Raw genomic sequence first — 72,089 nt, 5'->3', positions numbered from 1 at the left:
TCAATTTTTTAAAAGATTTTATTTATTTATTTGAGAGAGACAGAGAGAGCATGGGGGTGGGGTGCAGAGGGAGAGGGAGAAGCAGACTCCTTCAGGGCTCGATTCCAGGACCTTGAGATCATGACCTGAGCCGAAGACAGATGCTTAGCCACCTGAGCCACCCAGGTGTCCCTCAGTTTTGCAGGTTTTTTTTTTTTTTTGTAATGTTGTATATGAGAGTACAAGTAGTACCATTTCCTAGTGCAAATCTGCAGTGGGCACGCTTTTAAGGATTTATACGCTTTACCAGTGCATCTTTTCTATGAGTTTCTCAGAGGATAATACATTTGTTCTTCAAGGAGTTCTGACTTTCCTGGTCTTTTGTCTGATGGTAGAGAACAGAAATCCCCCACATGTCCAGAAACATTCGACAAATGTCACTTTTCACCCCTTCCACTGAAACCCTCGGTGAAGCTCCCTTCAAGGCCTGGTCTCTTTCAGGAGCCACCACTCTAGGTAGCAAAATTAGGCATCTGTCACAGCCACTTCCCCGTGCTCCCCACTCTTCTACCAAATGAGCAACTCACCTTTGTTTTTTTTTTTTTTTTTTAAATTGGAAAATACATATGTGTATTTGTTGTGTTCTCCAATTGTGTTCTCCAGCTCCCTAGCCAGCAAACCCAAGCCCCAGATGTGAAGAGCTGTGTTGGGGGAGGTGCAACGCTTCATTTGGCATTCCAGGCCCAGATAAGAGAGAATGGCTTCTGAAACACCTGTGAAAATCCAGGGTGCGGTGGAGGGGGATGGAATTGGTCCCAGAGCTGTTTGTGATCTTGTTAGCTGTCTTGTTAAAGAACCTTTGTTTGGCGACTGTGGCCATTGCTGCTATAAATATTGGGGTACAGATGGCCCTTCTTTTCACTACATCTGTATCTTGGGGGTAAGAACCAAGATGCCCTTTAACGGACGAATGGATAAGGAAGATGTGGTCCATATACACTATGGAGTATTTTGCCTCCATCAGAAAGGATGAATACCCAACTTTTGTATCAACATGGGTGGGACTGGAAGAGATTATGCTGAGTGAAGTAAGTCAAGCAGACAGAGTCAATTATCATATGGTTTCACTTATTTGTGGAGCATAACAAATAGCATGGAGGACAAGGGGAGATGGAGAGGGGAAGGGAGTTGAGGGAAATTGGAAGGGGAGGTGAACCATGAGAGTCTATGGACCCTGAAAAACAACCTGAGGGTTTTGAAGGGGTGGGGGGGGTGGGAGGTTGGGGAGCCAGGTGGTGGGTATGAAGGAGGGCACGTATTGCATGAAGCACTGGGTGTGGTGCAAAAACAATGAATACTGTTGCGCTGAAAAGAAATTAAAAAAAAAATCATATTAGAAAAAAATAAAAAATAAAGAACCTTTGTTCCTGTGTATGTGCATGCACACGTGTGTGTTTAGTGCTACTCAACTCAAACACGTTCCCAATCATAAAAGGGGGGTTTTGTTGGAAAAAATGGGTCATGGCTCATAGCATAAATTCATGCTCAGAAACAGCTGGTAAGCAAATGGACAGACTACTCATATCTGTTTCGGCTGACCGTATGCTTAAAATGTCTGCTTAGTTGTTTAGTTAAGACGGTTCAGTCATTTGAGGGTTTGACTCTTGATTTCAGCTCAGGTCTTGATTTCAGGGTCCTGGGTTCAAGCCCCGTGTTGGGCTTCACCCTAGGCGTGGAGCTGACTTAAAAAAAAATCAATAAAAATTGACATGTCACATGTCAGCCTGTTACCAAGGTCCACATTCTGAGACATGTCTGTGTTATTTTTGAAGTAGAGTTAGAGGCCCTGAGAGGGCACACTGCACCTCACATGGTCTGAGGGGCATCGACATTGACAACTGCAAGGTCTCCACAGCCCACTTGCTTGGTCTCAGGCAAATGCCCTCTCTAGCCCCGTAAGTGGGGTGCAGAGCTTGTTGTCAGTCTCTACACTGCATTTCAGGGGGATTCTTGAGAGCTGGTTCTCAGACTTCACTGAGGGCTGTAATCTCCTGGGACATTTTAAGAAACAATGGAGCCTGCCTCCATCCTCCAAATAATCTGATTAAACTGGTCTGGGTACAGTCTGAGCACCTGCATTTTTAAAAACTTCCCAGGTGACTATGATGGGCAGCCATATCTGAGAGCCACTGTCTCAGAGGGCACCTTGTGGGGCCAGACTGTATGGGGGGGTCACACTGGCTTCTCAGAGGTACTTCTCATCCAGTCTAATGATGATCTCTTATTCAGAGAGGCTACAGAAATCATGAAAGCAGCAGCTTCTCATAACCATGCTGTTTACACACAGAGGCAGAGACAGCACAGTGCAAGTCATGCACGGAGCTGAATGGCAGCAGCTAAACCTCTCCTCACCTTCTCATCAGGTAACCCAAGGATGCACCTGACAAGGAATAATACGACGTTATGCCATATTCTAAACAACTGAAGCAAAAATGCTTTAGGGTGCCATCAAGCTCATCCCATGACTTGTCAAAAATAGCAGTTGGCTCCAATTGTGGCGCAAAATAATCAGAAGGAATGCCTTCCAAGATATGTTCTCTATGCTTCATGCATTGTTACAAATGCAATCTTTTATTCTCAAAAATGACGCCTCTTAATATAGAGGAGATGCATTGAGCACCGAGACGTAGGGCAGAATGCAAGACGAGAGGCATTCCTAATATGGAAAACACCTTGCTTTCAACACATCATCTCCCATTACCTCTTTAATTTGGCCTTCCAAGCAACTAAAGGATCCTCAAGACAGAAGCTATATGCTTAATTAAGAGATACCACCTTGTATCTGAAGTTGTGCCTGCCACAATGCCAAAGACTCATCTACAGATTTCCAAGTGTAGTCACCAGTCTAAGGCAGGGAGCCATTGTGTTTATTGTTCAAAAGCAGTACCCCAAGGGTGTGGAAAGCAGGACTTTTACTCTCTTCCCCCACCTCAGGTTGGCCCATCTCTCACGGATTGAAGCTGAAGGAACAATTGGCTCAGCTACGGTTTAATCTCATTTCAAACACTCCACCCAATACGTCATTAATCCTCAGTGTTGCCTAAATCAGCAATAAGGTACAAAGGTTTCCTCAAACTGGCAGTTTTAGACCGGATACCATCATAAACCCAGAGGCTTAAATATAGTTCAAGGGTTATGAAGGAGAGAAAAACAAATCTCAAATGGACCTCCTTCAAACTCAAGGGTTACAGTGAAACAAAAGGTGATTTTAATGGCGTTTTGACTCCAGGAAGAAATCCTTGAACATAACCCTCTTGTTCTGGTTCCTGATCCTTTGTCTCCTTTACCTTTTCCTCCCACGTTGTCCTTGACAAGGGAACAGTACTTGAAGTTCTTGAACTGGACTCCTAGAATATCCTCTTAGGTGTGGTTCATTTTGTCTGTCTCTTTGGAGATCACTGATTGTCATTAGAACTTTTCCTCAGAATTGACGGAGGGGCTCCATTTGATCCTGCAAAGTCATGAAGGACTCAGTTTAGAAGAACAATAGTGTTCACCGTTCAAGCAAAAGGTCCTCGAGCCTCATACCCCCCTTACATGTTTAAAACTGCTCTTGCTGCTTCCTGTCGAGCAGCTTCAGAGCTTGAGGCCATTGGCCTTACAGCTGTCATCATTTGGTCAAGCAATGAGAAGGTATGTTTCCGGCCCACTTCCCCATTCCCTTGCCTTCCAGCTCTAAAGAATTAAAAAATCTGACCCACAAAGTTCAGGAGCTATTTCAAGAATATGAGGCAAGAGGCAGAGTAGGGAGTGAGGGATACACGATGTTACAGGCCCCTTGTGGTGCTCAGTTAAGGAAACACTGGCTGCTGGCACTAGGAGCAGATGAGAACCAATCTGGCCCGACCACCCTTGCTATCCGGCTCCCTCCTTCAGCCCCAGAATTTATTTTTCCCCTCACAGCAGCCAGATAAATGCCGTATCATATCTAAATGAGTCGGAAGAAACTAGATTCTGAGCTTTTCAAAAGCCACATTCAAGGTTAACATCTTAATCCTCCAAAAGCTGAATGTGTGTTGGAGATTTCCCAAACATCATAATATTGAGGGCTTGGGGAGCCTGGGTGGCTCAGTTGGTTAAGCATCCAACTCTTGATTTTAGATGAGGTCTTGATCTCAGGGTCATGAGTTCAAGTCCCAGGATGGGTTCCATGTTGGGCGTGGAGCCTACAAGGAAAGGAAGGAAGGAAGGAAGGAAGGAAGGAAGGAAGGAAGGAAGGAATACTAGGAGCCTGACAGGGGTGGGGCTAGCTTTCCCACTTTTTCTGTAAAATGACTCCAAGGCACAAGTCCAAAATTCTCTGCCCCATCACTCAGCACCTTACTGCCTGGCCAACGAGTCACATATCAGGCTTCCCTGGTTTTAAATGATTATCACTATTTCCAACCTCCCAAAGGAGGTGAAATGCCAAGGACCGGTGTTTCTCAGAACATTGTTTGGGCAGCTGCTGTGTGTGGACCTGAGCTAGACAGAGTCAGTGCATCTCCCCTATGTTCAAGAGGCTTGGCTGATGACCTTTGGGTTGCCAGCCAAGGTACAACACATCACTGGATGCCTTAAGTCCTCACTTGGCTTCTTAGGGTTAACCCCAAGTGCAGAATTGCACAGGATGTTAGGCCTGGGGCCATCTTTGAGCATAACCAGCCTGCCTTCACGGGGATCATTGAATAAACAAGCCCAGAGTGATCAAGTGACTGGATGGACCAGTTAGTTTCACAAAGCTATTCACAGTGTCTGGCCACAACTCCAGATTTTCTGACCTGTGGACCAGACAGATGTATTACCCTTGGCTTTCTTCACGAGACACTCAGGTTGGCACTAATGAACAGTATGCCTCTGGGTGACACTCTCCTTGCTCCCCGGATGCCCCCTTCCTCTTTTTCATCTTACTATTTCCTACTCTTCTTTCAGAATTCAGCTCCTCAAGGCTTCTCTGGCCCCAGGTATGAGACTGGGGATCCTCTATGTGGCCCGCTGTGTTCCCTGCCCACACAACACCCACAACATGGCACTGGAACCCTCCACTAGCCTGTAAATTCCTCGAGGGTGAAGATTATGACTGCTTTGATTTATGCAAAAACAATGCCCAACGCAATATCTGACGCAGGTCGGTGGCTCATTCATGTCTGGTGAGGGACAATATGAGCTACATTATCATCAGTGCATGACACAGCCCCAGGTATGTGGTGATAAGCTTTACTTTATGGGCTCTCTAGAATTCAATAGTCCACACTGATGGCAATGACAATGTGTTTGAAATGAGATTAAACTGTAGCTGAGCCAATTGTTCCTTCAGCTTCAATCCGTGAGAGATGGGCCAACCTGAGGTGGGGGAAGAGAGTAAAAGTTCTGCTTTCCACACCCTTGGGGTACTGCTTTTGAACAACTGGTTATTTAAAACATAAATAAAAACTCACGAGTGTGTTAAGCAAGGTCCTGGAGTGGTAAAAGCCCCTTTTCCAGATGAGGACTAGGAAGGGGAAGTCCACAGAGGAGCTGAGGTCGTTTAACACCTTAGTAGCCAGACTTGAACTTCAAGCGCCCGTTAGGGAACCCATGCTCTTGTCACTAAATTTGCTGCTTTCAGTATCACTTAGAGAAGAAGCTTTTCTCTGTAGGGTCTTCCATCCTCTGCCCTGTAGGAAGAGAGAAGAGTGTGGGTTTCCCCAGTCCTGTACCCACTGTCTTCTATTATCTTGTCTGACCAAGGTTAAAGTGTAACCAAACCGCTAAGACTTCTTAGGTTCTTATCACTAGAAACATCAGCTTTGGAGGCCAAAATGGGCCCAAAGACTTCTTAGATGTGAGATCTGTGAGTCAGGGTGTACCTATTATAACTATGTCAGGGGACGGATGGAAAGGAAGAGGGGCTTCCCTTCCTGGTTTGGATCAGAGGAAACTGTTGGCTTCTTGCAGCCCTCCCCCACTTCCTCCAATGAGGTTAACTCAATCAGCCACCTGGAAAAGAAATGCTGTCTAGATTAGGACGGAAGTGTCATAAGGTAATTATTGTGAATAATAAGCATTCTTCACAATCTGTCAATTATATAGCAGTTAACACTAATAGTCGCCCTTACTGTTTATTACTAGTATTTATTTCTATGTCAGACTTAAGGTGGAGATGGAGAATGAGGCTTGGAAAGAATAGCTAGTGAGAGGCTCTGAGGTTGGACGGAAAACCTCAACTGCTTGACGGAAAACCTCAGCTGCTTCTCCTCAATTCTGCAGCCTGGAGGCCTAAGGCCTGGGAAGCCACTAAGTGCCACAGCCCCCTGCTGGCCACAAGCTAAAGTGACTTTGCTGAACTTCCCTTGAAGACCCACTCCAGAGGAGCACTAGCGGTGGTGGAATGGAGAAGAGACCTCACTTACAAAGCTCACCCGACTTATTACAGCCAGAGACAGCCAGAGACTGAAATGGACACAGCCAGGTGCTCCTAGAGCCCCCCAAATTGCAAATGTTGATGGAAAGTATGTCCCTTCCTGTACACTGTTGAGTGCTTCCTTGGAGAATCAGGATGGCTGTAAGTAGCAGCTTAAAGGCTTAGAATTTGTCCTTAACATTTATGAAGTCCTAACACACTACTTCCTCTTTATTTCACTTTTTTAAAAAAATAAAATGTCTTGTTTTATTAACAAGCAAAATATAAAAATCTAGCTCCTGTGGTAATAACCTTGTATAGGAACATCAGCCATCTGAAGGATATGTGGGTGCTGGGGAGTGAGTAGAAAAAATTCTAGGCATTGTGGTCAAACACAAGAAACTTCGTGAATCTCTTCCCTAGAGTTAAGTCATTCTAAGAAAACTTCATTCCATGGTTTTCTAGCCCCAGCTAGAAAGGAGAAGGGAATTAACAAAGGAAATGTGAGCACTATTGGAGGTAAGTAAACTGCCACAGGAAAAAAATGGAGCAATGACAAAAACCTCTAGGAACCCAGCCCCACAATGAGGCGAGCGCTGAGTTGGGTTATCAAATGCCCAATATACCTCCATAACCCTTGAGTGGGAATGGACCTAGATATGGTAGGATCTGAAGCTTATACAATTTAAAGGACTTTTTTTTTTAAGATTTATTTATTTATTTCAGGGGGTGGGGAAGAGAGAGACAGCAAGGAGGAGGGGCAAAAAGAGAGGGAGAGAGAGTTCCAAGCAGACTCTGAGCTAAGCACAGAGCCAGACATGGGGCTCGATCTCATGACCCCAAGATCATGACCGAGCTGAAACCAAGAGGCTATGACTTAACCGACTGAGCCACCCAGGCACCCCCAAGGGACTTTCCTTAGGAAAAATAATAGAAGGGGCACCTGAGTGGCTCAGGAGGTGAAGCATCTACCTTTGGCTCAGGTCATGATCTCAGGGTTCTGGGATAGAGCCCCACGTTGCGCTCCTTGCTTAGCAGGGAGCCAGCTTCTCCCTCTGCCTGCCACTCCCCCGTTCTCTCAAATAAATAAATAAATAAGATCTTTAAAAAAAGAATAGAAATATGAAATGCACAATTAAATATAAAAGTGAATATTTACTTCCAATGGCAAAAACACACACATACCAAATTACTAGAGTTCTGAAGAGTTACGTCTCCTTTTACTGAGATTTCTCAGCAACTTACTGGAAATGTTTACATGCAAATAATTCCTTTGCAACCTTGTTTTTTAAGGGCATCCCCCCCACCATGCCATCCTTTCCATCTATCTGCAGGAGGTAGGTTTCTCTCTGTTTTAATAATAATGTAATAATAAAACAAATGTACCATCCAAACTAGGTTTATAGAGCTATACAAAGAGGATTTTTCTCCCATAGATCTCTATGTCTTTTGTCCTTTGTTTTTTTATGATTTTATTTATTTACTTGACAGAGAGAGTGCACAAGCAGGGGGAGTGGCAGGCAGAACAGGCAGAGGGAGAAGCAGGATCCCTCTGGGCAAGGAGCTGGATGTGGTGTACATCCCAGGACCCTGGGATGATGACTTGAGCTGAAGGCAGAACTTAACCAACTAAGCCACCTAGGTGTTCGCCTTTTGTCCTTTTTTGGTAGGGATTTACCCAACTGATAGGGATTTAATCCCCTACATGAAAACAGGTTCCGGGGCACCTGGGTGGCTCATTGGGTTAAAGCCTCTGCCTTCAGCTCGGGTCAGATCCCAGGGTCCTGGGATCGAGCCCCACATCAGGCTCACTGCCCAGCGGGGAGCCTGCTTTCTCCTCTCTCTCCCTGCCTACCTCTCTGACTAGTTGCAATCTCTGTCTATCAAATAAATAAATAAAATCTTTAAAAAAAAAAAAAAAAGAAAACAGGTTCCTCTTGAGCTTCCCTATATAGTCCATGTTTCCTAACTCAGGGACTGAAAAGAACATGGAAATTTTCTCTGGTCAGTGGTGGATAGCCAGAGATATCTAGCAACCATATAGCTGAGAACTGAGAATTAGGAAGTGAGCCCCCAAATATCTCTGGAGCTCACCCTTAGCCCGACTCTGCCTAGAGTCCAAGATTGTGGAGAGGTAGGAGACTGAGTTTTGTCTGGTCCCAGGAATTCAGCAAAAGAGCTATCAGATCATTCTGAACGCCTGTGAACTCTACTGGAGATCAAAGAAAAGAACAGCTGCAACTCTACAAATAGAAAACAACTACTTCTGCAAGGTAGGCAGTGCAGAGAAGTGAATCCGAGGCAATACATGGGAAGAGAAACCGTGGAGGGGGAGGAAGCCTCTGTTAGCCGGCTCAGGGCAAGTGGCAGAGCAGCGGAGCACAAAATTGGAACTTTTAGAAGTCTGCTCCACTGAGGGAGGGTGCTCCAGAAGCTAATCAGGGAGTGGAGCCCTTGCGGAAACAGTGTGATCTCAGGGCCCTCAGGGTCATAGAAAGACAGGGGTGGGGGGTGGGGTGTCTGAGTGTGGCAGAGCTCCCAGGTATCAGAGCGGGGAAGCCGGCTACAGAGACGGCGCCGAGGAGTTGGTTCTCAGCTCGGGGTTACCTCAAACCGTGATCTAAGGCAGAGTCGGGCTAAGGGTCTTCAAGAAGCGACCCCACAAGTGGCAGATCTGGGGAGACTCCCCTTCCTCCTCTGGGAGGAGCTGCGTGGGAACACACTGCAGGAATTGGCTGGGTTTGGTGACTCCAAATGGGGCCATTCACCAGAGATAGAAATGCTCTGTCACAGGCTGGTGAGCTTGGAGTGCGGCTGGAGGCGAGGAAGACAGGAGGGATTAACTGCTTTTCTCTGAGGACTCACTGAGGAGTGGGGTCCCAAGCTCTTGCGTCCTCCCGGCTGGAGACTGGGAGGCCACCATTTTTCATTCCCATCCTCCAGAGCTCTACAGAAAGGAAAGCGTTCAGGGAACAAAAGCTCCCAAGAGCAAACCAGCACAGATTGCTTAGCCCTGCCCCTGGCAAGGGCAGTGCAATTCTTCCTTGGGCAGAGACACTTGAGAATCACTACAACAGGCCCCTCCCCCAGAAGGTCAGCAAGAACATCCAGCCAAGACCAAGCTCACCGATGATTTCTTAAGAAATTAAAAATAGAGCTACCCTATGACCCTGCAATTACACTACTGGGTATTTTCCCCAAAGATACAGATGTAGTGAAAAGAAGGGCCATCTGTACCCTGATGTTCATAAAAGGAATGTCTATAGTCACCAAACTGTGGAAAGAACCAAGATGCCCTTCAACAGACAAATGGATAAAGAAGATATGGTCCATATAGACCATGGAGTATTATGCCTTCATCAGAAAGGATGAATACCCAACTTTTGTGTCAACATTGACGGGACTGGAGGGATTATGCTTACTGAAATAAGTCAAGCAGAGAAAGTCAATTATCATATGGTTTCACTTACTTGTGGAGCATAAGGAATAACACGGAGGACAATGGGAAATGGAGAGGAGAAGGGAGTTGGGGAAATTGGAGGGGGAGACAAACCATGAGAGACTGTGGACTCTGAGAAACAACCTGAGGGTTTTGGACGGGAGAGGGGTGGGGGGTTGGGTGAGCCTGGTGATGGGTATTAAGGAGGGCATGTATTGCATGGAGCACTGGGTGTGGCGCATAAACAATGAATTTTAAAACACACATATACAAATATTAAATTAAAAAAAAAAAGAACTGCAGAACTCCAGCACTAAGGGAATACAGAATATTGAATTCATGGCTTTTCCCCCATGATTCTTTAGTTCTTCAATTTTAATTCTTTAAAAGTTTTTTTTCTTTCCTTTTTCAACCAATTTCTTATCAAGTTTTTAAAAAACTTTTTAAATTTTCACTTTTATAGTTACATTCTCTCCCGTCATTGTATTTAATTTTATTTTTGTATATATGTAAGTTTTTCTTTTTTTTTTTTTTACAATTTTGGGGTGCAGTTTCTTCTAATAGACGAAATACACCCAAAATCTAGTGTAAGGCTCAGTTCTATTCACCTGTCTGATCATATTTTCTCTCTTTTTTCTTCTTCCTTTTCTTTTGTTTTGTTAAAGTCTTTAAATTTTCATTTTTACAGGTACATTCTATCCTTTCAATGTATTTAATTTTATTTTTGTATATATGTAAGTTTTTCTTTCTTTACAATTTTGGAATCTAGTTTTCTAACAAACAGACCAAAACACACACAGGATCCAGTATATTGCACTATTCTATTCACCTGTTTGAATATATTCTCTTTTTTAAAGTTAAAAAAAAAATTTACTCTTTTTTTTTTCAGTTTTGGATTTCTTCTGATTTGTTTAGTGTATGTTTCTCTGGGATCATTGTCATTTTAGTATTTTGTTCTCTTGTTCATCTACTCTTCTTTGGACAGAATGACAAGACAGAAAAACTCACCTCAAAGAGAATAAGAAGCAGTACTTACTGCCAGGGACCTAGTTAGTATAGACAGAATTAATACCTTTTAATACTTATTCTTCTGAAGCAGTTTCAAAGAATAAAAAGGGAAGAAAAACTTCCAAACTCACTTTATCAGGCAAGCATTACTTTGATCCCCAAATCAAGACCCCACCAAAGAGAATTACAGACCAATATCCATGAGGCTAGAATTACCTTGATCCCAAAACCAAAGACCCCACCAAAAAGGAGAATTAAAGACCAATTTGCACAGATGCAAAAATTCTCACCAAAATACTAGTCAATAATAGGATCCAACCATACCTTAAAAGGGTTATTGACCATGACCAAGTGAGATTTATTCCTGGGCCGCAAGGATGGTTCGACATCTGCAAATCAATCATTGTGATACACTGCATTAATAAAAGAAGGTCAAAGGCACCTGGGTGGCTCAGTGGGTTAAAGCCTCGGTCTTTGGCTCAGGTCATGATCCCAGGGTGTTGGGATCAAGCCCCACATCGGGGTCTCTGCTTGGTGGGGAGTCTGCTTCCCGCCCCCTCTGACTGCTTCTGCCTACTTGTAATCTCTGTCAAATAAATAAATAAAGTATTTTAAAAAAATAAAAGAAAGTCAAGAACCATATGATCCTCTCAATTGATGCAGAAAAAGCATTTGACAAAGTACAGCATCCTTTCTTGATTAAAACTCTTCATAGGGTAGGGATAGAGGGAATATACCTGAATATCACAAAAACCATCTGTGAAAGGCCCGCAGCAAGTATCATTATTAATGAGAAAAAATTGAGAGCTTTTCCTCCAAAGTCAGAAACATGCTGGGTATGTTCACTATCACCACTGCTGTTCAGTATAGTTGTAGAAGTCCTAGCCTCAGGAATCAGACAACAAAAAGAAAGAAAATGCATCCGAATTGGCAAAGAAGTCAAACTCTCACTCTTCATAGATGACATGATACTCTATGTGGAAAATGCAGAAGACTCGACCCCAAAATTGCTAGAACTCATACAGGAATTCAGCAAAGTGGCATAAAATCAATGCACAGAAATCATTTGCTTTTCCAAACACTAACAATGAGACAGAAGAAAGAGAAATTAGAGTCAATGCCTTAGAATTGCCCCCCAAACCATGAGATAACTTAGGAATAAACCTAACCAAAGAGGCAAAGGATCTGTACTCAGAAAACTACAGAATACTCATGAAAGAAATTGAAGAAGACACAAATAAATGGAAAAACATTTCATGCTCATAGATTGGAAGAACAAATATTGTTAAAATGTCTATGCTACCTAGACACTGCATATCTATGCAATCTACACATTAAAGCGATCCCTGTCAAAATACCATCAACTTTTTTTCACAGAGTTGGAATAATCCTAAAATACACGTATGGAACCAGAAAAGACTGTGAATAGCCAAATGAATGTTGAAAAAAACCCCAAAACTGGTGGCATCACAATTCCAGACTTCAAGCTCTATTACAAAGCTGTGATCATCGACACAGTATGGTACTGGCACAAAAACAGTCACATAGGGACGCCTGGGTGGCTCAGTTGGTTAAGCGGCTGCCTTCGGCTCAGGTCATGATCCCAGCGTCCTGGGATCGAGTCCCACATTGGGCTCCTTGCTCCGCAGGGAGCCTGCTTCTCCCTCTGACTCTGCCTTCCACTCTGTCTGCCTATGCTCGCTCTTGCTCACTCTCTCTCTGATAAATAAATAAATAAAATCTTTAAAAAAAAAAAAAACAGTCACATAGATCAATGGAACAGAACAGAGAACCCAGAAATGGCCCTCAACTCTATGGTCAACTAATATTCATCAAAGCAGTAAAGAATGTCCAATGGAAAAAAGACAGTCTCTTCAACAAATGGTGTTGGGAAAATTGGACCGCCACATGCAGAAGAATGAAACTGGACCATTTCCTTACACCACACACAAAAATAGACTTAAAATGAATGAAAGACCTAAATGTGAGACAGGAATCCATCAAAATCCTAGAGAAAAACACAGGCAGCAACCTCTTCAGCCTCAGCTGCAGCAACCTCTTGCTAGACACGTCTCCAAAGACAAGGGAAACAAAGGCAAAAATGAAGAGAATTGAGAATTCATCAAGATAAAAATGAAGAGAATTGAGAATTTATCAAGATAAAAGGCTTTCACACAGCAAATGAAACAGTCAACAAAACCAAAAGACAACCGACAGAATAGGAAAAGATATTTGCAAATGACATACCAGATAAAGGGCTAGTATCAAATATTTAAAAGAACTCGTCAAACTCAACACTCAGAGAATAAATTATTCAGACAAGAAATGGACAAAAGACATGAACAGACATTTCTCCAAAGAAGACTTAAAAATGGTCAATAGACACATAAAAGACTGCTCAACATCACTGGGCATCATGGAAATACAAATCAAAACCATGAGATACCATCTCACACCAGTCAGAATGGCTAAATTAACAAGTCAGGAAATAACAGGTGTTGGCAAGGATGCCAACACAAAGAAAGGGGAGCCCTCCTACACTCTTGGTGGGAATGCAAGCTGGTGCAGCCACTCTGGAAAACAGTATGGAGATTCCTCAAAAAGTTGAAATAGACCTACCTATTACTCAGCAACTGCACTACTGGGTATTTACCCCAAAGATACAAATGTTGTGACCTGAAGGTATCTGTACCCCAATGTTTACAGCAGCAATGTCTGTAATAGCCAAACTGTGGAAAGAGCCCAGATATCCATCAACAGGTGAATGGATAAAAAAGATGTGGTGTATATGTGATGTATATGTGATGTATTCCATATACAATGGAATACTACTCAGCCATTAAGAGGAAACGAAATTTTGCCATTTACAGTGATGTGGATGGAACTAAAATGTATTATGCTAAATGAAATAAATCAATTGGAGAAAGACAATTATCATATGATCTCACTGATACGTGAAATTTAAGAAACAAAACAGGATCATAAGAGAAGAGAAGAAAAAATAAAACAAGATGAAACCAGAAAGGAAGACAAACCATAAGAGACTCTTAATCATGGAAAACAAACTGAGAGTTACTGGAGGGGCAGGGGATGGGGTAACTGGGTGGTGGGCATTAAAGAGGGTACAAGATATAATGAGCTCTGGATATTATATAAGACTGAAGAATCACTGACCTCTACCTCTGAAACCAATAATATATTATATGCTAATTAATTAAATTAAAATTAAAAAAAGAATCCCATGCTCTAGGTGAACTCACCGTACCCTATAGACAAAGAGAAGACTGGAAAGGACAAGGCTGTTATTAGTCCTTTCCCTAGAATAAAAAAATCTGACATCCATAAAGGAGAGGACTATCGGGAAACAAAACAAAATAAAATAAGGGACACCTGGCTGGCTCAGTCAGTAGAACATGCAACTCTCGATGTCACGGTTGGGAGTTAGGAAGGGAGGGAGGGAGGAAGGAAGAGAGAAAGAAAGAGAGGAGAAGAGAAAGAGAGGAAAGGAAGGAAGGAAGGAAGAAAAAAAGAAAGGAAGAAAAGTTGCATCTGTGCTTTTTCTTCTGGTGCTGTAAAACCTTCATGTACTCAGGAAACAATTCTTGACAATTTACTTATGTCACAGGATGGGATTGTGGGTCATGTATGATGTTTCTCCCAATTTTCCTAGACTTGTGAATAAGGGTCATCACTGAAAACAAAAGTCACCAGGGAGTACAGAGTCTCACGTCAGAGAACCCACAGAAGCTGAGGCCAACTGCCTCCTTCCAAGACTTTACGAGAAGGGGCCATCTTAGCAGAACCATCTCCTTCTTTCAGTGCGCCCAAATCCACACAAGAGGGACCTGAGGAAAGAAGGGGGGGGGTCACCTTTTGGGGTGGACAGGTGGGAAGCATTAGCAAAATGAAGCTATTTTGCCTTTCTTCCTCCTGCTTCCACACCCCCAAACCAAGTGCAGGGGAACTTAAGAGAATTAATTGCCTGGGATGGTTGAGGCTGGCTGGCAACCATTTTATTTTTTGTGTTGCCACCACACTTGCCAGCCTGCCTGTGTGCCACCAGGACTGGGGAAATAACGTGGAGAGAGGCAGTGGGGTGGGGGGTGCTGTCAGCCATGCACACTTGCCGTCCTGCACCACACTCCACTTTCCCTGCCCCAGGAGGTAAGAAAGAGACACACGCATGCCCAAATGCCCAAGGGATGGAAGGTGAGCTCTATTGCTTCAGCTTTGCCTAAGACTATCACAGGATGCACAAGGGGTGCCCCCAAGACTGACCAAGACCGCCATGAGCTAGGGGTCTGCCAGATAAAGTGGCTGGATTTCCAGAGGGACTGCTCACGCCTTGAAGAGCTACTTAGAGGCACCCCCTGTCAGCAGGAACCACTGGAGCTCACAGAGAAGAGTGAGGGCAAAGGCTTCCAACTCCCACCACCCTTACTTCACCCCTAACTGGTAGACCCTCAGGTCTAGTCTATGCGGAATGGTTGAGAAGGAGGAGAAATCACGTGAATCAGAATTTTCAGACCAAAATGAGTTGTTTTACAAATGAAAAGTAAAAGGTCATCGTGTTAGGTGGGGGATTTAAGTCAGCACAGTCCATTGAAATGATGGGGAAAACATGTCATGATTTGGATTCTTCAATATACTGAGTATTCATACCATTCTTGCGCCATCCCCAGTCACTGACAAGATAGAACATAATTTCTAATAAAATTACAGCTTCAAAAATAGGCCAAAAAAAAGGAATATATAAAATATATATAAAAGGATGTTGTTAACAAGGCGTGCTGGCTGAGGAGAATCGCACCGGGAACATCAGTGTAGCTCGGAGCTTCCAGCAGCCATGTGACATGCACTGTCCATCAGTAGGAAAAAGAAAATAAGCCACGGTTCACGAAGAGAAAGAAATAAACATTTCCTTGGCCCCGAGTTCTCAGAATTTGTCATCAGACTCCTACTTATTAGGAAGTTTCCCTACAGCCGTGTTTACAGGAAAGGCAAGACATTTCCCATGTGACTTTGGTGCAAAGCCCAGTAAACAGCAGTCCTGAGAACAATGCTGGAGGAACAGTCCTCCCCGGCAGCCTCCAATCCTCAACTGAATACAACACACTTGTGGCTTGTTTCTGGCTCAACAGGAATGATTCTTCCCTCACACAAAGGAGCTCATAAGACCAAGTTCCTCTTGCTAACCCCCGAAACATTTCTGTGGCAAGAGAACAAGAGACCAAGGGTAGGCTCCTGCTATTTTAAGAACCATTTAACAAGGTGACTTGGGTTCACAGGGCCCAGGCCTCCCCCCTTCCACCATCATGAATCTTAGGGACACAAAATCCCTACAGAAAAGCAAGCTCTATAAACTCAATGACAGCAGCATGAAATGAAGAGGCAAGGGGCACAGCACAAAATTAAGGTGGAAATGTTCTGGAGTATTCCCTCTGCCGCTTCCCATCAGCCATGGCCACGAACAGGGTGGAGGCCTCAAGGGAGAAACAGATCTGCCTCCACCCACCTAGAAACCTATCATAAATTGAAAATATCCTAAGTCAAAATGCATTTAGTATCCCTAACCTATCAAACATCACAGCCTAGCCCCGCTGGTCTTCAGTGTGCCCACGACACTTCCGTTAGCTCACGGTTGGGCAAAATCACCTCACACAAAGCCTACTTGGTAATGAAGTGTTGGCTCTCTCGTGTAATTGGGTGAATATTCAGCTGAAAGTGACAAACAGAATGGCTCTATGGGTAGACATTGTCAGTGTCCCTACGGGTTGTTTGTGCTGGGGAGCCTGTGGCCGACTGGGAGCAGGGGCTGCCACTTCTCAGCGTCACTGCAGAGGATCTTACCGCATAGCCCAGGAGAAGATCCAAGTTCAAAACTCAAAGTTTCGACTGAAGGCCGATCACTTTCGCAACATCATGAAATAGAAAACTTGTAAGTTGTGAGTCAGGGACCCTCTGTAGTAGCACATGCTGGGATTGTTTTTGTGGATGGTTACCATGGAAACCTGCCTCTCTGCTCAAAAGCCGAGAGCCTTTCAGTATCACATCCTTATGTTCTATGCGCCGAGAGGAAAAGTACTAGAAAGGAGCTATAGTGAGGGGGAGCGGTGAGGACTGGTGAAGGATGTGAAGCAAATAGACAGATTTGCCTGCCCTAATGGAGGTCTCAAGAGAGAGGCAGAAGATGGGCTTTTGGTGTGGGTCCTAAGCTATATCCTGGAACAAATTCATTCATTCGTTGATGTATGCACTTTCTCCTTCTTACATTAAATTTTATGGAGCACCAACCATACTCCAGATACTATACTGGACATTAGAAATATATAGACAAATAATATACAGTCCCCACACTGAGGGACCTCATTGTCCACATGGGGGATACACACACACACACACACACACACACACACACACACATGCACTCAATTAGCCATAATACAATTAGTGCAAAAATACATGTAAAATAAATGCCATGGAATTGAAAAACTGAAAGCAATGATTTCTTAGGGTTGGTGTGAGGGCTGGTAAGGGAAAGCTGTATTGAGAGGTTAATACTTGAGTGGGGTTTTGAGTGAGACATTTGTTAAATGCTCTGAGAAAGGAGAATATTGTCCAGGCAGGGCACAACACAAGCATGCGCCAGGTGTTCCACATGTGATGAACTCCAAAACGAGCAATAATGGCCACACTTTCAACACGCCCAGCTTCTGTTCGATGTGCTTTAGGGGCATTCTCTTGTTTGCTCCTCACAGTGACTCCAGAGATGAAGTCACGCTATACCATTTTACAGGTAAAGTAAGTGAAGCACAGAGAGGTCAAATCATTTGCCAAAGATCACAGTGGTATTAGCATTGGGTGGCAGAGCCATGCCTCTCGTTCCAAAGCCCGTGCTCCCAACCTTGGTGTTATTATGCTCATCCCACTGCTCTGGAAAGGCCAGATCACAGGACACATGGGGAGGGGGAGAAATAAGACGAGACTGCTGAGCAGCAAAGCTCAGGCCTCAGTCATGATATCCTCAAGTACTGTTTTAAAAAGCTGGAAGTTGGGGGTTCGGGATGATGATAAGTCATCATGGGTTTTTAAGCTGGAAAGGTTTATAACGAGAATGATAGTATGGCAATGATTTGGGAACCCATGTGTAGAATAGAATGGAGAGGAAACAGACTGAAGATTTCAACGGCGAGGAGGAAGAAAGAGGGAGAGAGCATGTGTCATTCCAAACAGGCAAGACCCGTGTCATTTGGTTCATTGCAGTGCCACATTCAATAAATCACATCCAATAAATGTTGGTTACATGAATGTTTCAAAGTTGTCTTAGTTGGCTTCCCCTGGAAGCAGACCTTGAAATATGGGTACCGGGGCAAGAAGTTATTTAGGAGGTGCAGGAAACACCAGTAGGAAGTGGGGATTGAGGCAGGGAAGGAAGACAGTCAATCAGTAGTACGTTTACTGAGGCAGCTACGTACTGAGGAACGTAACCCTGTGGGGCAACTTTGGAAGTCAGTACAACACAGAGACTTCAGTCATCCTATGAGAAGAGTGAGGGTGTTGGGGTATTTACACAACATCGGTTTGTAGCTGAGGGTTGCTTTTGGGGAATGTTAATTTCCTGATACCAGAACAGAGATGTGTGTGGTTGGGGAAAGGGAGGCAGGCACAGAGGTGTACCTGGAAATCACTGGGGTCATGCTGACCTTGTCAGGTGCATGCATGCGAATGGGGAGGGTAGGTTCTGCTATAAAATCAATCTTGCATCAGCACATTTAAAGAGAGTAGAAGCTGAATTGTGAGATATCGTTTCTCCTCAGAGACCTTTCCCCTTGAGTTTCTTTTGGTTTACCCTCACCAGAACAGAGACATGTTTTCCTTTTTCCAAAAAGAACTGTGTTCTCAGTTGTGGGAGTTTTAGACCCTTGAACTTTATTACTTGGGTAAACACCAGAAAACTTCACTACACAGTATGGGTAGCTTCTGTAGAAGATTATGTTATTCAAAACTGAAAACTGGAAACTCCAGGAAGCAGTATTTACATCAGAGCTTGGGTAAGTAGGAGAGAAGGAAGAGGAAGAAGGGGAGGAGGCAGAGAGGAGAGGGAAGAAAAAAGACTTTTGCTAAAATAAGCAAGCCCCGAACCCAACTCTGGTATCTGTTTGCACAAAATGTAGAATAGCACATAAAGTTTCTAAACCAAGGGAACCAGAAATTAACATGAAGTTTTTGTTCCCCCAGCTAAGCTTGAGGCTTTTATCTGAGAAGCCACACTCCTCCCCATTCCCAGCCTTCCCCCTCACCTTGATAGCCTCCTCACCTTCCCACCCACCAAGATCTGGTCTACATAAGTTCTTGTTCTCCATCACAACGCATCCTCTGAAGGTAGGTGTCTATCGATTCTTCAGATTGAAGAGATAAAAACCAATAATCCCCAAACTTGTAACACCACTGTGTGCGCTCCAGCAGTTGATCAAAGAACACAGACCCATGTGCATGGTTGTGCAAAAACCATGTTTGTTTCAAAGCATGCTCCTAGGGCTATGTCAGAGATCAATGTCATGGCTATGGGGCTAGATTGTTAAATTAAGATGGTGTATTGAGTACCTCAAATAAATCATCCTGTCAATGCACTTTTCAAACTTGAAGACAATTTTGCAAGTAGGACTCTTGTATCCAACTTATCAATGGCAGAAAACAAGTGACCAGCCTGCAGAGTAGAGACAGGAAGGCAGTTCAGAGACATATAGCAGGAGAACTATGTTCTCAGTACTGCTCTGCTAGTCAGCACTCACTTCTTTTGGCAAATGAAAATTGCCTCAAATAGTCTCATAAGAAAAAAACTTATAGCAAATATCAAAACAAACAAATGGGTTTATTTCATAAGTCAGTATCAAAGTCAAACCCATCAAAACAAAGACAATTTATTTTTTTAAAATATTTTATTCATTTATTTGACAGAAAGGGATCACAAGCAGGCAGAGAGGCTGGCAGAGAGAGAGAGATGGGGAAGCAGGCTCCCTGCTGCTCAGAGAGCCCCACCTGGGGCTCGATCCCAGGACCCTGAGATCATGACCTGAGCCAAAGGCAGAGGCTTAACCCACTGAGCCACCTAGGTTCCCCAAAACAGAGACAATTTAAAATCATGTGTAGACCACAGTGCAAGTGTACCCTTGCCCACCTTTGACATGCGTTCCAATCACTTTCCAGACATTGCCTCATTTACTCTCCAGTCCTCAGGAGAGAAGACAGTTCTGGCAAGTTATAAGTATTTCCTGTCCTGGGGTGGCATGAGATGGGAAAGTATGGCTGGTGTTGGAAATTTTGAAAAGCACAGCAGAAAACACCAAGAATCACTCCCACTAAGGTAAAAGCAAGAACAAAGACACGGGTGTCATTTGAGGACAGTCGGTGAGAGACAGCATTTTACAGAGCAGAGTATCAAACAGAGCTCATTAGGCCTGGCAAGACTCATTAAAGAGAGCTTTTGACAGGGCACTGACTCACGGGAGGCAGCTCAAGTGTGGTCCGGGGTGGCAGGTCCTCCCTGAGGCTGCAACCGACGACAAGACGGTGATGGAAGGTGGGGGAGCTATCTGTCAGTGTCTTCAGGTGCCTCCGTCTGGGGCGAAGCCATGGTGTTCTGGCAGGTGATCACAGAGAGTGTGGTTCTGCCCCACAGCCCGGCACATTGACTGCTCAAGACAACCTGTATAAACAGGCAGGTGATGACCATCATCTCCCAGATGAGTAAGGGCTCTACCACTCACATTTATTTATAGTTTGGTTCTACCAATTAGCAAATAATAAATGAAAAAGAGGTGATGATATAAGACAAATATATAAAAAACAGACCACCTGGGTGTAATTCCAGGCTCTGTTCTATGACCACTATCATCTTGGGCAAGTAACCACTCTGGGCCTCAGTTTCCTTATCTGTGCCATCAGATTTTATAAGAATCTTGTGACAATTAAATAAGATGGCAGATGCAAAGAATTTAGTATAATACCTCTCAGTAAATGGGAACTATTATCATGGGAACTATATCATGGGAACCATTATCATGACTATAAGTCATACCTAGGTCAGAGCAAAACTGATGTGGAAAATTATAGTCTAGATACAAATGCAAATACAAATACAGTTTAAAGGATGTGGAGGGGAGAGGGTAGTGGTGGTAAGTGATGGTTAATATATCAGCCCAAAGTAGGCCAATACAGTTACTTAGGACATGATATTAAGCTCTGAGCTTCCTAGACTCTAAGGGAAAAAAAGAGAATCATTAAGGCCAAGTTATTCTTATTGTTATTAAATACATAATTAATACATTATTCATTCTCAATAAATTTGTGTGGAATGCAGGAGTTACACTAGCCCTTCTCTCTCCCCAGCCTGCTTCTCTCTCCCTTCCCTTCTCCTGAGAGAACTACCTGAATTTACCTTTCAGGAGCATTGCCACTTTAAGCCCTGCTTCTAGGGGACCTGACCTAAGGTACCTCTGTGACAGGGAACCCAGATTTCCTCTACAGCCATCTCATCAGCGCTGGTCAGGCCATGATCATTTTTAGCCACAATTTCTTTGTGATCCCTCCAGAACAGATATTAGGTGAGTATGTGTAGGAATGCCTAGCATCATTATTTATTTCTGATTGCGCAGGTCCAGAGGAGAGATCTGAATTTTAAAATTTTATTTTCTTGGGAATAAATTGTACTTGCCTTATGTGTGTCTTCAGGAAACTCCACGAAGGTGGGAAGACTCTTATCTTCTTTCCCACATGTTATTGTGAATGTTCACACAAAGAAGAATTTGGCTATCTGAGTGTTGAGAGATTAAATTGAGAGTCACTTTCAGAAGAAGATGATTAGGTAACAACACCAGAGATACTGTCATTACACTAAGAACCAAGGATGTTATGGGGCTCTTTAAGGAGATTGATCTTTTAGCATTTGAGAATTAATTACACGTTGGAGGGATTTTGCTCACTAAATGGTATCTATGCATCCTGAAAGGAAAATTTCATGGTCCCCAAATGAGTATGTGACTTCCTATTTGTCTCTTCTTTATTTTTACATCTTTATTGAAGGTTCTTATACTTCGTCAGCAGGAGTAAAAACTAGTGGGATCTTTTGGAAAATTCTACCAAAATTACACAATTTGATATACATATTGATCCCAGAAATTTTGGTTCTAAAAATGTATCCTGCGGGTGACTTAACATATGCACGTAGATATTCTACGCAAGATTGATTATAATAGAAAAAGACAGGAAATGACCCAAATGCTTGATGGTGACAAACTAGTTAAATGTATCTACATAAAGAAATGGAGCTTAAAAAAAAAAAAAAAGGATGAAAAGACCTTAATGAATTCATACAGAGAGTACAGAGAGATTTTTAGGACTGCTCAATTTTTGAAACTCAAGTATGTAGACCTAGCTACCATATTTATGGGGGAGAAAAGGGGGGTAACCTGGCTAGCATAGTCTGTGGAGCACATGATTCTTAATCTTGGGATCATGGGTTCAAGCCCCATGTTGGGATAGAGCTCACTTAAACAAAATAAACAAATAAACATATAGGAAAGAAAAAGAACGAGAAATGTTTCTTATTTGCATGCACATCCATCAAAAATCTTTGGAAATAGAAACTAATAACAGTCATTTTCTTATTTCAAGTTAGGAAGAAAATTGGGCAGTTGCACAGTGGTGGAAGAAAGACTTTCTCTGCAATACATATTATATGCTTGATTTTTGAGTTATGTTTAATACATTTCTATTTCAAGACAAATAAAGGTAATTTAAGATAATCTTTTAAAATGTGTATTATGTGCAGAGGGCTTTGATCATCACACAGCCCTGCTTTCTAGGAATTTCTAACCCAGTTGATGAGTTAGAAGGCGACCTGACCAGTAATCATAATGTATCATCAATATACCACATTTCACCAAATCTAAAACCATTAATTTTAAGTCACGGATTATATAACGTGTCACTAGGAAAAGAAAGAATGTGGCAAATTAAATTATGGCACAATGCTTCCTTTTCATTTAGAATTTGTACTTAATACCCAAAGAGAGATCTCTTTTAAACACTCATTTATACACTGACTTTTATCATATATCACTCTTGCATGATATATGATGTACAAGGCAAAGCGAAATAAATTAGTTAAAGAATTCTTAAAACTTTTTCTTATTACAGTCTAACTCTTCTGAATCTTTTTCACACTGTATTGTCCCTTGTTCTTACAAAAGCTTTGGTGATACAGCATTTTTGGAAAGTGTTCCACTGATATTTCCAGAATTTTCTTCGAAGCTGCTGAATGCTTAGGTGCAAATTTTGATACACATACCCAGGCAAACACAACCGTATCATAACCATTGCATAGCCAATAGTGATTGTAACATGAATCCAAATTCCAGAAGTATTTAAATGTTGGGGGGGAAAGTGCTCCTTATAATTGCTTAATGTAGGAGAGGGATAATTTCAAGACAGAAGATATCATGGATATCATGGAAGACTCCTTTAGGGGCCAGAATTGAGGCTGGAGTTTAAAGAATGAGAGAGATTTTGGAGTCAGAGATGAGCAGGATGAATGAGTCATGTAAGCAAAATAGCCTGACAAAGGAAGTGGAAATTGCATCTGGGGGAGGGAAAGATGATGATATGGCCTTGTAAAGGGAAGAAATGGAGTTACGGACATATAGGGGAGATTGGGACCCAACTGTAGTGCCCTGAATGGCCGGCTCAGAGGCTCAGACTTCATTCCATAAGGAAACAGGGAACCTGCATAGAGCTGGAGATTGGACACCAGCATTTGGGAGAGCCATCAATACTGGAGTCTGGGAAGCACTCATCTTGAGTCGATGAAATCAGCCAGGGACAAATCCAGAGACTTAAGCTGGCTGAACAGTGGAGGGAACAAACAAACCGAGCATCAAAAGAAAACAGAAAAAAATATGTACTGAGAAAATCTTGGGCCACGAATTTTAGTGCCTGGAGGACTATTGAAGATTGTCTAGTTCATGTTTTCCATTTTACAGATAAAGAGAACTTCCTAGAAGGCACATTATGGCTTCCAAGTGGAAGGGCCAGGTCTCAAAATTGGGTCTTGTCATCTCCTGAGCAGTGCTCCTCCTGATGGAGCGAGACAGACAGCAAACAGCAAAGGAAATAGTTTCAAGGAGGCAAGTAATCAATAAAGTCCAGTGATGGTGAGTGACAAAACATAAGCCTAAAGAAGCCATCGATCTGACCATTGCAGATTCCTGATGACCTTCAAATGTTTATCTTTGGGGGCAGTCTGGGTTGGAACACGATTGTGAAAAGTCAAAGAAAGGGAGATAGATATTTCGCAATTAGAGGCACCATCAGGAAAAAGTTTCTTACTTTTCAGTGTTTCCTTTCAAAGGGTTCAGTACAGTTCACAAAGGACTGTAGGTTCAATATTATTATTTCCTGGAAATCCTGCAAAATCATGTGACACATTGCCCCTTGGACAAGACAAAAATAAAATTTACAGGTGGCAGGCACTCAGATTTCAAATCTAGCCTTCCAACTCTGTAAAGAATCCATTGTTTTCTCACAAATAGAAATGGACTAACAAACATGTTAATCAATAACAGTCTGGCCTGTGGGTTTCCAAATTGTGCCTCTCTGGAACTTTCTTCACTGCCTAGTTATCAGGTATTGCTCTCCTATACATCTGCAACACTAAACATAGTATATGCGGATGCCTGAACTGAGTTTCTTTCAGGGGAACAAAAAATCCTGTCACAGGAAAGTCATCTTGCTAAGTTGGCTACTACCAGAGCCAGAGTGAGCCCCTTAATATCTCTGGGTGGTGGTTTTGTCTTAAGTACATCCTCACTAACAACTGAAGAAATTTAAATTAAAGCAATGAGGTGGCATTTCATATTGGCAAATATGTATTTGATTGGCCAAAATGTAAAATATTAACAATGTGCAGGGAATTGGGATTAATTATTACATCTGGGTTTTTTTTTGACAGTTTACTAATATTTATTAAAACTAAATATGAAGGGTGCTTGGTTGGCTCAGGCCATTGAACATCTGACTTTAGATTTAGACTCAGGTTGTGATCCCAAGGTCCAGAAAAAGCCCCGCTTTCCAGCTCTGCCTGAGTATTCTCTCCCTCCCCCTCTGCCCACCCCGGCTTGTACATGCATGCATGGGTGTGTGTGTGTGTGTGTGCGCGCACACGCTCACTCACTCTAAAATAAATAAATCTTTAAAAAAACACAACTAAAAATGAGCACTCCCTATGACTTAGACACTCTCCATTTCTATCTACAGAATAATTTACGCACATGCATAAGGAGAAATGTTCGAGGATATTTAAACAGTTTTGTTTATAATGGGGAAAGATTAGAAACAACCCATATGTCCATAAAATGAAGGCTGGCTAAATGTATGTGTGATAAAAATATCAGTAGGTCTAAAAGACATATGGTTGAATTTTAAAAAGCAAGTTGTAAACAGATATATTCAGTATAAAATCATCTATTTAAATATACATTGAATACTGTCAAGTTTCTATGGATATAGTTACATGTATATGTGCATGAGTGTGCAAGCACATATTCCAAAACAGGGAACAGAAACAGAGCTAACCAGGGAGAAGGTGGGGTGACATTCCAAGACTGGGAGTTAGGGGTTGGGAGAAAGGAGAATTTTAGCTTTATCTATAATGGTTGATTTTTTTTTAAAGGAGGATGTAGTTATGTATAGCATCAAATTTAAATTTTTTTTTTAAGAAAAGAAAATCTTGTTAAGTGCTGTCAAAAACCTCTGATTCCTTTAGGAAACTTCAAATGTGGTGGCATTATATAGGTATGGCCTGGGACTAAAATGAACATTAAAAACATTTTTCTACATCTACATGTACATAGTGCTGTATCTGTCACTGTCTGGTCAAGATGGTAAAGACTTTAAAAATATTTTCTATTTAAAATGAAGATTGAAAGCAAAGAATAAATATAACAGCAAATCAACATGAGGTTCCTTTGAACCCTGACATAGTTTTGAGTCTGAAAGATATAAGTTACTTCAGTTAAAGACTCAAGTACTGGGGAACCCGGGTGGCTCAATCAGTTAACCATCTGCCTTTGGTTTAGGTCAAGATCCCAGAGTCCGAGGATTGAGCCCCAAGGCGATGCCACATCTGGCTCTATTCTCCACAGGGAGTCTGCTTGTCCCTCTCCTTCTGCCCCTCCTCCTGCTCATTCTCCCTCTCTCACACATAAAAAAATAATCTTTTAAAAAAAGCCTGAGTACTAATGTCTAGAGGAACAGGTTGTCTTGTAGTTTCAAACAACAGATGAGTGTTTTTGCTAAGTTTCTGAGACCCTCATGATACAGATGCTGAGTGTAGCTTTAGGCATCTTTCATCAATGCCAAGCCTTCAGAACAGAAAAGAACATGGCTCATTGCCAAATACATTTGCCAAGTCCCAATTTGCAAGCACAATTCAGCTCATTTGCACTTCTATCTTGATCCTGAGTGTTTCTCTATTAAGAAATAATAGAACAATGACATTGTCTCTTGGTTGAAGTGAGCTATGATTTTGGTCGCTACCATCCTTAGGGACAAAAATATCCAGAAATATATGTAGATTTCCATTTCCTATTGGGTTAAATGCTCTCCCGTGTTGACCTCTTAGGCCAACTCACTGGGGTGCACCATGAATGCCAAAGTAGTATTTTATCTCAGTAATTTGGTCAAACAAGCATTCATAGCTAGAGGGAAATAGTGCTGTCCTAATTTCTTGAATGAGGATTTTCTAGTGTTCTTTCTTTGAGGGCCTGAATTAATCATCAAATGGATCTCCTATCAATAAAAATGTAGAAGAGACCCCTGCTGTCTGAGATTAAAGTATTGAGAATATGTTGTGTTCAGGAACCTCTGATACTCGTATAAAGGAAGTATAAAACTCAAAGAGTTGATATGAACCATTGCCAACAGATTGCTAATGGGTGAGACGACAGGGGACATCTGCTGTTTTCCCCTACCCAGACACGATTCCTTTCTTTTGGCAGTGGCATCTTGATTTCCCCTCTCCCACTCTCAGTTCATGAGGTTTAGGTTGGACTGTCCCCACCACCTGGCTCTAGGAGTGCACATGACTCAGATCCTGAGTCAGAGAATTCCATGCTGTTGGTGATGGTCATTGACTCATGATAGACCCTTGATGCAAGCCAGGCTCATGAGAGTCCCTGAAGCACTGTTGAGCTGCTGGGGGAGTTCTGGAACCTAAGTAGCCCTATCTATGCAGAGGGCCTACCTGAAAACAAAGCCAACGCTTGGAAGAACACGGCCAAAGGAAGTGTCCCGATGGTGTCTCTGAGAACCGAAGCCAGCGCGATGCCTTGAATTTCTGTTATATGTGTCGTTTGGATTTGTCTGTAATTTGAGTGGAGTTTTGGTCTGGACACCAAAAGAATTCTGACTGACAAAACCAGTCATAAAATATACTCAGTATTAAGCAAGCCTATACGGACATTACCCTTCTACTCTGCTTACCTGAGTCCTAATTCTTTTTAAGATTTTACTTATTTGTCAGAGAAAGCACACAAACACAAGCAAGGGGAATGGCAGGCAGAGCAGGGAGAGGGAGAAGCAGACTCCCCACTGAGCAAGGAGCCCAATGCTGGACTTGATCCCAGGACACTGGGATCATGACCTGAGCCAAAGGCAGCCACTCAATTGACTAACCCACCCAGGCGTCCCTACCTGAGTCCTAATTTTGCTTCAAATTCCAGTTACAATATGGTTTTATCTTTCTTCTAAGTCTTCTAGAATCCCACCAGCCCTGAGGTGGGTCTCATCCTCCTTCCTCATCTGAGTTCCTGAAATATTGGCTTTTGTCAGTTACCATCCTGTTTGTTTCTAGTATATTCACATATCCTCTTTCTCCACATTAATGATAATGGATCTCAAGGTTAGGAACCACATGTAATGCACCTCTTTATCGCAGTGACTCGTGGAAGTTAAGGCCTGAAGAAATGTTCATTGATGGCACACATAAAGGGCCACAGCCTCCGTGATCCAGCTTTGTGGTTTCGTCTCCAAGGCCCCCAACATATGCCCATCCCCCCAACCAAACATCCCCTTATCCTGAAGTCACTGAGGCAGAATGGGTTCCAGAATGCCTTGAATCCCCATTTGCGAGAGGACAGCTCCAGCAGCCGAGCTCCTTAGGGTTCAGTCAGGGCTTGACTACCGTGACACAACTGTTTGGTTTCTTCACCCCGTCCCAATGGGGAAATTCAGATGAGCAAGAAGGGAGAGAACAAGCTGAGGAGAAAGGAGAGTCCCAGTGAGTAATCCCCACCCAAACGAGGGGAAAGCCTGTGCTGTGAACCCGCGCCCGAGGAAAACCAGTGAGATGAAGTTTTGCTGCATCATAAGTACATGTTAGAGCAAACACACAGATTCGCCAGCTACAGGCCCTGAAATAAATTACACAGGACTTGTAAGGAACAGGATCTGGGCGGGTGAGAATTTTAATAGCAACACAAAGTATGACTCAGGCCTTGGCTCTGCCCCTCAGGGCCTTCCAACTCTCTGACCTTGGTTTCATCATTGCTTCTGCTGGCTAGACTGGGAAAGGCCTCCACAGAGCAAGGCGTATTTACATTCCCTTTCTTCCAGCTTCTCTGTGTGAATGGTGCGAAAGTCACACAAGGCAACCTCTACCAAAGAGAGAAAATGAGTTTTTAAAAGGTTTTCGGGGGGGGGGGGGCTAGATGGGGGTTGGGTGTTAAGGAGGACACGTGTTGTGTTGAGTGCTGGGGGTTATATGTCAGTGATGAATCCCTAGTCTGTTCCTGAAACCAGTATTATGCTATATTTTAACTAACAAGAATTTAAATAAAAAATGTGAAGGAAAAAGGAAAATAAAAACATTTTAAAACTTTTTTTTTTTTTTGGAGAGAGAGAGAGCGCACAAGCAAGGGGTGCGGGGAAGGGCAAAGGGAGGGAGAGGAAGAGAGAGAATCCCAAGCAGGCTCCACACAGTCAGCGTGGAGCCCGACACAGAGCTCCATCCCGCAACCCTGAGACCATGACCTGAGCTGAAATCAAGAGCTGGGCGCTTCACCAACTGAGCCACCAGGCTCCCCTAAAATAAAAATGTTTTATTTTATTTTATTTTTAAGACTTTATTTATTCAACAGAGAGAAGGAGAGAGAGATTACAATAGAGAGAGAGAGAGAGATTACACCAGGCACAGAGGCAGGCAGAGAGAGGGGGGTGGAAGCAGGCTCCCCAGGGAGCCCGATTCAGGACTCGATCCCAGGACCCTGAGATCATGACCTGAGCCAAAGGCAGACGCTTAATTGACTGAACCACCCAGGCACCCCAATAAAAACGTTTTAAAGAAAACAGTTAACAAGTGGGAACATTCAGGGTGTAGAAGTCAGCAAGAGGGGCGTGTTTCAGTAGCTATTGCCGTCACAGATTTACGAAGGGACTCCCCTTTGTAGAATTTCTCAAGCACTAACAGGATAGCCATCCTCTCCTGAGCATGTGTAGTGGGCCCAGCATCACACTAAGCACTTCACAAATGCCCCTCCACTCAACACTTTCCCCAGCTATTAATTACATTGTTTCAGAATTCTGGTTTTACACATGGAGAGGCTGAGGCTGTGAGAGAGAGTAAGTAGCGGTTCTAAGACTGAAACAGTCCTAGAGCTCAGAATCTTCTTACACCATCTTTTGAACTGCTCCATAGTATTTACCGTGAGTATTTACTTCGTGAAATAAATGGTACCCAGAGAAACAGCTTTTCTCTCTTCTTGGCAGAAAATCTTACGGAAGATGCACCATAAAATGACAAAAGTCCAGCTTGCTAAGGACCTCCAGTGCCCAGTGGATAAATGATGGCCTTAAGTTACTTGCACAGGGCAGCCTAAATTCCCAGCTCCCAGTACGTATCCATCCTGGCTCCCTGTGCCTCCTTCCATGGAACTTGCTGTGAGTAGCCTGTTGTTTCCACTGACAACAAAACAGATGGGGATGGGGGACAAGCCATCAGACATAAAGAACTGAGCTCTGAAAAGCAAGGTGCTCAGAAAGGACAGAACCAAGAAATGTCACATACATTCAAATGACAGAGGTGAGCCTAAGGTCCACCACGCAAAATAGGCGTCAAATAGCACTTTTGCTTGGGAATGGAGCCAAACAAGAGAGACCCGTTCTTTCCACTTACATATATACTCCACTTAGATATATACACATTTAGTCCCCAAGATTGTGGTTTTAGTTCTGGAGAAGAGCATGATGTTCTTGTATTCACCCCAGCTGGACTTGGAGACCCTGTGATCGGGTTCAGGTATAAGCCACTTAGGAAAGGCTGTGCGAAACAGAAGCTCCAGGCTTCCAGTACCTTCAGAAAGGCAACTCACATAGCTGGATCATCCCTCTACCCTTTCCCCATGCCCCATCAAATCCAAGTAGCATGTAATAGGAATCGGGGCCTGCCAGACTGACAATGACACAGACACGGGCGCTTTGCCTAATCCTGTTGGGGCTCGTCAGGGAATACCAGCTGCCTGGGAGCATGCCCAGCAAGCCCGGCCATGGACGTCTGTCCCACAGCTCTCCACTGCAACTTGGCTGGGAGCAGATCACCTTTGTGAGCCCCTGAGCACAGGTCCTCAATTAGAGTTGCACATTTTCTCATTATTCTTAGCACCAGGCTTTAGGACTCCAAGCCAAGAGAAGAACCCATCCTGCTCCCAAGTCTTGTGTTACCAACTCCTAATTCCTATGTTTCTGGGTCCCTACCCTAGTGGCTAGACATTTCACAAAGAGGAAGAAGCAGGAACAGATTATCCCGGAATCATCATTTCCTTCACTTTCTGCAGAAGTAAGAAAGTGATCGATCACAGGGCGCGAGGTCCTCAAAATGTGCCTAAGATTTTTTTTTTTTTCTGATCTTCCATCTCATCAGTTGCCTACCAAGGAGGTAAGATCACTCACATTTTAATTTTCTGGACAGTATTTGCTCTCAGCTTGTGGTTCTTTCTGCCTGCTCCACTGGCATCATTTTTGTGCGCTTGAAAAAGAGAGTGGTGACACAAATCTGCCCTCTAGTGGGCAATGAGAAGCACTTAAAGCGTAAAAAAAACCAAACCAAACCAAAACAAAAAAACTCCCAGAGAAGCCGGATGCTTAAAGTTTTACTGCAGTTCCCAAAACTGCCCAGCAGATTGAGATTTTGCCAACGCTGCTCAGATTGAATATGCAGACCACGTCTACAAAAGTTGACTTGTAACTCTAGAAGCGTAACGGGTTGTGGGAAAATAGAGAAATTACATCAAGAAGTGGGAAATCAGGGGTGCCTGGGTGGCTCAGGGGGTTACAGCCTCTGCCTTCGGCTCAGGTCATGATCCCAGGGTCCTGGGATGAGCCCCACATAAGGCTCTCTGCTTGGCGGGGAGCCTGCTTCCTTCTCTCTCTCTCTCTCTGCCTGCCTCTCTGCATACTTGGGATCTCTGTCTGTCAAATAAATAAATAAAATCTTTAAAAAAAAAAAAAAAAAGAAGAAGAAGTGGGAAATCAGGGGCACCTGGGTGGCTCAGTGGATTAAGCCTCTGCTTTCGGCTCAGGTCATGATCCTAGGGTCCTGGGATTGAGCCCTGCATTGGGCTCTCTACTCAGCAGGGAGCAGGCCTGCTTCCCTTCATCTCTGCCTGCCTCTCTGCCTACTTGTGATCTGTCAAATAAATAAATAAAATCTTAAAAAAAAAAAAAGAAAAGGAAGTGGGAAATCACTGAGCTTGGAATCAGCTTTGCGGACACTGAAGTGTCATGTGACTTTTAGATCACTCAACTATCAGTGATCTCCTCGGTCCAATTGATAATAGTACCTATATTGTGAGAATGAAGGACATTCTGGAACACATGATTTGTGCTAAGATTGCACTTCATGGACCCATCCCATGGCACAGTCTTTAAGCACTGAGATTCAGCAGCCTGAATGCCTGGGTTGAAACTTCAGCTCTGCCATTTGCTGGATAAATGATCTGGGCATGTTTTCTGACCCTCTGTACATCAGTGCCTCCTGTTACATGAGGATCACATACTTTGCTCATAGGGTCATTCTGAGCAATAAGTGAATCAATGTTTGCAAAGTGGTTACACAGTATCTAACATGATATTTGCAAATACTTGTTTAAAATTCAGTATATTCCACAGTCAAACTAAAAAGGGTATGTTGACCACCTATGAATGCGTGCACAGAGTTAGAGGTACAAGACTGTTTACAATCCTGTCCCAGAATAGCAGTAAAAATAGCAAAGATTTATTAAGCACTTACAAGGTGGCAGGCTTAGAACTATGTATTTCTTTGTTTAATATTAATATTAAAGAGCAGCTAGAAACAAAACAGTGCACACTGTATGATTCATTTATATGAAGTTGTGGAAAGTTAAAAGGATGGAACACAAATTAGTGGATGCCTTAGGCCAGGGCATAGAGATTGGGTTTGGACCAGTAAAAGACACAAACATATCTTCTGAGATCAGAGAAATGCTTTATGCTATACATTTGTTAAGACTCATTCAACTGCATACTTAAAATGTGTTCATTTTATTTATGTAAATTTTACTCCGGTAAAGTTAGTTTTAAAAAAAAAAAAGAAACCTGAGAAACATCAATAAATTGAAATGTAGGAATTTAGCTGAGTCTAGAAGGAAGGTTAAAAAAATATTTGAGACAATCAGATACTTATAAGAAAATCTGTGGCCTTAAATGTTTTTATCAGTAAAAATTATAAAGTGAAAATAATGAACTAAATAGGCATAAGAAACTACAAATTGTATAAGCCCCTGATCAAGAGAATTTAATAAAAAATAAAATTAGGGCTTAATTAAACAGAGAAGAACCAAACACTGATTTTTAAAAAGAAAAATATATATAACTCTTAAAAACCATGGGAAAACAGAGAACAAATACAAATATACAACATTAGAAATTATTTTTAAAAATCTATAAATACAGGCATATCTGAATATAAAATGGTTATAAGAGAATACTAAAAGAAGTGAATGATTTTTAACAGAACAGCACTACAGGTAACCCAAAGAAAGGCAAATATTTTGAAGCAATTTTTAAAAGAATAACATACAAATATGCTGATCAGTAAACAGCCAGCGCCTCCCAGATGCCCCCAACTGCCACAGCTTCTTCCCTAGGGACCCCCTAGAAACCCTCCAAAATAAATACACACACACACACACACACACACACACACACACACAAATACAATCCATCAATCAAAGGGTTAATGGTTAGCATAGTGGTGGGCCACCAGCTCTAAAGCTGGTGTCCATTTTGTTGGTCAGCATGTGCCTTATCATATTATACTACTTGCAAAAGAACAACCTTTTAATAACAATCTGAACCCAGAATGTAGTTCCATTTTACATATAAGAACAAAAGTAGCATTATTCTGATGCCAAAAATCAGATAAGGACTCCACTAAAAATGAGAACTTACAGGCCAATATACCTGATGAACACAGGTGTGAAAATTCTCAGTAAATACTGGCAAACCGAATCTAATAATACATTTTAAAAAGCATTCATGATCAAGTGGGATTTATTCCTGAGTTGCAAGGGTTGTTCAAATTGGTCAACGTGAAACACCATATTAATAAAGAAAATTAGAAGAATCATATGATCATTTCAATAGAGCCAGAAAAAACATGTGACAAAGTACAACATCCATTCATGATAACCCTCCCCCCCCAATAAAGTGGGGTTAGAGGGAACATACCTCAACATAATAAAGGCCATATACAAAAAACCCACAGCTGACATCATCTTCAATGAGAGCTTTTCCTCTATGGTCTACTCTCACCACAATTATTTAATGACAATTATTTAATGTAGTATTAGAAGTCTTAGCCACAGCAGTCAGACAACAAAAGGAAATAAAAAGCATCCATTTTGGTAAGGAAAAGTAAAACTTCTAACATTTGCAGATGATATGATTTTTTTTTCTTTTCAACTCCATTCTGGGTTGATTCTTTTTTAATTGTGATTTGTGATTCAGATGATATGACATTCTATGCAGAAAATGCAAAAAACTGCTAGAACTGATAAGCGAATTCAGTAAAGTCGCAGGATATAAAACAGACAGACAGAAATCTGTTCCATTTCTATACACCAATAAAGAAGCAGCAGAAAGAAATTTAGGAATCAATCCCAATTACCATTCCACCAAAACAGCAGGAGACCTGGGAATAAACCTAACCAAAGAGGTGAATGACCACTACTCTAAGAACTATATGACACTGCTAGAAGAAATTGAAGATGACACAAAAAATGGAAAGACACTCCAATCTGATGGACTGGAATAACAAATATTGTTAAAATGTCTATACGACCCAAAGCCATCTACACATTTCAAACAATCCCTATCAAAACACTACCAGCAGTTTTCACAGAGCTGAAACAAACAATTTTAAAATCTGTGTGGAACCACAAAAAACTCCAAAGAGCCAAAGCAACCTTGAAAAAGGGAAGCAAAGCCAGAGGCATCACAGTTTCCAACTTTAAGTTGTATTACAAAGCTGTAGTGATCAAAACAGTATGGTACTGGCACAAAAACAGACATATAGATCAATGAAACAGAATAGAGAGCCCAGAAATGGACCCTTGACTCTATGGCCAACTAATCTTCGACAAAGCAGGAAAGAATGTCCAATGGAAGAAAGACAATCTCTTCAACAAATGGTGTTGGGAAAACTGGACAGCCACATGCAGAAGGAAACTGCACCACTTTCTTAAACCATACACAAAAATAAACTCAAAATGCATGAAAGACCTAAATGTGAGACATGAAGCCGTAAAAATCCTAGGAAAGAACACAGGCAGTAACCTCTTTGACATTGGCCATAGCAACTTCTTTCTAGATATACATCCCGAGGCAAGGGAAACAAAAGCAAAAATACACTATTTGGACTTCGTCAAAATGAAAAACTTCTGCACAGCAAGGAAACAATCAACAAAACTAAAAGGCAGCCTAGGGAATGGAAGAAGATATTTGCAAATGACCTCTCATAAAGGGTTAGTATCCAAAATATATAAAAACACTTATAAAACTTAACACCACAAAAATGAATAATCGAATTTAAAAATGAGCAGAAGACATGAATAGACATTTTTCCAAAGAAGATATACCATTGGCCAACAGACACATGAAAATATGACCAGTATGCCTGGGTATCTCAGTCAGTTAACATCTGCCTTTGGCTCAGGTCATAATTCCAGGGTCCTAGGATGGAGCCTCACAGTCCGTCTCCTCGCTCAGCAGGGAGACCACTTCTCCCTCCCCCTCTGCCTACCTCTCCCCTTGCTTGTGCTCTCTCTCAAATGAATAAATAAAACCTTTAAAAAAGAAAAGATGCTCAATATCATTGATCATCAGGGAAATGCAAATCAAAACTACAGTGAGATACTATCTCACACCTGTCAGAATGTCGAAAATCAACAACACGAGAAACAACAGGTGTTGTTGAGGATGTGGGGAAAGGGGAGTCCTCTTGCACCATTGGTGGGAATGCAAACCAGTGCAGGCACTGTGGAAAATAATATGGACGTTCCTCAGTGTGTGAACCTGGCGATTCACAGACCTGTACCCCTGGGGATAAAAATATGTGTTTATAAAAAATAAAAAAAATTATAAAAAAAATAGAAGTTCCTCAAAAGGTTAAAAATAGAATTATCCTATGATCCGACAAATGCATTACCAGGTACTCACACAAAGAATACAAACATACTAATTAAAAGGGATACATGCACCCCAATGTTAATAGTAGCATTATATGCAATAGCTAAGTTTTGGAAGCACTCCAAGTGTCCATTGACTGGTGAATGGATAAAAAGAATATGATAAATATATACAAGGAATATTACTCGGTCATAAAAAAGGAATGTACTCTTGCCATTTGCAAGAACGTGGATGGAGCTTGAGAGGATTATTCCAAGTGAAGTAAGTCAGTTAAAGACAAATATCATATAATTGCATTCATATATGGAATTTAAGAAACAAAACAAATGAGCAAAGGGGGAACCCCCCCTTTTTTCCCCTCTCTGAGGGAGGGGCAAACCAAGAAACAGACTTCTCAATTATAGAGAACAAATTGGTGGTTACCAGAGGGTAGGGTAGGGGTAGGGGGATTTGTTAAACAGGTGATGGGGATTCAGGAGTGCACTTAAAAAAAATATTTTATTTGTTTTGATAGGCAGAGATCACAAATAGGCAGAGAGACAGGAAGATAGAGAGGAGGAAGCAGGCTCCCCGCCGAGCAGAAAGCCCAACACGGGACTTAATCCCAGGACCCCGAGACCACCTCCCAAGTCGAAAGCAGGGGCCTCAACGCACTGAGCCTCGCAGGTGCCCCCAGGAGTGCACTTCTGAGGGGGATTCAGGAGTGCACCAAGTGTTACATGGAAGTGTTGAATCACTATATTGTATACCTGAAACTTATATTACACGTATGTTAACTAACTGGAAAAATTTTTAAAAGATTTTATTTATTTATTTGACAGAGAGAGATCACAAGTAGGCAGAGAGGCAGGCAGAGAGAGAGAGGGGGACGCAGACTCCCCATCGAGCAGAGAGCCTGATGTGGGTCCATGATCCCAGGACCCTGGGATCATGACCTGAGCTTAAGGCAGAGGCTTTAACCCACTGAGCCACCCAGGCACCCCAACTAACTGGAATTTAAGTAAGGACTTAAATAGAAAAGAAAATACTAGAGGTGCCTGTGTGGCTCAGTCTGCTAAGCATCTGCCTTCTGCTCAGGTCATGATCCCGGGATCCTGGGATTGAACCCTGCACCGGGTGCCTTGTTTGGCAAGGGAGGCTGCTTCTCCCTCTCCCTCTGCCCCTCCTCCCATTTGTGCGCGCGTGCTCGCTCTCTCTCTCTCTCTCTCAAATAAATAAATAAAATCTTGAAAAAGAGAAAATACTAGATTCATAAATGCAGATAAAGCACAAATATTATATAAAAACAACCCCCCCATCAAATAGCATGGTTCTAATAATAACTGAATGTATAGACACACAATTATCATTTAAATAAACAGAAGATTGTATTTTGTTTGGATCGAAATGTTAGTAGGAGTTGTTTTTCATTTCAACTTCATGATATTTGAATCACCAGCCCATCCACAAAAGTCAGTCTACATTTTCTATATGTATAGTCATGGAATTTCTACATGTAGTTAAATTTTTCTTAAAGATTTTTATTTATTTATGTGTGAGAGAGAGAGAGAGAACATAGAAGGAAAGTGAGAGCAAAAAGCAGACTCCCTCATGAGCAGGGAGCCCAATGCGCAGCTTGATCCCAGGACCCTGAGATCATGACCCAAGCCAAAGGCAGACGATTAACCGACTGCGCCACCCAGGCACTCCTGTAGTTAAATATTTAACTACTCATATTTTCTCACACTCTTGTCAATGTATCATTTTATTATGAATTACTTTTTAAATATCTCCTTTATACTTCAGGTGATCATATTCACTTCATAAAATTGTGAACATAGGCAGTATACTATTTATGAATTTTATTTCAGGATAATAAAGGCGGTGCTATGAATTGAATTGTGTCCTTCCTCCCAAATAACAGTTGTTGGAGACTTCAACCCCAATGTGATGGTGTTTGGAAATGAGGCTGTTTGGAAAGGGTTAGAGTGATAGCAGTCATGGGGTAGGGGCTGTCATGATAGGATTAGTGCCCCTTTAAGAAGAGATGGAAGAGATCCCAGCCTGTTCTCTTTCCCTTCACACAGGCACTGAGAAAAGGCCATGTGAGCTCCCGGTGAGGGGATGGCTACCTAACCAGCACCCACATTGCCAGCACCTTGGCCTTGGCCTTCCAGCCTCCAGTACTATGATAAATTAAGTTCTGTTGTTTCAGCCACTCAGCCTGTGGTATTTCATTATGACAGCATGATCAGATTAATACAGGGAATGTTATGGAATGTTCTTAATGAAGGCAATGGAGCTTTAGGACTAATGGGATCAGGAGCACTGATATCATACCCAAGCTATTCTGACAAGAAGTCCATTCAAGGAGAAATTTTTCATTTTTTGAAACCTGGCATCCATTCTGGTCTTTCTCATGTGCATACTTTTTACTCTAGTGCATTGTATCTGGATTACTTGACCTCCCAACTGGAAAGTTGACAGAGACCGATATCCTTTCATTGCCCTCATATTGCCGAGTGTAAGTAAGAAAGCCAAGCTCAGCCAGTTGCAATTGTCTTCCATGATTTCGAACCTTGAAAAGACTATGTATAAATGGATGAAAATATCAAGTAATGCCCTAGTGTCAAGCATGGTTCCTCAGCTTTTGTCAACCCCCCGTCAATAAATTCTCCCTGTGGTTTAAGGAGACATTGTTTTAGAGAACCCACCTAAAGTAGTAAGAACAGAAAACAAAATCAGTATTATGTATAATAGAAATAAAGACACAAGATCTCCTTTATTTGTTGATGGCACGATGACTATCTAGAAACGCCAAGAAACTTTATTATAAAGTTTTAGTGTAAACTAGAGAATTGGGTAAAAGAGCTGAATACAAGTTGTATAAGGAAAAATCAAGAGCTTAAAAAATATCATTAATAAATTTTAAAATGAAAAATAAAAAACTTTCTCATTCATGATTAATTGATATAATACATAAGAATAAGTTCTCAGCAACAAATTAGAATCTATAAAAAGAAAAGCACAACATATTTTTAAAAGATATAAAATATCACTTCAGTAAGTAGGCATACCATCCTGGCTAGAAATGCTTAGTATCTCAAAAATATAAATTTGATCCAAATTAATATAATCAAGAGTCACAACCTTTTTTTTTTTCTTGAGTGAGCACACAAAGGTGTAAAACTTCTAGAGATTAATATCTCCCCCATTCCATGGCTTGTCTTTTTACTCTCTTAGCAATGCCTTTCAAAGAGCAGAAGTTCTGGGATCCCTGGGTGGCTCAGTGAGTGAAGCGGCTGCCTTCAGCTTGGGCCATGATCCCAGGGTCCTGGGATGAAGTCCTACATTGGGGTCCTTGCTCAGCAGGGACTCTGCTTCTCTCTCTGCCTCTGCCTGCCATTCTGCCTACTTGTGCTTCCTGTCTGATAGAAAAATAAATAAAGTCTTTAAAAAAAAGAGAGATCTCTTACTTAAAAAAATTTTTTTTTTTTTTTAAGATTTTACTTATTCATTTGACAGAGAGAGACACACAGCAAGAGAGGGACCACAAACAGGGGGAGTTGGAAAGGGAGAACGAGGCTTCCTGCCAAGCAGAGAGCCCGATGCGGGGCTCGATCCCAAGAACCCTCGGATCATGACCTAAGCCAAAGGCAGATGCTTAACAACTGAGCCATCCAGGTGCCCTAGTTCTTACTTTTGATAAAGTCCAATGTACCAGTAATTTTTTCTAAAAATAGTACATTTGATGTCAGACCTTAGAAGTCTTCACTTGACCAAGATCACAAAGCTTTTCTACTATGTATTCTGTAAATGCTGTAATACTAGGTTTTATGGGTAAGTCTATTATCCATTATGAACAGATACTTAAATACAGTGTGAAACATAGATTGCATATGATTATCCAAGTATCCTAGCACCTTTTAAGAAGACTACCCTCCGTCCACTGGATTGTTTTGCACTGTCGTTGAAAGTCAGGTATCAGTTGTGAAAACCTATCTAAACACCCTACTGAATTCCACTGCTCTACCTTTCTGGCTTTATGCCAACTGTATGTGTACATATACATATACATATACATATGTATCTATACACAAACTGACTTGGTTAGTGCAGTTTTATAAAAAACCTTAAAGACAAAATCCCCTTTTTTCAAGTTTTTTGGCTATTCTAAGTCTTTTCCACTTCCAAAGGAATTTTAGAATCAGCTTGTCAATTTAAAAGAAAAAATAAAAGCCTGCCCAATTTATGTATCAATTTGGGAAAATTAACTTTTTAACAATATTGAGCCTTTTGATATGAATACAATATATCTCCCTGTTTATTTAGGCCTTCTTTAAGTTTTCTCATCACCGTTTTATAGTTTTTAAAGCATAGGGTCTTATACATCTTATGTCAGTTCTATATCTAAGAATTTCGTATTTTTGATACTATGTGTAAGTAGTATTTATTTTTTTTTAAAAGATTTTATTTATTTATTTGACAGAGAGAAATCACAAGTAGACGGAGAGGCAGGCAGAGAGAGAGAGGGAAGCAGGTTCCCTGCCGAGCAGAGAGCCCGATGTGGGACTCCATCCCAGGACCCTGAGATCATGACCTGAGCCGAAGGCAGCGGCTTAACCCACTGCGCCACCCAGGCGCCCCAGTGTAAGTAGTATTTTTAATTCAATTTCTGATTGTTGCTAGTATGTAAAAAATACAATAAACTTGTGTGTACTGATCATTTATCCTACAACTTTATTGAAATAACATATTAGTTTTAATGACCACAGAATTTTTGTCTATTTATGATCATGTTATCTGCAAACAAAAACAGATTCGCTTCAACCTTTCTAACCTGGGAGGCTTTTATTGATTTTTCTTCTTTCTTACACTGTTTTAGAACCTCCAGTATCACACTGAGTAGAAACAGTGAGAGGAAACATTGTTCCTGATCTGGTGGAGAATATATTCTTATTTTTGCTATTAAGTATGATGTTCCTTCTGGGTTTTTCATGGATGTCCTGTAATACGGTTGAGGAAATTCAGTTCTATTTCAAGATTGCTGAGAGGTTTTGCCAAGAATGAATATCAGATTTTATCAAATGCTTTTTCTTCATCTATGAAGACAATCATAGTTTTTCATTTTTAGTCTAAAACCATGATAATTTCATTGATGGGGGGGTCATTGATTTTTTTTTTTAATGTTACCAAAAACTGGGATAAGTCTTTGTTATTAGATTCATAAACACCTAGGATTATTATGACCTACTGATAAATTTCATTATCATTATGAAATAATCTGCTTTATTCTTTACTCTAAAGTCTACTGTGATATTAATATAGCCCCTCCAGATTGCTTTTGATTAGTATTAGCACATATATCTCTTTAATATTTTACATTTTAACCTGAGTATGTTTTTATATTTAAAGTGAGCATCTTATAGGCAACATATAGTTATGTCCTGCTTTTTAATCTGATATGACAGCCTCTGAATTTTATTTGGTGTGGTTAAACCATTTACATTTAACATGATTACTGTTATTTTGAGTTTAAACCTATCACATTGCTATTCGTTTTTTATTTGTCCAATCTATTCTTTGTTTCCTTTTTCTTCTTTTTGCACCTTCTTTAGATTACTGAAATATTTTTATGATTCCATTTTATCTCCTTCATTGGCTTATTAACTGTAATTCTTTATTTTGTTATTTTAATGGTTGCTTTAGGATTTTTCATAAACATCTTTAATGTATCACAGTTTACCTTCAAGGGTTACTATATCACTTCTACAGAATAAGAACTCACAATAATATACTTTCATTTCTCTCCTCCCAGCCCTTGTGTTATAATCATATATTTTACTTTCATATATGTTGTAAATACAGCAATATCTTATTTTCGCTTTATTTTTTAAAAAATATTTTATTTATTTGTCAGAGAGAGAGCACAAGCAGGGAGAGCAGCAGGTGGAGGGAGAAGCAGGCTCCCCACTGAGAAGGAGCTGAATGTGAGACTCGAACTCAGGAACCTGAGATCATGACCTGAGCTCAAGGCAGCCATTTAACGGACTGAGCCACACAGGCATCCCTTATTATAATTTTAAACAGTTGATTTTCTTTTATAGAGACTTTGAAAATAAGAAAACAGGTCTTTTATATTTACCCAGGTAGTTCCATTCCCAAGGCTCTTAATTCCTTTATGTAGATCCCAGATTTCCATCTGATACCATTTTCCTTCTACATGAAGCATTTCTTTCTTTCTTTCTGTCTTTCTCTCTCTCTTTCTTTCTTTCAATATTATTTGTTTATTTACTTATTTGACACAGAGAGAGAGAGAGAGAGAGCACAAGCAAGCAGAACAGCAGGCAGAGGGAGAGGGAGAATCAGGTTTCCCACTGAGCAGAGAGCCCAACATGGGCTTAAACCCAGGTCCCTGAGATCATGACCCAAGCAGAAGGCAGATGCTTAACTGACTCAGCCACCCAGCCCCTCAAAGTGTGTCTTTCAACATTTCTTATAGTGCAGTCTTCTAGTGATGAATTCTCTCAGTTTTCATGTGTCTGAAGAAGTTTTCATGCCACCTTTGTTTTCGAAAGATATTTTCACGGGGTATAGAATTCTAAGTTGATGGTTTTATTCTTTCTGTACTCTAAAGATATTTCACTGTCATCTAGTATACTTATTTTCTCCTGTGATTCTCATTTTTTTTCCTTTGCACATAGTGCATCATGTTCCCCCCAGGTGACTTTTGCATTTTCTTGTTATCACCAGTTTTAAGGAATTTGATAAACATGAGCCTTTTGTTGTTTTCTTCATGTTTCCTGTGGATTAGTTTGATCGCGCTTGCATTATTTGGATTGATGAAGTTATAATTTTCATTGAATTAAAAAAAATTTAATGATTTATTTATTTGACAGAGAGAGAGTACAACCAGGGAACCTGCAGGCAGAAGGAGAAGCAGGCTCCCTGCTGAGCAGGGAGCCCAATGGGAGACTTGATCCCAGCATCCCAGGATTGTGACCCAAGCTGTAGGCAGACTCTCAACTGACTGAGTCATCCAGGTGTCCCAAATTTGAAAAATTTTGATGATTATTTCTTAAATATGTTTTCTGTGCCATTCTCTTTGGTAAAATACTTGTAAATAAGGTTGTTTAAAAATTTTCCACAGCTCACTGAAGCTCTACTCCCCCCCTTTTGGGTATTTTTAAAATTTCGGTTTTATTGAGGTATAATTGACATAAAAAGTTGTAAGACATTTAAAGTATACGTTGTGGTGATTTGATGTGCATACACATTGTGAAAGAGCCTCCACCATTGAGTCAGTTAACATATCCATCACCTCACATATTTATTTTTGTGTATGTGTGAGAACATTTAGTTCTACTCTCTCAGCAAATTTTATTCATTACATTGTTATCAACTTTAGTCACTGTGTTTTACATTTGATGCTCAGAACTTATTCATATTACAGCTGAAAGTTTGTATCCTTTTATAAACCTTTTTCTATTTCCCTTAAGTGCCAGCCTCTGGCAACCCCTCTCTATTCTCTGATTCTATGATACTGACACTTTCTTTCCTTTCTTCTTTTCTTTTCTTTCCTTTTTTTCTTTCTTTTCTTTTCCTTCTTCCTTCCTTCCTTCCTTCTTTCTTTTTTAGATTCCACATGTAAGTGATATCATGGAATAATTGTCTTTCTCTGTCCGGCTTATTTCATTTAGCATAATGCCTTACAGGTCCATGCATGTTATCACAGATGGCAGGATTTCCTTCTTTCTCACAGCAGAATAATATTCCTGTGTGTGTGTGCGTGTGTGTGTGAGAGAGAGAGAGAGAGAGAGATATCTCATTTATTCATCTTTCTAACAACACTTAGGTTGTTTCCCTATCTTGGCTATTGTGAATAATGCTGCGATGAACATGAGGGTGTGTATAGTCCTTTAGTATCTTATTTTCAGATCTATACCCCAAGGAGGGACTGCTGGGTCATACAGTAGTTCTATTTTTTAAAAAAAGATTTTATTCATTTTGAGAGAGAGAGAGGGTGTGTGAGCATGAGTCGGGGAGGGACACAGGCAGAGAGAGAGAAAGAATCTGAAACAGATTCTCTCCACACTGTGTGCAAAGCCTGACATGGGGCTCGGTATCACGACCATCAGATCATGATCTCAGCCAAAATCAAGAGTCTGACACTTAAATGACTGAACCATGCAGGCACACGGGGTAGTTCTATTTTTAATTTTTTGAGAAACCTCCAAATTGTTTTCCATAGTGGTTGCAGCAGTTTAATCTTTTTTTCTTCCTATGTTTCATTTGTAGTTTCTATTGCTATGCTTTCAAGTTTGCTAATCTTTTCTTCTGCAATGCCACTAATCTCCTCCAGTCTATTTTTCATTTCAAACATTATAGTTTTCACCTCTAAAAGTACAATTTGGCTCTTTTTTGTATTATCTTTGTCTTTGCCTGTCATGCTCAGTCTTTCCTTTTTTTATTTTCTTTTTTTAAAATGTTTTTTCAAAACTTTGACCATTTTAAAATTGAGTTATTTATATTTTTTATTGAGTTATAAGTTTTCTTTGTATATTCTGAATACCAGACCCTTTTGTTATTATTATTATTATGTTCAATTAGCCAACATATAGTATATCATTAGTTTCTGAGATAGTGTTCAATGATTCATTCTTTTTTAGCTTCTTGTTTTTTTTAATTTATTTATATATTTGACAGACAGAAATCACAAGTAGGCAGAGAGGCAGGCAGAGAGAGAGGAGGAAGCAGGCTCCCTGCTGAGCAGAGAGCCCGAAGTGGGGCTCCATCCCAGGAACCTGGGATCATGACCTGAGCTGAAGGCAGAGACTTTAACCCATTGAGCCACCCAGGTGCCCCTTTTTTAGCTTCTTGAACATATGGAATATAATTCTAATAACTACTATTCTTATTTAGTAATTCTATCATCTCTGTAATTTTGTGTTGGTTTTGATATATATATATATTTTCTCCTTCATCTGGATCATATTTTTCTGCTTCTTTGTATGTCTGGTATTTTTGATGGAATGCCACGAATTTTTTTTTCTTGTTACGTGTTGGTTGTTATTTTTTAGTATTATAAATATAGTTGAGCTTTCTTCTGGGAGGTAGTTAAGTTCCAACTTTTACTTTTTGGTTGTATTAGATAAGACTGAATCAGCATTTAGTCTAGGGCTAGTTTAGCCCACTACTGAGACTGGACCCTTTTGAGTACTCTTCCCAATACCTCATGAATCATGAAGTTTTATACTCCAGCCAGTGAGAACAGGAACCACTCTAGTCAGAGGGAGTGGTGGGGGCCTGTAGTTCTCCGCTGGGGGCAATTCTTCTCCACAAAGGATATTTGGCAATGTCTGGAGACAGTTTTGGTTTTCACAACTCAGAAATGGGTTTGTTGCTGCTGACATCTAGTTGGGAAAAGCCAGGATGTCTTTAAATATCCTATAACACAGCCTCTAAAGAAAGACATATCTGTCCCAAAATAGTGTTGAGGTTGAGAAACCCTGCCTAATACTCCTGCATGATTTTCCCCTGGGCTTCAGGTAGTTTCTTCACATGCATGTTCTGATCAGTAGTTTGAGAGTTCAGGGGGACCCTCGTCAGTTCTTGGGGGTTTCTCTGTGTAGCATCCTCCTCTCTGGAGCTCTGCCCTGAGAACTCTAGTCATCTTGGTCTCTCAGCCTTACAACTCTATTTCCTTAGCTCCAGAAGACTGCTGGGCTTCGTCTGAATCCCAAAACCAATCCTGAGCTGCCGTCTGGAAGCTCTCCAGGCGGTAAGTTGAGCAATCTTAGGGGTCTCCTCATTTGTTTCTCTTCTTTACCAAATGCTTATTCTACATTGCTTGTTGTTCAATGTCTTGGAAGCCATTTTTTCCTTATATTTTGTCTGGTTTTAGTTGACAAAAGTTTTTCCCAGGCATAAAGATAAATCATATCTCTGTTACTCCATTTTGTTTTGAAGCAGAAGCCCCGCTTTTGACATTTTTGAGATTCAGTTAGAATTAAATCTTGCTAGCTGTTCTATAGCTGAATCTTTCTCAAGAGTGTTTGGTGTTTTCAAATAAGTTGTCAATTCTCAAAAATAATGGAATTTTCACATAAGAATCCAGATTTCCAGCTATCCTTGAAACATCTTCTCTTGAACAATATCAAGTCAACTTGTTGGAAGTCTAACTTTTAGCAATTGAGGCATTGGGGATGAGTTGGTGAGGGTAAGACCTCGGCTGCACTTCTTTTTCATTGCCCCAGGTTCACTCTCCATTCTTTTTCATCCCTTCCTGTGTCCAGGAGCCTGACCTTTATGACTTGATCAGAAGACGTCCTGACTCTCTTCTCAGTGGTGTCAGTGGTGTCAGCCTATCAGAAACACTGGCAGGGGATAGGGTGGGAGGAGGCAGGATGAGAGTCTGGCTTCCTCTTTGCTAGCTTACTACAGGTTGACCAAGTCCGTCTTTCTTTCTTTCTTTAAAAACATTTTATTCATTTATTTGACAGAGAGAGATCACAAGTAAGCAGAGAGGCAGGCAGGGGGTTGGGGGGAAGCAGGCTCCCTGCTGAGCAGAGAGCCCAGTGCAGGGCTTGATCCCAGGACCCTGAGACCATGACCTGAGCCAAAGGCAGAGGCTCAACCCACTGAGCCACCCAGGTGCCCCCAAGTCCTTCTTTCAAAGGCTGCAGCTTTTGGCAAATGGCCTTACACACACTGTTCTCTCTGTGTTCCAGTGACCCTACCTAAGTACAAGGGGGCTAGGAAACATAGAGAAACCAGTGGGATATTTAGTGGGTATTATTGCCCTGACTATAAAGATTTCTACAGGAACATTTTGTCCTCAGTGCCAAGCTAAATTCTTTTTGGTGAAAGGGACAGAGTAGCGGAAAGGAGTTATTTATGGTATCCACCTCCAGATTAAGATTTAATTGTATTCCTAGAAACTCTCTTCTGTGTCTGTTCTTTCAGAAGAGAGTTTCATCAGTATGATGAGGATCATCTCCCTCAGTCTAGTCTACTTACACAATCTGTTTTGACAGCTCTGGGCAGGAAAGTCCCTAAAGGAAATATTAGATATCACCATATCATTCTATTCTAATCATATTCTATATTCTGTAGTCATAGCTTAATGATATTTTGCTCTGGAGCACAAATACACACTCCCACATACAAGCATGCATATGCATTTTTGTACACTACTTCAATTCATTTTCTCTGTGCTTTTCCAAAGCAGCTATGTGGTCTCTGTCTACTGCCCACTAAATATTTAGTGATGAATGCAATCAGTTGATTCATTAGATCAACAATCACTTTTTTCTTTCTTTCTTTTTTTTTTTTTTTTACACAAGAAAAAGCTGGAATCCTGGAAGAAGTCAAATGTTAAAGAATGTTCTTGGATTTTAGATTTATAAAGTAAGGATAACTGCCTGCCAAGGTTAAGAATACCAGCAAATATGTAGGACACAAGACATATGTTCTGTGGATTCCCTACCCCGGAGCAGAGTATTGGTCAAAGTGCTAGAAAAAATAGACATCACTTCATGACAGGCTCAGGTTGTATTTTTTTAAAGATTTATTTGTTTGTTTTAGAGAGAGAGAGACAGCGCGGGCAGGAGGGGGAAGTTGGGGAGGAAGAGAGACAATCTCAAGCAGATTCCACACTGAGCATGGCTTGATCCCATGACCCTGAGACCATGACCTGAGCCAGCCAAGAGTTGATGCTAAACCGACTGTACCACCCAGGTGCTTCTTAGAAAAAATAAAGCAGCAGAAAGATTCATTATTAATTATTGATCCATTTTGATCTCAGAATCTTGTTCATTCCCTGAAAAGCAACAATACACTAATAAAAATTATGCTTTAGAATATAATGTTTTCATGATTATTTTACAGGCCTCTGAAATGTTTTGTTTAAAACATAAGGTCCAACTCATGGTATGTTGCAGAGCTCAAGCAGTCCTCAGGGGCCATGGCCTGCCTGGGAGCATTGTGGCTCTCAGCTCTGCTTCTGTGTGATGGGATGGATGGTACCAGAGCCATGTCTGAGGTGCCTCCCAGCTCTCTGGTTCAGTGACTCCGGGAATGCTGACTGGTTTGGGGACTTAGGAAGAAGTCCTACTTAACAGAAAGCCAGGTTCTCAGGACATTAAAACTGTACATTACAAAAGAAATGGGGACAATCACAGACAGAGTGATATAGTTTTCCTGGTGGCCTGTGGAATAGGCTCCAATTCTGTGTCTGTGATGGGGAAGGGGGTAGGACCCTGGCCACAGCATCTACACATTAACATCTACCTTTGATCTTTTTAGAATCACCATGATATTCTCAGTCACCAATTCCATCTCAGTTTCAGAAGTTTGGGACGGTGAATTGTGGCTAGTACCCTGGCAGTCCCACGGACTCTCCCCGACTCTTCCCTTCCTTAGATCTCCTCCTCAAACCTTCCTCTCACTCCAAACTAAGTGGTAGAAACCACTTCTCTTTACTTGGCGTGTACGAAATCATCACCTCCCTAGAACAACCATCATGTTATCTGATAGTCCTTTTCATCACTTATGATCTGCTTATGAGGCTTCATCTTGTCAATTCTTGAAATATACCTTTAAGGGGATTAGGAGACGGATAATTTGCCCTGGGAGCCCAAAAGCGAATAGAAGCATATTTTATCACTTTGTTATGCACTGGTTTCATGTGATTCCTTAGCAATTTGTGTGCAGCAAACTCTTTCAATAAATGTTTATCATCTGCTAAATCTTACCAATTCATGAACTTTGTCCATTTTCTCATTCAATTTTCTATGTCCCGTGTTCCCCAAGGGCCATAGCTCTTTTCTTGTGATGATACATAAAGGCCAGAGACCTTGGCTTTTTGGTTTACTCCATTTATTACATTCAAAGTGTCATTGAGAATCACTAGCCTGAAGAGATCCTTGTAACCTCACGTTCATTGCAGTATCATTCGCGGTAGCTCAAACATGGAAATAACCTAAGTGTAACTGATAGATGAATGGCTAATAAAAACTGGCATATATATTCCTGTCTTCTGTGACAACATGAGTCAACCTAGAGGGTGTTACCTTAAGTGAAATAAATCAAAGACCAACACTGTATGATTTCACTTACATGTGAGATGTAAACAAGCCAAACTCATAGAAATAGAGAATATATAAAATGATGTGTGCCAGGCGCTGGTGGCAGGGGCCTAAGGAAAATGGGGAGATATTGACCAAAGGGTGGAAGATTATAAAGGGTCTAGTTATAAGTGAGTTCTGAGGATCTAATGTATGGAAAAATGGTGACCATAGTTAACGATACTATATTAGATACTTGAAAGTTGCTGAGAGAGTAGACCTTAAATGTCCTCAGCACACACAAAACAAGTGGTTATTACGTGATGTGATGGAAGTCTTAACTTAGTGTGGTAATCTTTTCACAACATATACATGTCTTAAATCATCAGGTTGTAGCACCTAAACTTACACAGTATTATATGTCCATTGTATCCCAAAAATATATGTTACAAAAACTGTCATTGATTCAACTTTCTCTTGTATATGGAATTGGTAATAATAGATGTACTGAAATTTACTTCCTTTGTGAAAGCCTTAGTGAAATAATGGATCTAGTGGACAATCATTGGTGGACAACTGCATGCCCCAAGGAGAGATAAGCCAGACATCACCAGACTCCTGATGAACTACTACCTGTGAAGTATTATTGCCATAAAGTAGAGCTTGAATCAGATCAAGTCTTCATTTGTAATTACCAAATAACTGGAAATACAAGGGCCAGGAGATCCTGTTGTCACTAGGGGGATGGAATCAGCAAAGTCCAGAACCTGGACAATGAGACAGAATGAACGCTCAGACTTCTGCAATATATTGAATAGAAAAATAAGAGAGGAGAACAAGGAGAAGGTGCCCTGACTGAGAGAATTAAGTACACATCAACCATATGTGTGGGACTTGTTTGGATCCTGACTCAGACAAGCCAACTGTTGAAAATGAACAAGACAGAAGAATAACAGCAAAAACTTTGAGATAATAAGGGAAACATGCTTAGATATTTCATGATATTAAGAAATTATTGTTAATTCTGTAGGTGTGATTAATTATAAATCTGTGTGTGTGTGTGTGTGTGTGTGTGTGTGTGTGTGTGTGTGTGTTTTGGAAGAATCTTTATGTTTAGAACCAAGTATGGAAATAATTGTGGGTTAGATGTCAGGGTCTCTGGGATTTGTGAATGAGGTGGGGATTATAGGAGGAAACAAGAGCAGTCATTAGTTGATGGTTGTTGTAGCTGGAAGACAGATAAATGAGGGTCCATTGCTCTTTACTTTGGTATATGTTTGAAAATTTCAGTAATTTTTTGTATTAATAAAGAATCTTTCATTTGCCAAAGCATTTGAGTTCGCCATCACATATCATGTATAAGATCAGTAATTAATAATTCATACCAACACTTGGAGCTACGCAATAGCTTACAAAGCAATTCATTTACAATCTCATTTCTTCCTCCAGGTTACTACTGGGCGTGGTCGGTGTTGTTCAAATCCCCACTTCTCAGAAATGAATGAACCTCAAGGAAGCCCAGGGCAACTGCTGCCTTGAAGCCACGGTCCAGAACTAGAACGTGGAGTCTTAGAAATTCCACATTCTGAGCTCCCCCCCCCACACCTACAAGCTTTAGAAGGGAAGTACAGGAGTGGGATAAAGAAAAGAATTGTTTACCCAGTGCTCGAGGACCGGGCAAAACGGCCACTTGGGGAGTGGAAGTCCTGTGCGGCTGGGCAGATACTCGCTGTGGCCACCAGATGGCGAAGGCTGCTCGCCGCCCAGGGGAGAGCAGCGCCCGCAACTGCGCTCAAACTGCCCTGAGATCCGAAGGCCAAGGGCAAGGCGCTCCGACAGTGCGTGGAAAGCCGAGCCGAGGCCAAAGTTACAGAAGTTGGTGTGCGAGTCCTGCCGCCTCCACAGGCTTATAGAAGCAAGTTCAGGGCTTTCCCCGGAGGTGGGGAGTGGAAGGTGCACGCCCTGCTGCATAGAATAAGCAGTAACTCGCGCTTCGGGGTTGGTCAGGGATCCTTCAGAATCCCCGGCACTTTGGGGGCCATCGCTGGGGGCCTGCCCAGTATGTGGCGCAGGTGAATCCTTCCCCTGGGGAACTCGACGCTCTTCTTCTGCGAAGCGCAAAGGATTCCTAGGGCCGAAGGGAAAAAGGGCAAATGGACCTCCAGGAGAGAAAGTTTACTTTTCCTTTAAGCCGTAACAAGGGGAAATTTGGTGGCCCTCAAAGGTCAGCGTCCCCATCATGTTAAAAAAAAAAAAAAAAAAGTCCGTAACTTCAGGCGGTATTCAGGTTCAGGCGGGCGAGAACCCCAAGAGTGTGCGCTGAACCCAGGCCTCGTCCTCTTAGCCAGACCAGGATAGGCGCGGGTGGGCAGATTGCGCGGGTTCGAGTCCACACGAAAGCCTAAACCTGAAGGATGGGGGACGGAGGAGATGGAGAATTCATAGAAGGGGACTCAGTCGCGCTCACCAACAGTTTTGCAAATTGTCTTTAAAAGGTGCCTCCTCGTGACGCCGAAATCTCCGCGGGGTGAAAGCCAAACTCTTGGAGTCGGCGTGCAGCGTCGAGGGGCGGGGGGACATCTCGGCGCTAACGCGAAAAAAAGGAAGGATGCAGCCAGCATCCAGGCGAGTGGAAAACGAGTGGTTCTAATTTCTGTCCCTACTGGAGGCTCCCTTTCTATTAAAATCAAGGGTCATGCGATACTGTTTTTACTCCGGTGCGTTTCCGTGACACCTGAAAATTTTTTTAAAAAATCGCATCATCACCCCCTCCCACCCCCGAACACACACACACACACACACACACACACACACACACACACACACACACTCTTGTCTGGATCTGAATGAAGGAAGAGACTGCAGAGGAAGGGAGAAACTGTGAGTCTGCCTTTACCTCCAGGTTTAAAGCTAATCAGAGGTGTCTGGAGAAGGTGGCTAGGACCAAAAGCTGATTTGGAGCTTGAAATTCTCCATTACGAAGCTGGGAGACGCTTTGCTGCGGACTCCAAGCGGGCTCCAAACCCCGGCCCTAGTTCACAGTTTGGCGCGCTACTCTGCAGCTTCCCCCCATCAAATACTTCTTTTCATAATCTTCCTGCCTTTCCCGGTGGGCGGCTCCCCCAACCCCGAGGACGGCTTCCCCAGCTCCCAGCAATTCGCCGCTTCAGCACGCGGAAGGAGGAATCCTGGAACCGAGGGGAGCGAACTTGTGCCGGGGCGCAGTGGGGAGCGGAGGAAGGCCCCGCCCGTTCTTCCCGAAAACAGAGAAGACTTCCAGGGGCTGCGCTGGGACTGTTTTGTTGTTGTTGTTGTTTTTCGTTTGCCTTAAAAAAAAGAAAAAAGAAAACTCGAACAACCAAAAAATGGTTATGTAAAGGACAGGGGGGAAAATGGCAAACAACAGCATTTCCAGCTCAGAGTCGGGTCCTTTTTGCACTTGGTTTTCCTCGGGGCTTTCGTTGCGGTTTACTCACTTTACTGGGTGCTTTTGTTTGGAGCAGGAATGAAGGTGAAGCGAACCCCGGCGGAGCAGCAGACCCCCAAGCCGGGGTCTCCACCCTGCGCCGGGAACGGGTGCAAACGCGGGGACCCTGGCAGAGAATGTAAACAAACGGGGCGCCGAGCCCTTGATCTTTATTTAAATAGAGGCTTGTTTATCGGTGTCATCCTAGGAGGATTAATTAGACACATCTCTTCACAATTTGGTGTCTGACACTCCATCTTAGGAATGCCTTATCACAAGGTGTTAATTGGGGCCACTCAGCCACTTACGTTTTCTATTAAACACTGTGAGGGACTTTTCACAAGTACCGGTTCTTTTTACTGTACGGTGCAAAAATATACAGGACTCGAAATAGACTGGGGCCAGAGTCTGCTTTATCCCGGCGGTGATCAGCATTTTGGGGCTTTCTAGAGGGCAGAGCGCTGTTTCGGAATTCCGTCGCAGCTCCCCAGTACGTTATGGTCCCTGCGAGGGGACGGGGGTGCTGACCAGATTAGGGGGGCTGCTAGTCCTCCCTCCAGAGTCTGAATCTGTCATCCATAATAAATATACATAAACCAGATTTCAAGCTTTCGCTTCTAGGGTCGTAAAATTCCGGGCGACTTTGGCAAAGCGTTTTGGCCAGGCACCGTCATAGACGTGGGGCTAGAGTCCGGGCCCCCAAGGTCACGGGCGGCGCGGGAAGAACTCGGGCCCAGGAGGGGTGCAGGGAATGGGAAACCGGGGAGAGGCTCCAGGCGGCCTTAATTGGGCGCAGAAGAGGAGGAGGTCCCGGCTGATTGCTCGCCTCCCAGCAGCTAATCCTCTTAGCAGCTGCATTTCCGCGCCGCGCAGTTTAGCAAAATGACCCTCCCGGCCAGACCTTTACCCCGGGAGAGTCAGGAAGGGGCTGGAAAGGTTTGCAAGCTGGGCCAGAAGCCGTCTGCTGATAAGCCTGGCGGGACGTCTGGCAGGGGGACAAAGGGCCCTCCGCCCCACTCCTGGGTTTAACTTTTCGGCGGGCCCAGGGCTCAGCCAGGGGATGGGGTGGCCTTCGCCCTCCTGGGGAATGAGAGTCAAATAAACGGAGCTAGACTCAGGGCAAACCGCTCCCCGGCCGCTGTTTGCAGAGTGGAGCTGCGCGGGACGACTTGGAATCCTCATTTGTAAGTGTCGCGCCCGCCCCTAGCCCGCGCCGCCGCCGCCGCCGCAGCGTCCCCAGCGTTCCTGGCCGACTTTGGCTGCCCGCAACGCGCCCCAGCCAGCAGCTACCGAGGCGAGCAGCCCGCCGGCGGCCGGTGCGCTTGGGAGCTCCGTGTAGAAAAAAGCCGCAGGTTGGAGCTGAGGCTGAGTTGTGGGCGGCCCGCTTCCCGCCGCACTGCAGGGACCAGTAACTCGTGGGCGCTCAAAGGGCCGCGGGGGTTCCCGGGGAGCCCACGTGGGTTCAGGGATGGGTGGCCCCCAGATAGCCTAGGAAAAAGCCCAGAGAACGAAGTGGTCACGGGCCGAGGCAGGGCCCGGAATCCAAGGGCTGGGGTCTGAGGTTTCCCAGGCCGGCTTAAGCCTAGCATAGGCAATTCTGCATCTCTGCAATCTCCCCTCTCCCCCACCCCCACCGGCCCAATACCCATTGTCCAGACTTCGCAGTGGGGTGAGGAAATAAACCCATTCATCTTCAAGAAAAAAAGAAGATAAACAAAAGCAACCCCACCCTCTCAAGACTACAGCGTCCACTCACAGATTCTAGAGCCTGAGGGTGGGGGTGGGAAGGGGGTGGGGGTAGGTAGGGTGACTCGGTGTTCATGCTGGTGAAGGGTGGAGAGGGAAGCAAAGTAAGATCTTTAACACAAAGATTACAACTCCAAGTACAGAAGACAGAGCTATACCTGTTCCCTTAATGAACCACATTTATTAAAAATGACTAAGACTGTACATAAAAACCCAAGATCTCTAAAAAGCCTATAGGAGCTGTGGCATCAGGTTTTCAATTCTTCACATTACCGAGCTGGGTAGTGGGGATGGCAAAGAAGGAGGGTGAAATAGAGGAGTTTTCCTTACACACGTTTCAAGTTAGTACAGAGTAGCTGAATACATTCTTAACTATCTAAGAAGTAAACAGAATATTCCCCAATATCCGGGATGATGAGAGAACCTATTCCCCACCCCCCAGCCCTGCTGTCAGGTCTGCGAATTCTTGACAAAGCCAAAGCACCAATTTTCATCATCTCAGACACAGAAGTAGACTATTTGTACAATATATCCCACAGTATTCTACAGTGTATCTAAGCACACACAAAACTGTACACTTTAAAATTCTCTTTTTTTCCTTTTTGGCGACTCCCTCGCCTGCCCTCTCCTGAGTCCTACCAGCCACCCCAGCCTGCCGCAGAGGCCTAGCCGGTGAAACAGTCCCAAACTAGGGCCAAACATGGCTTGCTTCAAAAGCCTAGGAGGAATCAAAGTCAGGTAAAGCCAGCACCATCACATACGGTTTTTCTCACTTCCCAGGCCTAGCTATCTTTTGTCCCTAGCAGAAAGTAACAGCAAAAAGTCCCCTGTTGAAGCTTAAGGCCCAGCCCTTCTCCTCCAGAGGCAAAACACCTGGCCACTCTGGGATTCTCTTTGCTTACAGATTTACACATAGGAATGAGAACCAAAGCTTTCAACTCATTGGCTAGCGCTCAGCACTGGAATCTTCAAAGCCTGATTCTCTGAATGTTTAGTGCCTCCAATAAATAAATCCAGAACCTTGAATAACCTTCAACTTTTAAAATGCTTAAAGTCCTTCATTAATTTTATTTAAAAAAGAAAAAAAAATGCGAGGCTTGTTTCCGTTACCTGCAGCAATCAAAAAGCTTTGGCACCTTCTTTTAGAGGATTGCACAAAACAGGATGCATCGAGGTGCAATGCAAACGTCTTTTTGGCAAACCTAGGCAAAGAAGACAACAAAAAACACCACCAAGTCCATCTGCAAAAAGTTAGCTCATTCTGACGAAGTTAAAATAACTCTTTAGGGAGTTGTGTAAAAAGCGTAATAGCCCCCCATGCCTTTGGAGGTGTCTTTACTGTACTCTTCAGCATTAATGTCCTCACACTTTATGGAGGGAGAATTTTCATTACTAGAGGTGCTAGGAGACAGCCGCCGTCGCTTACAAGCACTGGTGTATACCCCCGAATCATTGGAATCCAGAGACTTGATGGAAGGGGGGGTCTCTATCCAAGAAGAGCTAATTTCTTCTTTGACTTTCTCTTTGGAGAGTTGATCTTCAGAGAACACAGGGGGGCTTGTTCTGGAGGTCCATGGGAGTCCAGCTGCCATCTTCCTCTGGTAAGAGCCTCGACCTCCCCACCCTGCCATGGCAGGGAAGGTTGGGTCAGGGTAATAGCCCAGGGCGTGGGACGTCTGGAGGGGCAAGGATTTAATACCATATGGGAGCAAGGTGCTGGAAGTGTATTCAGACTCATAGGAACCGATGTCTAGTTTGTTGGTCCCAGGTTGCTGAACAGGCGTGACAAGCCACCTCTGGGGAGGGTTGGCCACCTCTTCGCTCTGTTGGGGTGAAAGGAGGCCGTTGGTCTGTGGCACGGTTCTCTCGCCATTATAATATCGGGCTTGAGGTAAAGTGTTGACAAAGGGCTCCGGGAAGAAGGACTGAACGCCGTACCGACCTCCAGGGACAATCTGATGGGATCTAGGAGAATCCGTGGGAGATGGAGTTAACCTGTCATTTTCTGAAGCGGTGTACATGCTACAATATAAAGAGAAACACTTAAAAAAAAAAAAAAAAAAACCTAATGTTGTTCCCAAATAACCACCTCCCAGAAATCAAAAAGGCTCACGTAGTGGGTTCTACTGGGCATGCTGATATGCTGGAGTGGAGGGAGAGAGGTAGGAGATGCCCTGGCCCATTTCAGCTAACACTTGGCTCATACAGAAAAAGTTTCCTCCCAAGCACTAAGTATTTAAGCTATAGAAAAATCCACCTTCGCAAGTCTTAGTACTTGAACAGCGGAACAGCTCTCCTTCTCGGTGTCGTGGAAGGAATGCTGGCTGTGGTGGTAGAAATCCCACTTGTAAGTGGTCTTGTGGGGCCTTGCTGTTTAATGTTGTGAAAATTACATCCTCTTAGTTTTAGGTTTTTCTTATGTAAAAATAATAATAATAATAAAAGAGGGGGAGTAATACCTATTTCTCAGAGGATACAAAATTTGGATCAAATGAAAAGGAATGTATATAAATGCAGATTATGAAAATTTCAAATCTCCCCTCAAATGTTAAAAAAAAAAAAATAGCTCCTCATTTTTTAGCCCTTCACATTGCTTTAGAAAGTAACAAAGCCCTTCTGTGAAAATTCTAAAGCAAGATTAGCCAAGGGAAAAAAAAAATGCAAAAATAAAAATAGGTGAAAATCCCCAACAAATGTGAAAGCTCGTTCTAGAATGTTTTCTCGGAAGTGTCTGGTGAGGTATGTCCTGTTCAAAGATGACCACGCAAATGTGAATAAAAGCTGCACTTACGAATCATAGTTGTCTCTGAAGCCTTTTGCAAAGGGGTTATGATCAATCTTTAGTTGAGTTATCTAGAGAAGGGAGAAAAAGAGTCAGTCGTTGAGTGCTTTATCATGCTGGACCTAGCTGTAGAGTCTTGGGACACGTGTGACACTCACATCGGTGTTCTGGTAGGCAGTCACTGCAATGAACTGCGTTTCGGAGAAGGTAAAGGTCTGAGTCTTTGAGGGCTCGTTCAGGTCTTCCACGCCGTCCTCTGTCACCTCAACAATATGCAGTCGCGGTTGGTACTTGTGTAAAGACTGCAACACTATCATCTGGAAATGGTAGAGAAAAAGAGCTGCCGAATCCAAACAAAGTCTCTTAGAGGTAAATCTTGACAAACTACTTGTTTTGGAATGGGACCCCTGCTTATTTCCCACTGACAGTTACCTTTTTCTAGAGCCATTTTTAAGATCTTATCATTGTTGCTTTTGAACCTTAAAACCTAGCTGGCTGGGTGTGCTTGTTTGACAAACACTCCTTCCTCTGTGTTTTCTAAGTCCCCCAAAGACTTTAGTATTTCTTCTCCTAATAGTCAACTCACTGTTAACCGAAATCTACGACAATGAGAGGTCAAAAGAAAAAAAAAAGGTTAGAACTAGGTGAGCAAATAGGTAACAACTGCAGATATCACAAATACAGTGAAGAGTATGGAAACTTGTTAGGAAAAGAGATCTATGGCCGGAAGCCACCCCATCCTCTGTCACTCTACCTGGGTGTTGTTGTTATTTGCGCCTTTGTTATTGGTGAGTTTTAATTTCCCAAAGGAAATCTCCTGTCTCATCCAGTGGGAACCAGTATTAGGAGACTCTGGGTGAACATACATTTTGTTGCCTAAGAGAAAATGAAACAAAACACAAAACCCAAGCAGATAGGGCTGATTACACATGGACACAGGGGAGGGATGAATGTCTGTCACTTTTGGGCAAAGATTTAAGAGTTAGTCTTCAGGCACAAATCTCCCCAGAGTTCGCTCTCCACCTAGACTGCACTAACAGCCCTCCCAGGGCCCCTGTACTTTGGGCGCCTTCCTTGGACAAGGCAGTCATCTTAATGCTACCTCAAAATACATAAAAGGAGCCACCAGGAAATGTCTCTTGAAGGTCAATTTGGGGGCCTTCTAAAGCCAGAAGGGGAACAGCGGATGCAAAGTGGTTGGGTTTTCAAGGGTAGACCCAGCCTTGAGGAAGGCTTTCTCAAGTGAAGTTTGGAGTGTCAGCAGCCCTTTCCACCCAGGAGCATTTAGTAGGAAAGGTGGGGGAGGGCGGGGAGAGGTAGGGTCATGATTAAAATACCAAAGTTTATATTCCTAGGCAAGAAATCTGACTTGGCAATTCTCCCCCCCTCTCCCTGATTCCAACCATCAACATCAAGGAACTCATACTAATACCTCTAGGCCCCAGATGAGGGGCAAGTGCTCGATTTAAATGTGAGTTTTCAGAATCAAGAGTTCACCACCCTCCCCTCCCTTCCTGGGCCTCCTCTCTCCTCACCCTGCATGTTATTGTCCGCTTTGCCGCAGGTCACCCACTTGCCCCCCTGGAATCGCCAGTGGTTGGGGTCCGCCAGCACCACCTCTACAAACACATTGTAGTGGGCCGTGGGATTGAGTCCGTTTATGTTGAAGCTCAAGAAAGGAAACATGCGCCTGGGCAGGGGAACAGAAGCAGGATAAGCGATTTAAACCCAGATACCCGAGAGCAGGCCCGCAGCAGACCAGGTTTGCCGGCACCTTGGGGCCGGTAGGTCGGAGTGGGACATTGAAAAGCCTACAGAAAGAACAGAATACCAGTCCAAAAAATGACCTTACTCTGCAAAATACTTGAGTTGTCAACTCCGGGAACATCTTTTTTTCTGAAACAATTTGCTCCAAAGTCAGTATTTCCCAAATTGAAATGCCACCGCACCCTCTTCTCAATCAAGTCCTTTTTCTTCCAGGACGTTAAAAATCATTCGTTTTTCTACGTTTAAGTACCGGAGAACAAACAACGTGCAGTTGTTTGCGTTTAAATTCTTAAATTGTCAGGCTAAAAGTTCCCCTGAGCGCCCCTCTCCCAGCTCCCACCCTTCTCTTTCCCCAGTTGTACCCGCTGTTAGCAGCTGGATAGGTATCAGAACTTTCTCAAGTCCCGAACCGCACCAGGTCTGGCTCCAGGGCCTGCCTAACCAACTACCCAGACCAACCCACCCTCCGATGCCCATCTACCCGAGACCCCCAGTGGAGACTGAGGCGCCAAAAACTGCGGGAGCCCATCTATTGCGCTCAGGAAACCAACCTTTGCGCCTTAACCCACCCGCGGCTCCTCTCCGGTATGCAGGGACCAGCTCGGTATGCAGAGCGGGCGGATCTAGTAAATCCAGCTTTGTGGACAAGCCCCAATTTCCATTTCCGCCTCCTTCTCGCCAGTCCAGGTGAGGGTGACCCGAGGGGAGGAGGAACAGCTCTAACATCGGGACCGTGCACAAGCCGGTGCGCGGACCGGGAGGGACACCGGATTGGAGATGCGCGCGGAAAAACACTTTTCAAGCAAATCGTGGAGAGAACGGGCCCAGCTCCCTCACCCCCGGCCTTCCCCACACAGTCATTCAACTGTCATTCACCTCGGGGCCCCTCCGCGCTGCGCTCACCTGCCCTGTTTCGTAATGATCATCTCGGTTTGGTGGCGGTGGAATTTGAGCCACAGAGGCCGGTTGCACAGGTAGACGTGGGCACGGAAGCCGGAACCAGGAACCCCCAGTCCCCCCAATCCTCCGCAGGACCCCGCAGCTGCCGCCCCAGGGTACGGCCCATAGAGCGGAGCCCCCTGGCTGTACTGATAGGCCCCCGGGCCGCCTGCCCCGCCGCCGCCGCCGGCGCCCGCTCCGCTACTAGCGCCGGCTCCGGGGCCGAACTGTGCCCTCCCAGGTGGGCACACAGTCGCGGGGAAGCCGCCGGGGGGCAGCATGGAGCCGTAGGGGTAGCGCGCCCCGTTGGGAGTAGGGTAGACAGATCCGTGGGGCGCCCCGGCCGTCGCCTGGTAGGGAAAGAGCGAGCAGGGCGCGGCCAGCTCGGAGCCCTGAGGCCCGGGGGACTGGAGGTAGTAGCGCTCCGAGCTCAGGCTGTCCATGGAGTAGCGCGCGGTGGCTGCGGCCGCGGCGGCAGCGGCGGCGGCCGCGGCGGCGGCTGAGGGCAGCTCCTCCTCCCCGCAGGGGGAGCCCTTGCGGCCGTCCGGGGGCCCGGGCTTGGCCACTGCCGCGGCGCTGGCGAAGGCGTCCCCGGCGTCGGCGTCACTGAGCATGGCCGCGGGGGCCCCCGCGCTGGCGGCTGTGGCTTCCCCGCTCCCAGTCTCGCACGAGAGGCTGCCGGGGAACTTCTTGGGCGTTTTGTCTAAGTCCAGCCTCTGAGGCGAGGGGGCCGCGCCAGGGAGGTGGCCTGCGCTCCCGCTGCCTCCGCCTCGCGCACTCTCCAGCGGGTAGAAGTGCGCGCCGGGCAGGTTCACCGAGCTCACCAAGAGCTGCTCCCCTAACTGCATGCTTTGCAAAGCGCAGACGGCAGCTGGCTGCTTCCTCTCCTCCCGCGGCCTTAATATAAAGGCAGGATGGGGGAGCCAGCGCCCTCTTCCGAGGGGAAGGTAACTTCCCCTTCCTCCGGTGCTGGGGCTACCCACCTGGCCGCACGCGGGCCGCTAAGGCGCGCACTGGCGCGCCCTGAACCCAGCGTCCTTTCCGCGAGGAAAGCGCACTGGGTTTCAAGGCAGGAGGTGGCAATGGACCGAAAAGCACTCTTTTCCCTTCCCGTCTTTCTTGCCTCTCTGGACCCCCGTCCTCCTCCGCACTCACACCCAGGAAGAAGAGGATTTAGATCTCTGTCCCCATCCACCCACCAGCGCTAGCCTTTCTGCCCTTCTCGACTGCCAAAGCGTGGGTCAAGTTGACCACTTGGAAACTTGCGGGCTGTCATTGGTTGCTTTATATATGTGCGGCCAGGGAGGGGCTTCGCGGGCCCACAGCCCGGGGACTCTCCTATTGGCTGATGGAGGTGACACTAATTCAATTAGGCATTTACTAATTGGATCATGTCGACTGCGACTTTCTTTTCCTTTAGTCTTTTATTTTTTATTTATTTATTTATTTTTTTTTTTGAGACTCTGTCCTACTATGAGAATCAGTCCTGATGTCCGTATTTTGCTGGGGTTTAGGGGGAAAGGATTTGGGGTCTCCGTAGCGGGGTCCAGTCCTGCCACAGAAGTCATCTCAGAGGAGGATGCGGAGGCGGGAGCAGGGTTTAGAGGCTGGCTCGAGAAAGGCTCTGCAAGCTGAAGGTTTGAAGGAAGGCACCCGTCCCTGAGGGTGGGGTTCTGGGGAGAGTCGGAGAGAGGCCAGGCCGAAGCGAGGTCTCTTTCCTCATCGGGGGCTGTAGCTTCAGGCACACTTTCCTCTCGAAGGAGGAAGGCTCCCAGGCCTTCAACACACAGGAACCCCATTTTGTTCCGTCCCACTCATTTACTCATTGGGAAGGGTGCGCGACCTTGAGCTCGGCTTTTGGGATTCCTGGGTCGGCGGGAGCACATTGCCATCCTTGAGGACCAGCTTGAGTCCGAAGCCCTGGTGGGGTGAGGTACTGGGGACACCCTCACCCTCGCGCCAACACGCCTGCTTTCAGGAGGCAATCGCTTTTACTCTCCACAGTTTAAAAATCCACCGCAGCTCAGTTTCCCTGCATCCCGGACCCCCTCCGTCCCACACACCACCTTCAGTGGGGCCTGGCACCAAGAAACAAAGGTTCTCCAGCAGCAGTGCGGTTGAGATTCCCTGCGCCTCTTCTCTGCGGCGCAACACAGAAGGTAGAATAATTAGTGAAATAATCAGTTTGATATTGAATTAAGCCCTTTTGCCCCAGCTGCTTGTTTCTCCCTTGCGTTTCCGCAGACCGTGGAGTCAAGAGCGGTGCCGTCTTATTTTATTGTTTTTTTACCGAAAAGGAGGGAGGCACATTTCATTGCGGATAAGGAAGAGCATGAATATTCGCTGTTAATAAGCAATTACAGACGCGGCTTGTAATCGCTCCGGGAGCGCATTTTCCGGCTGAGATGTTGGGACTCTGCTTCCCCAACCGAACACGATCACACGGGAAACTCTTAGCCCACAGCAGATGAGGCGGCCTCCGGATTTCTTGAGCGCGCACACGCCAGTGCAGAATGGCTCGAAGCCTTCCAAGCCAGGTTCAAACCACAGCAGCACAAACCAACAGCTGCACGTCTGGGTTAGAGAGAGCGAGACGGTCCGTAATACAGTCGGAAGCTCCAGGGAATTTACCAGTTTTGGGGGGGGGGGTGAAAACAGGGGGCATGAGAAGGTTTTCAGGGTCAGGACACAGCCCGTGGGGAGGCAGCACATTCAGAGAGTGGGCCGGGGCGGTGATCCCGCAGGTCCTGGGCAGAGCAGTCCAGGAACAGATCCCTGGAAAGCTGGCCCAGAGCGCACTCAGCCCAGCGCCCCTAGCATCTCGTCCTGCTAGTTGAGTTCGGGTTTGGCGTGGCTCTCTGCTCCGAGCACCCCACCGACCACTCCCACCTCCCGGCTTTTGTTTTATTTTGACCCAGGAAAGTCTTGAACTGAATTTTTAAAGTACTTTGTGTGTTTGAAAACTTCATGATTTTCAAAGTGGAGATTCCGTGAAGGGGACTGGAGAACAGGAAAGGAAGGGACTGTGCGGTCGGGGCAGTTTGGCAACGTAACTCAGATTTGGGGGACCTGGTTACTACTCGTGGGCTCCTCCGCGTTAGGCTTGACCTGAGCTCCAGGCTGTTTGAGGAAAAAGTAGGGGTGAGATGGAATCTCACATTATTTGGAGATAGGGTGGCTGAGGGTATGTATCGGTTTTGCGCTTTATCACAGAAAGCGGGCCTCCGTGTACCATCAAATTGCTTTCGAGGCGACCAGGGAAGCTCTGCGCGTGGCAAAGTGCCATAGCAGGCAACAGGCATCGTTCCGACCCACTCTGGCGCAAATAACGCGGGCCAGCTGTCCCCCGCGCCACATCAGAAAGGGCTGATTTTATTCCAGCCCCAGAGCAAGCTCTTGAAAACGCGTGGGTTCATTCTGAGGGCTACTTTATTATTAAATATATACACGATATGCGTGATCCAGATTAGTGTTGACTCCTGGGGCAGGAAATTGCAGTTTACATCTCCCCACCTCTCCAGAATTTCTAGAATTTGACCCAAACTTTAACACATTTTACAGATGAGGAAATAAAGAGGAATTCAAAGAGAATCAAAATTCGGGCTGTACAAAACTGCTCTGAGACCTGGCATTTTGGGAACATGGAAGACATATACATGATTTATATTACATTTTTAAGTAACAAATTCTTTTTTTTTTTTTAACATAATGAAGAGCAGCGTTTCAACTAAAGATGATTTTTTTTCTGACAACAGAGAGATAAAAAATCCTCATTGAATGATTTTTCCTGTATTGATTGACTAACTGCATTATTATTATTATTATTATACATGGAATATACTAGTCTAAATGCCTGGAGAGTTATAGATGAGCAAATCTGTGATTTCCTACTTAGAATGGATTTTCTTTTGCTGGCTCCATTTTACTTATAATCAGGGAAAGAGACATAAAAAATATTTTCATGTATCCTAGCCAAACTTTAAAATCTAAGCACTCTTTTCCAGAAATAGGAACAGAGAAGAAAGCTAAGCACTGGCTTCCCTGAACATGTCAGGCAGCACCCTCCTTAGATTGGGTGGGCAAATAACAGCCCCTTCCAGCCTGCTTGCTGTTTGATTTCAATTACACCCCAAGCTTCATGAAATCCAAATGAGACATTTATTGAAAGGTGCCTGGTTTTATGTGGCTCAACTGACAGTGTATTGGAATACATTGAACAAAAACATCAACACTGGGGAGGAAACGTGGAGACCCCTTGGAACTCCAGCCCCAAATGCTGGCTGGATTAACTCAAATCTTGCACCTTCCAACATGAGTTGGAGCAAGCAGGACCCTTTGAAGGCTACAAGGAAGTCAAGGCCAAGCCTGTAATGAGCCTATGGAAGATCTTATGCTCTGTTGATTCAAGCAATCCTATCAGCTTCCTGCCACCATCTCATCCTGAGAACACAAAATTATTGACAACTTGGCCAGGTGACCTCTTTACCCATTTCTCCCCCTTAAAGGTAACCACTATCAGTGCATTCGTATTTTAAAATTCACACCGAGAAGCATTTTGCTATAACATTTTACTATAACTATGACACATCAAATATATATACATACATATATACATATATGAGTAAGTTACAGGGGTGAGTTATAGATGAGTGCAATGATCTATGGTTTTGCTCCTGCCCTGCCCCACTCTCGACACAACCAAGGGGGCCCATATAAATGTCCCAATAAATTCGATTATTTTCACCCCCACTAAAAATGTGTTATCAAAACACCGTCCGTGTTATTCAAACACTTTGTAAATTCTGAGCAGACTTGCTGCCGGTTCTCCTTTTAACCCTAGGAAAACATTCCAACATTACCCGGTCACCAGCGCTTCGCCTGGACTCTGGGAAAACGTCAATGGGTGTTTTGTGGTGAGTTGGTCCTTTTACTATTTATCTATGGCCTTTTCTTTGTTGATGTTACATTTTATTTCACCATCTCAGGTTAACTCTTTGGCCCTTTGTTCTCTGCAGGCCAGATCTACCACCTCCACTGTGCTTTCCAGAGGGGGAGGGAGTTTTCATCACTGTAAGGTTGTTCATGTTTCACCTTTTTCTTCTTTTAAAGAAAATGTCCTGTAAGATAAAACATTTTGGCAAGGACAAGTAGTTTTGATTCTGCTGACAACAGTAAGATACTTCCACCAACACAGTTTCACTTTTATAAGAATTTATAATTCACCATGATGCTGGAATTGACTGATCATTTGCTTAAAAAAAAAAAAATTGCCAGGTCCACAAATGTGTGAGGCAAAGGTTTACATTAAACTCACTGCATTTTTCAAACAAACATGGCAAATTTAAACTATTTTCTTAGCTCTCCATCTATGTATTTAGATTGCTAAGTACAATTGTAGGTTATTGTTAAAATTCGAAGAGGTGGGGCCATCCTGGAATGAAACATAAGAAACATACCCGAAGTTGCTTATTACAAGAAATAATCGATCCTTCCTTAAACGTCGAATCAAGATTCTTTTTTTTTTTTAAATGAAAGCATTTTTCAAACAGCAAAGGAATTCCTGGATTTCAGTGCTGCTTTATCATTTTTATATTCACCTTTATGGAAGTACATAGATTCACCTAAATACAAGACAGCCATGTGGGACAAAGTAAATAAAGTAAAAAATTCTCAGAAATAAGTTATCGGACTGTTTGGTTAATTATTGTTACATTAAAATATGAAAGTTATACAGGGTTCCACCTATCCTGCTTACTTTTGCACCTTGAAAGTTCTGACACTTAGTAGGGGCTCATCTGTTAACTGAAAGAAAAGGTTGCTGAATTCGTAAATAGAACAGATGAAATAGCCCAAGGAAAGTGTCAGGTCCCAAGCTTTATAACTATGAAGATGAAAGTGAAAATGCTATTTGCTCCCCATGAGAAAAAAGATAACACAGATCTTCCTAAATTAATGGACATGGCATTTTCAGTTTTTTAAGACTTTTCAGGATTTTTTAAATCTTCCCTAGACCTTTCCTAACCCAATGTTCTTACGTGATTGTATGGCTTCTCTTGTGTATTTCATCAATGTTGACACTTTTCCACAGTGAAATAGAAAAGTTAGTGCTGGAATTGCAGTATAGCTCTTAATGGGAGCAACCAACATGTAGCCAAGGAGAAACATCCTCCTAAACAGAAATCACTTGCATATCACTAAGAGAGTCGGTAGAGCCTATGGCAGTGAATGTTTCAACAGAAGCCACCTCTTTGGTACAGGTGCGGCAGGATGTCTACACAACAGGTGGGCAGAATCCAATCCTGTTGACCAAAGCTTCAAAATGACAGGGCAGCTGCAACCTCTCATTCAAGTCCCCCTGAGAGAAATGGGGAGAGGGGCAGTCTTGGTTGAGGAGTTACTCAGCAGAAAGCATTAAGCCAGTAAGATAGCCGAGGAAGAGTGGGGAGGAGGAGGGAGGAAAGAAGGACACCAAAGAGATCATTCCATAAACTAAGAGAAAAGCAGAATGTTGTATGCAGAATGGTATGTATTTGTGGCTTTTTACCTTTTACTAGCTTTGTGAATCTGGGCAAACTCCTTAAGCTTTCTGTTCCCCAGTTCCCACTTGTAGTAATAGCATATAGAATGCAAAGCAATTAGAACAGCACCTGGCACATTGGAAGGTCCGAAGTCTTTCCTATTGTTCCCCATCACACTTAAACTGAGCTCATTTTTTGCTCTTTTCTTAGTAGTTGCTGGGGCGAAATGAGGATGCATCCTTGTCTGGGGAGAGGTCAGGAACCTAACGGTCAAAAGCAACGTGAACTAGAAGTAGGAAGCAGGACTGAGTTAGGTAGAACCTGAGAGGAGATTCCCCAGTTGTTTCTACAGCTTCTTTCAATTTCTCCAAAACCTTGCGGGATGGAGGGGGGTGGGGGGAGAGGTGGAATCCAGTGCCCTCCTCTTGAGCGCCGCTGGAAAGGTGCACTTCAAAGGGAGGCGGCTGGGGCGCCCAAGCCCGGGTGCGCCTTCCGCCCCCTCCAGGCCCCCATTAGCATTCTGTTTTTCCCAGGCCTCCTTGCCCTCCCGCCTCCCGCCGGGATTTTGCCATTCTGGCCCATTATTTGTCAAAGAAAAAAAAAAATAGGGTTTTTAGCTCAGGTTTTGTTCTCCACTTACTTGGATAAAAGGCTCGACCACGCAGGAGTTAAGTGAATGGTCCGATGCCTCCCGCAGGGCTCTCGCTCCTGGAGAAGGCACCCTGAACTGGGGGTCCCCAAAAGGACACCATCTGGATCAGCTCGAGGCGGGGGAGGTGGGGGTTGGCTGCGGGCCTCAGTGGCCGCATTTGCAAACTGAGGGGACTAGAGGGCTGCTCTTAAAGAAGCCCCCAAGTCCTGATCAGCCTGGTCTGCTTAACCACTCGGTAGGGTCCAGGAACTTACGTGGAACCCCCTCCTCCGAAAGATTCCAAGGGAAAAGAGAGCAATGAAGGAAAATAATAAAAGCAGCAACAGCTGACAATGTGCCAGACTCTTCTGCTTTATCTGTACGATCTTTTAAAATCGATACCTTTAAATGTTTCGACAACCCATTTTACAGAAGGGTAAAGCCATACTTGGGGAAATGAAGGCCTTTGTCCACAGGCACACAGCTAAAAATGGTAGCGGGGGAATTTGAATCCTGGCAGTCCGAGGTGCGGGGCTCCCAGTGAAGGAGTTAAGGATGTGTAAATGGGGCGGGGTGTGGGGCGTTGTTTTCTTTGAGGGGTAAGGCTTCCAGCTAAGTGTTGGAATGGGGGTCATGTGTGGCTTCGAAGGAAGCGAGTGGACTGCGCTAGGTGCACATCTGCAGCCGCTGGACCTTTAAAATGAGTCTCTTTTATGGAAACTGGGCCTCATAACTCCACCCTATATCTCAGTTCTGGGCTCTGGCTAGTCATTCTTGCTTGGGATAACCATAGGAGAGGTGGACCTCTCTCTACAATCTCCGGCTGGTCCAAGCCCGTGTCCTACAGTATTCCATTTAAAGCCTCACTACCACCTCACAGAGGTAGGTAGTTTTATCATCCCCATTTTACAGATGGGAAAACCGAGTCTGAGAGAGGTCAAGTAAACTTCCCTGAGAGCATACAATTTGTGAGTAGCTGCTCTAGCGGACCTGGAATCTGGGAAGACGGAGCTCTTTCCCCAGAACCCTGAAACCTTTACTAGAAAACGGGTTTCTGGGCTCGAGCTTAGACAGAGGGGCGATCCGCACAGAGAGCGGCGGCGAAGCAACAGCCAGTTCTCGACTCCCCTGCCTGTCGCGTTTCTATTTCCCTGCGCATTCCCAGCCGCGGAGCGCAGCCGAGCGCCTATCCCACGGGCTCCAGGGCTGGGATTTGCGAGCTGTTGGGGGCCCTTCTAGCCTATCTGGCGGATGCTCGAAGCCGTTCATTTGCGGATGGGCGGGGAAGCGAGGCGCCTTACTTGAGTCTCTCCCTGGTGCGCCCGGCTTCTGCGGCCGCCCTAACCCGGCGACACGAAGCCCGAGGACCGAACAGCCGCGGTCAGAGAAGCCAAAGAAGTTTTTTAGACCTCAGAGCGCGCGGCGAGTGCCCCTTCCTGACGCAAGACAGAGCCTATCCACGCCCCGGTGTATGTGGCCTGAGCAAAAAAAAAAAAAAAAAAAAAAAAAAAAAAAAAAAAAAAAAAGAAAAGAAAAAAGAAAAGCCAATTCCAGGCAGAGGCTGAAACCCGGGATTCTGTGCCCCAGGCGTGGGTTGTCGGTTTCTGCCCCGCCACAGGCTTAGAACTCATAATGCAGTTGGAGCGGCGCTTGGGTGGCGGAGAGTGTCAGTTTCTTCTGTCCCTTTCCCCATAATCACCCGCGCGCTTTGGGCGAAAAGATATGGGGGTGTCCCACATACTTCTGGTCCTCTCTCTTTGCCTTTGCACTCCGCGAGCCTTTCTCTCTCTGTTAGGTAAGCCTGGAAGGCAGAGGCCAGTTTGAACTTCTTTGACTCTACCAACCAGAGATAAATGTATATGTGTATTAGATAACATATTGTGTGGTGTTATAATAAGATATAATATCTTTCACAATAGAAGACATTATCTACAACATCATACAATACGTAATGCAACATAAAATCTATCTATCTATCTATCTATCTATCTATCATCTATCTAAACACACTTGCATAAGGCTTTTAAAAAACTCAGCCACCTGGTTGCAACATCTCGCGCGCACCCCGGTCTGATGGCAACCACCATTAATTTCTTGTATTTCTGGGGCTTATTACATGTTTTGCACCAGCAAGTGTGTGTATGCACCTGAATTCCTCCTTATCTGTCCCCCACCCATCTGCATGCTTTTTTGCGCACTCTTCAACAATTTGCTTTTTTCACTTAAAATACGTCTTCAAGTTAGTTCCTGCGTTAGTCTGAGGTTTTGCTTGCTCAACACATCCCAGGGCGTGCCCGAAAGGCTTAATAAAATTATATTGGTGTTTGGGGGCTTTCCTCGCAGCTGCACGCGCCCACTCCGAGCCAAGCTGCGATTCCCTGATCCGCTGGGAGGCCGCCCGCCTGCCGCTCTGCGCCCCCGGAAGCGCGCGCCGCGGGAGGAGAGGTGTGCGCCGCGGAAGTCGCAGCGCCCCCTTGCTCCGCGTGCGCGGAAACCGGCCCGGGCCTCGCTGTGGGAGTTTTCTTGCCTTTGAGACCCCTCTTTGTTTGTACTCTCAGACCCCAGAATCGGGTAAACAAGCTCTCGGACCCTGCCCTGTGCTCCTGGGGCTCACGGGCAGGGGAGTTATCTGCTAGACAGTCCCCAAGCTGATCAAAGAGGAGGACCTGAAGGGGACCGTCAGCCCCATTAACATCCCGCCTGGCGGGGCTGCTGGGGGCGGGGATGAAGTTGGGCAGACGCGGGCCAGAAATCGCGTGTTGCCAAAGGCCCAAGAAATGACTCGGTCTGAATTATTTTCTAAATAAATCTCTTAAGGCTTAATGGCAACTCTCGAAGAAGCCGAAGCTCTCTGTGCTGCTTAGAAGGCGCACTGTGAGGCTCAGCTCTTAGGAGGGTGCTCGGATACGAGACTGGACAGTGATGACAAGGACAAGCTTCCATGTCCTCAGAAGCTGGTGGGGGATACAAACAACAGCCAGTAAGCAATTAAAAAAATATCGGAAAATCATCCAGCAGGGTAATGCAGGGCTTTCCAATCTTGGCAGAATCACCCGGAGCGTTCCTAACAAACCCAGTGCCCTCCTGGTAGGTAGCATCTCAGGAACAATGAAATCAGGATCTTTGAGAGGGAGACGCAGGCATCGGTATAACTGGAAGGGGTCTAAATGGTTTCGATATGTAGCAAAGTTGGAGAACTACTGGGCTGATGGGCTCGGGGTCGATGCAGGTCTTTCTGAAGAACTGACACTAGAGCTCAGAAGGGAAGGGTGAGAAGACTGTGAGGGGACACTCTGTGCCTGGGTCCTGTGCTTGCTGGTGCTCTGGGATTGGCGGTGGAGGTGGGAAAAAAGGCATTTTAAGACAGAAGGAAGCAAGTGATAGCTGAGCATCTGGTCACAGTGCTGTGCATCCCTGGGAAGTCTTTCAATTGCCCAGTTCCTAGGGAAGCTTTAAAGATCACTGGAAAATACCTAGTTTAAAATGATTAATTTTAAAACATAAAAGTCAAATAAAGTATGGAAATATTTTTAAAATAGAATAATGCCGAAGGACTTCTCCATGAAGGATTTCGTGACAGTTCATGAAATCTAAGATGCCATCCATTAACATACTCCGTTATTTTGTTTTTCACTAAGAAAGAAAAAAAACAGCTCCTAACCTTTTTATTTCATGCTTATGGGAAGAACTGCTTTTTTAGACAAAGTGTTATTTTCATGTTTCCTGCGTATATACATAAAAGGAAAGTAAAAGTCAGAATCCCGGGCAGTGACAGTTGTGTCACAACTGTCACCTGACCAACAGTGATCGTAAGACATCATTGATTGTAGAATGTTTCCGGATTTCCAGAAATTAAAAGGAGCATCCTAGAATTTATGCAAATCAGCATCTTCTGATGAGCTCACTGCTCAGTGTTTTACATCTTTAAGCTCATTCAATCTGCACAACAACTCTATGAGGTAGGAACCATTCTTTATTTTATTTTTAAGATTTTATTTATTTATTTGAAAGACAGAGATGGCAAGTAGGCAGAGAGGCAGGGAGAGAGGTGGGGGTGAGGGGAAGCAGGCTCTCTGCTGAGCAGAGAGGCCAATGCTGGATGGTGGGCTGGATCCCAGGACCCTGAGATCATGACCTGAACTGAAGGCAGAGGCTTAACCCACTGAGCGACCCAGGTGCCCCTGAACCATTCTTTATTAAAAACATTTTACAGATGAGAAAACGGAGGGACCAAAGGCTACGTTATTTCCCATCAGACCACTACTAAGTTGCAGAGATAGGATATAAACCAACAGGGTCTTAATCTCACATTAAGCTGAGAAAATGGTCTCTGTTGAGTCAACTAAAACTCGGAAGGATTAGAAGGGGAATAGGGTTGAGGGGGGAAAGAAAGAACTTCAGGGCTCAATTAAGTGGCACAGTGGGGTCTCCATTTCAGTTGGACCTCAGTTTTATAACTATTTGTGGGTGGAAAAGGATCACATGGCAAAACAACATTATACAGCCAAGAACATTCATGTCATCCATTAAAAAGCCTTATAAGGAAATTATAATCTGTGTATTCCAGCCATATTTAAAAAATAAACTCCAAAAAGTCCAGTGTAGTACATACCGGAAAGTACACATATTCTAAATACATAGCTCAATAAAATTTCCCAATTTGAATGCACTTGTATAACCAGCATCCATATTAAGAAATCCAGTATTGCTTGAACTCCAGAAGGCCCCATGCCCTCTTCTGGTCACTGCCTGCTAAGAGGATGCCACCATTTTGACTTCTATCACCATCAGTTAGATTTCTAATTTCTTAAATTCTATATACGTGGAATCTAGTGCATTCTTTGTGTCTGGCTTGTTTCATTCAGCTTGGTTAGGAAATTTGCTCATGTTGATGGGTGTAATTGCATTTGTGTGTTCTTCTTGCTGTGCAATATATATGTAATATATGTGTAATTTATTCATTTTGCTGGAATATATAATATATGTAGCATTTATATAATTTATAATTTATATATATTCTTTATTCATTCTGCTGGAGGCATTTGGGTTGTTTCCAGGGAGGCTTCTTATGGAGAGTGCTGGTATGAACATTCTTGGGCATGTCTTTTGGTGAACATCGGTAGTGCCTTTCTGTCAGGCCTCTGGGATTGGTGGGTGATACAGGTCAGACGATATATTTTTATTTTTATTTATTTATTTTTAAATATTTTTACTTAAATTCAGTTAATTAACAAATAGTGTATAAATAGTGTATTACTAGTTTCGGGATGAAATTAAGTGATTCATCAGTTTCATATAACACCAAGTGTTCCTTATGTCAAGTGCCCTCCTTAATGCCCGTCACCCAGTTACCCCATCCCCCCACCCACCAGACCATATATTTTTAAACAAGGTCTGTAACATTTTAAAGTCTTGGGCTATTCAAGCATGACACCTTTTACTCTTAGGACTGGGTTAACATGATAACAATGCTAGAGAGTATTAAGGGAAGGGATATCAAGGTAAAGAAAGGAGGAGGAGAGAAATAGGAGGCAGGAAGATAGATGCTAATTTACTTTAGCATACATTTATTGTTTTGTGATCTAGTA

At 43.6% G+C, this 72,089-nt stretch overlaps 1 protein-coding gene across 2 annotated transcripts; it reads right to left on the bottom strand.

The window, feature by feature from the left end:
* Positions 1-54,025: 54,025 nt before the first annotated feature.
* EOMES (eomesodermin) lies at positions 54,026-60,593 on the bottom strand. 2 transcript variants are annotated; one of them, XM_059162426.1, is made up of 6 exons: positions 59,317-60,593; positions 58,182-58,336; positions 57,401-57,522; positions 56,805-56,963; positions 56,656-56,717; positions 54,026-55,886 (listed from the first exon to the last, which is right to left on the bottom strand). In XM_059162426.1, exons 1-6 carry the CDS (start codon positions 60,198-60,200, stop codon positions 55,148-55,150), a joined length of 2,121 nt encoding a protein of 706 aa, XP_059018409.1. In that variant the 5' UTR covers positions 60,201-60,593; the 3' UTR covers positions 54,026-55,147. The 2 variants fall into 2 exon arrangements, with proteins under 2 accessions (XP_059018409.1, XP_059018410.1); XM_059162427.1 differs by having other exon boundaries at positions 54,026-55,829.
* Between the last annotated feature and the right edge of the window lie 11,496 nt (positions 60,594-72,089).

This window comes from Mustela lutreola, chromosome 2, assembly GCF_030435805.1.
Source record: "Mustela lutreola isolate mMusLut2 chromosome 2, mMusLut2.pri, whole genome shotgun sequence".
Taxonomy (NCBI): Eukaryota; Metazoa; Chordata; class Mammalia; order Carnivora; family Mustelidae; genus Mustela; species Mustela lutreola.
Note: the sequence above shows the minus strand (reverse complement) of the source record. Positions and strands in the feature narration are given on the sequence as shown.

Bases quoted from the DNA above. Each gene is read 5' to 3' on its own strand.
- EOMES (XM_059162426.1), bottom strand. From the start codon at position 60,200: ATGCAGTTAGGGGAGCAGCTCTTGGTGAGCTCGGTGAACCTGCCCGGC. The intron at 57,523-58,181 runs GTGAGGAGAGAG...ATTTTCTCTTAG, and splicing joins AGCGGACAATAACATGCAGG to GCAACAAAATGTATGTTCAC. The intron at 56,964-57,400 runs GTAGAGTGACAG...TACCATTTCCAG, and splicing joins CAAATAACAACAACACCCAG to ATGATAGTGTTGCAGTCTTT.